The sequence below is a fragment of the Emydura macquarii genome, unplaced genomic scaffold, assembly GCF_026122565.2.
Source record: "Emydura macquarii macquarii isolate MOO-44397 ecotype Brisbane River unplaced genomic scaffold, CSIRO-AGI_Emac_v2 contig_3286, whole genome shotgun sequence".
NCBI classification, from domain to species: Eukaryota; Metazoa; Chordata; order Testudines; family Chelidae; genus Emydura; species Emydura macquarii.
This window is the reverse complement of record NW_027133423.1, coordinates 14,251-78,886: the sequence shown is the minus strand read 5'-3', so window position 1 is coordinate 78,886 and position 64,636 is coordinate 14,251. Positions and strand designations below refer to the sequence as shown.

The following is a 64,636-nucleotide window of genomic DNA, read 5'->3' as shown; positions in this document are numbered from 1 at the left end:
CTTCCACTGTGCAGTCACCCTAATCACTCTGCGTCCACACTTCAGCCATCGCCACTGTCTCTGCTATGCTGCTATGCTGTCCCAGGACCAGCCAAGAGAAGGATTGCTGACTCAGGAAGACACAGTTCCTCTTCTATGCTGCTCGCTTTCCACCTGAAAATAGAAATTTGCTGCTGGTCAGGTGATTTCAGGCTGGAAACTAAAATTCTACCATTCCCTGATCCTTCCCACCCATGGCCTGCCAAATTAGTCCACGTCCTCCTTAAAATGTGGTGCCCAGAACCGGACACAGTGCTCCACCTGACACCTCATCCGTGCTACGTGAAGAGGGGTAATTACCTCCCATGTGACCCCCCGTCAGTGCATCTCAGAATGATATTAGCCTTTTCCGCCACTGCATCACATCGGTGACTCACATTCAATTTGTGATCCATTATAACCACTAGTCCTGTCCTCCAAAGTTGCTCCCTGACAGCAGTCATTTGCTTCTGGACACGTCGTTGGGGCTGGAAATTAAAATTCTACTGTTCTCTGGCCCTTCCCAACCGCTACCTGCCAAACTTGTCCACTTCTTTCTTAAAGTGTGGTGCCCAAGTCTGAACAAAATACTCCAGCGGCATCCGAATCAGCGCCAAGTACAGCAGAACAATTACCTCACGTGTCTTGCATATAATACTGCTGTTAATATGTCTGTGATGAAGTGGGGATTTTTGTAACATTTTTATATGTGCCTCAGTTTCCCCTATAAATGACAAAGTACCTAGTCAGGGGGAAAGAGTTAGATTTGCTAGCAGGGCAGCCGAAGAGAGAGAAGTGTGTGTATGACTTCTGGTCTGGGTGGAATGAAGGGTCATTAAGGAACTTGTTGAAACTGTGCCTATTTAACAAGAGAGCCGGAGAGGCAATGACTCAGAATTCTAAGTCTGTCTTCCCAACCCTTTCCCGTGTGGTTTCACCTGCAAATTTTATAACAATTAGCATATAAGGTAGATGTGTTTGGGGATAGATAGAATCTATCTATCTATCTATCTATCTAATCCAGAATGACCTGTAACAACAACTCAGGCCTCTACTTCCAGACCTAAAGTATGTTAGTTAGTGGCAGGCTGCTATATTCATTTGGTCCAGACACTAGAGGGAGACATGTAAATGCACATAAGTGGTGCACATTTACCCTAGGGCACCACATCCATAAAACTGTCTGAGGTATAACTGATCTACCAAAGAGACGTGATGGAAGTCAGCACACTTGCAGCCTGCATGGAGATTTCCGTGGCACTCAGCTATCGGACACGTTTCTAGAGCTGAGAGAAACCTGGGCCAGAAATCTTTTCATGTTACGTATAAGGGGGACTGGGTTAGGACACAGGGTCAAAATTCAAGCATCTGTGAATCATTGAGCGTCATCGTGACTCATGTGAGACGCTCCGTTAACTTCACTGGACCTTTGCCCACGTAAGAATTCAGGAAGCCCCTCCATGTGCGGCACTGACTTTTCCAAGGATTTGGGGGTTACCATACATGGCTGTCATGGAGAGCACGTGTTGGGAGAGACTCTTTCCAGGCTGTGGTAGAATGGAACAAGAGCAATGGCTGGCCGGCAAAGAGGAGTGATCCCTATTATTGAGTGTGATACAGGGGAAAGTTAGGAAACAGGACAGCTCCCCTCCGGTCCCGCCCAGGACCCTGTTCTTCCTGACAGCCACAGGGTACAACAAGGTTGGAATTATTCATGCATTGTGGTGGGAAGATCACACCCCAGGAAAGCCTGGGAGATGAAGAGGGAACAAAGATCCTCAGAATTCAGGAGGAGGAAGAGAGGGAACATCTGCCTTCTCTCCAGCTGGAGGCTGAGGGAGATCCTGAAATGTTGAAGAAAAGAAAGAGGAAAGAGGCGACGAGGATTTCACTCCATCAAAGATATTGGAGACACAACAGGAATGAATCTGCTCCCAAAGGTGAAATGAGGGTGATGTAGGGGCACCTATAAGGATGGTGCATGAGGCTGGCTGCTCTTTGGCAACGTCTGCAGCCCAATGCTGCCTCGGCACGTCCACGTCATATCACGGTGACATGGCACCGCTCTACAGCACAGTCCCTGCAAAGCAACAGCCAGGGAACCGCAATCTTATTGCACCTCTCTGCTGCTTTGCCTGATGACCAGCCAACTTGCTCTCACCTCTCCCAGCTCCCAGACATTCAAAGGGTCCACTTGAAACCCCAGCCCTGTAGCAGAGGTAGCAGAAAACCTTGTTTTGTTCTGAAAGGCTGACTTCTTTGCCATTTGTTACTAAGGGTGGTTTAAGTTGCCTGGCAACATCACAGTTGATTCTCTTTGAGAACTAGTCCCAAGGGGTCACCAAATCATATATAGGTGACTGCAATGCTGCACATGGGGAAAGGTGCTGTGAACGTGACATTCTGGGTCCGTGCAGCTGCACTGGGCAGGAATTTATATAGAGACATAAAACATTGAAGAAGAAGAAGAAGAAGAAGAAGGACGCCTCTCTTTTGGTGTCATTCCTCTCTTACTTACCCCAGTTTTACAGCAGCACATCTCTATTGACTTCCTCATTTATACTAGGGTAAGTGAAAGCCGAATTGTTTCCTGATTAGCTTCTCAAAAAGCTTCAATCGTCCTTTTATTTTTTATGTTAACTCAGTTACTGTAATGCACCTTTAAGTATGCACGTTTCTTTTTATTTCTTTCTTTTTATTTTATTGATTTCCACCACAATACAAATCTATTGGCAAAAAATTGAAAGAAGAAAAAAAAGGTCAAGGAAAAGAGAGGTAAAGGATCTGGATGAGAGGGAAAAAAGTCAGAAGAGGGCCAGCGAGGGGGAAGGAGAATGACATCTCAGTTTCTATCCATTAGTGATTAATCAAAAGCTCTTAAAAGTTCGTGTTAATCTTTCCAACTTTGTCTGAGGTCCTTCTTCTTCTAAGTATTACTTACTCTTTGCCATTTCAGCCAAGTTGCTGTGCCTAATTTCTAACCCTGGAGGCAATCTACTTACGTCTTCCATAGTAGCTGGAAACCTTTGCTGTCACACGAGTGTAGTTTGTAAACTCATGTGTTAAAAAGCCCCCAAATGGCTGAGAACTGAACAATTGGACAACAACAGACGGTGAATCCCAGTGATAATAGAATCTGGTGATACACGAAGCAGAAAGAGCTCTCAACCATTCTTGTGTCTGTTTCCATCATTTCTTACAGACTCAATACACATTCTAGTCTTCAGACTGGTGTTTGGGGTGATTGTGTGTACTGGTTAAGTTATCTATTTGGTTGTGTTGATCTATGTGTAGCTTGTGCTGCATTTGTGTTGATTTGTGTCTGTGGTCAACAAGGGTTTGTGTCCTGGTTAGGGGCTATGTGTGGTTGGGTTTATTGTGTATGCTGGCTGAATTGCAGTGTGGGTGGTTGTGATGATTTGTGTGGGGGCTGTGTTGTGTTGGCAGATTTGGGCTGATCTGTGTGGGTTTGTGCTGCATATATGCATGTTTTCCTTTCTAGGTGAAACTCATTTTGTGCCTTAGCCTTTCTGATTGTCTCCGTATGTGCTTGTGGTATTCTTCCTTTCTCATCCTCAGCTATTTGTCCATGTTTTCAGCTTTTACAGGATTCCTTCTGGTTTTTCAGGCTTAATATGCTCCAGAATGACACGAGTCACAATCCTGGAATCTCATTACAGAGATTGTCACCAGGTCAGTCATGGACAATGTTTTGTGTTTCAACCAAACTGCTCTTTTTTCCCATTGAAAATTTCTCTCAATGGTGATTAGGTGAATATGTCCCATTTCAACATTTCACAATCCTCAGCTTCAACATTCTGCATTACGTCAATATTCTAAGATAGGCTGATTATCATCTGCATTTCATATCCCTACCGTGCGCACATCATGCTCCTGCACCCCAGATAAAATTACAGGCCTCCCCTGACTAGGACATACACACCTGAATGTGTGTGGGTGTGCCCCTGTGTGTGTGTGTGTGTTATTATTCCAAAGGCTTTGTTTGAAATCTGAAACTTTAGATTCTTGTTGTGTGCTTGATTCTGTAGGGATGGGCATTAATTGTGTGCCAGATTATCTCTGTAGTTATGCTGCATGTTGGTCATTACTTCATTATTATAAATTTCAACCCTATCTGTGCTTTCTGGCAGCAGCCAGGGGCTTATGAAAAAGGTGATGTTCAAATATCAGGCCATGAACACAGCACTTTTAACAGCAAATCTCTAATGGTTATCAGAAGCCTTGTGTCTAATAGGAGATTTGAGAAATCAGCAAATTTTGTGGGGGGTGGGCTCTCTTCTTTGGATTAGTGAATATCCTTATGTGTTTCTTTAGTGGGCCAATTTCAAATATTAGTCAAGGGGAAAACCTGGCTTCAACCATAACATTCTGGACCAATTCCCTTCTCAAAACAGATACTAGATTGTTTTGATTGGATCGAACTTCTAAATCCCATGTGCTGCCGAAACACTTGAGTAATGTCTGGTCAATGTTCCTAGATGTGGGTTTCTCAACACTCCCCCTGTTTCATCACGCATGAGCCACTCAGTGTTGAAGGATCTTGATAGCATTGTCACGGCTTTTGAGGCATAGCTTCTCCATGACCTACTCCATGTTTTCTGGTACGAAAGAATTGATCCAATCCAGAATGATAAAATGGACAAAGACGTGTTCCCAAACTGTCACAGCAATTTTAGCCAAGGAAGCATTGGCAGAACTCGTTAATTTAACTATCTAACCGCATGTTCTTTCACACGGAGTCTCAAGGCCAGATGTTCAAAGGTACTGAGGGTCCAATCTTCAGATTTAGGCACAAGGATAATTTACAGAATCTGGCCTTGGGCACTTTTGAAAATATTAGTCATAAATGTTAGGTGCTGGATAGCTCTCAAAAAAAAGGTTGCATATCCTTGACGAAAAATGAAACTGTTCAATTCCCTTTAGGAGAGCTTTGAGAGAGATCTTTCCGTAATATGGGGTGGGAGTAAAGAAAATGTATAAAAAACATTGTGTGTTAAACAAAATCTTGATGCCATTTCTGTGGAAATTGAGGTGGAAATATGACATTCCTAGAGTGTGTTGAAAGTTATGCATGGTCTTATTGCTGTATGCTAACACTGAGAAATTATACAGCACCGATAGACACTTTACAATGTTTTAATATTTATGTCAAAGTATCATATCTCCATCTCCACAAGAGCATATAAGCCTAGGTAGACACCTCTTCTTGCATACATTTCAAATCTTATTGCAAAAACGGTAAATGGGATCATCATCAGCTCTTACATAATGGAGGGAACAGAGGCACAAAGAGTGGTAGTGATAAGCCCAAAGTCAGGGAGTGGTTGAGCCGGGAATAAAGACCAGGTCTTTGGAATCAAATTCTACTGTCCACTCCCCTGGAATCTGTTGGATTCTGCCATGGAAATATGGGTAAATGTGGTGTGAGCCCGGCAATGGGGTTTTTCTGAGATTGTCGTATTAAGCCAATGAAGTGACATTTAATTCCTTTAATCTACAAAAATAAACTCAGACACTGTGACTAAAGTAATACACAAACATGTTCAGGAAGCTGAGATCTGTTCAATAGAGATGCCAGACGGTAGCTAAATTTCCAATGTGAATTAAGTTCAGCCTTTTTTGAAACTTTTACCCCAAATGCCTCTGCCATCTGGAGTCTTGACTCAAGCGTTGGGAGGGCAAACAGCAGAGAGAAGCCAGAATTGAAAATATGACTCTTTTGTAAAGGAAGTTAGATTCTCAACTGCAAAGTTTGTTTTATTTCCTGTAGATGAAACCTCCAGCAAACATGCATGAGGGAAATCAAACAACCATCACACATTTCATCATTCTGGGATTCGGGAATCTCCCTCAACTGCAAGTTCCTCTCTTCCTTCTCTTTCTAGTGATCTACATCCTGACCATGGCTGGGAACATCCTCATCATTGTACTCATTGTGACTGATCAGCATCTTCACACCCCCATGTACTTCTTCCTGGGGAACTTGTCCTGCTTGGAGATCTGCTACTCCTCCACCATCCTGCCCAGGCTGCTGGCCAGTCTCCTGACCGGGGACAGAACCATTTCTGTTATTGGATGCCTCACACAATTATATTTCTTTGGCTCTCTGGGAGGCACAGAATGTTGGCTCTTATCGGTGATGTCCTATGATCGGTATTTAGCAATATGCAAACCCCTGCATTATTCAGCCCGTATGAATGAAAGGTTGTGCCTCGAGCTAGTGGCTGGGTTGTGGCTAGGTGTATTTCTGTCTATTTCCATCTCTATATTTATGATATCACAATTAACATTCTGTGGCCCCAATGAAATTGACCATTTCTTTTGTGATAATAGCCCAATAATAAAACTGTCCTGCTCTGACACCCACATAGTAGAAGTTACCACTATCATATCTTCCTCCATGTTCATATTGCCTACTTTTCTACTGACTCTGGCATCCTATGTTTGTATCATCTCCACCATCCTGAGAATCCCTTCCACCAGCAGGAGGCAAAAGACCTTTTCCACCTGCTCCTCTCACCTCATTGTGGTGACCATTTTCTACGGGACTCTGATCATTGTGTATTTGGTATCAGAGTCGGACGCTCTGAGGTACCTGAACAAAATGTTCTCTGTCTTCTATGGAGTCTTGACTCCACTGGTCAACCCCCTCATCTACAGCCTCAGAAACAAGGAGGTAAAAGAAGCCTTGAGAAAAGCCGTCCTTAGATTTTTTGTCTTTTAAATCACTACATGGTTAATATGTGTGTTTGTGTGTGTGCCATCAGACTCATTTTGGAGGAAAATTAGGGCATCAAGCCATAGCGTTAGATATTCACTGCGCCCTCATTCCCACACTAAAGCCTGAAGAATACTGTGCATCCCTCCTGAATCTGGATTATTATTCTTTGAGAATAGATGAATTTGCAAGTAAATATTTTACTTAGTTCATGAGAAGAAAAGAATTAAAACGAGATGCTTAAGAAATTTAGCATTTGTCGTCTCTTTCTTTGTCCCGAATGATCTTAAAACTGGAATAAAACATACTCTTCACACTTTCCGTTATGTTAAAACTCATTTGAAATATATGTGTAGGCCACCCTTGCAGACATTTGGTAATAATGCAGTTAAATTGTTAAGAAAATTTGTGTCACACCACTAGGTTAGGAATAAATTTCACAGGTGACCAAATCAGTAGCTCAGGTCACTTTTAAGTGGGACCTTGGTAACATCAAAGGTAAATCAACCAATCCCCACTCTTCATCTCCTGCTAAGTTGAATGTTAAAGTTCTATTACCTGCCACGACTGAGTGAAGGAAGGTAAATGTACAGGTGTGCCAAGAGTTTTCATTGATATCTTAGCCCTCATCAGTATTATTCAGTGTTCCATGGCCACAAGCTTCCTTTCCTTTGTTTCATCAGGGCTGGTGAGTCTCTGCTACACTGTCCCAGGAGCAGCCAAGGGAAGGATTGCTGAATTAGGAAGACACAGTTCCCTCCTCTCTGCTCCTTTCTTGCTCTGTGTTAGCAGTACTTTGCTGCTGGACGGGACATTAGCGCTGAAAACTAAAATTCTACTATTCCTTGATCCTTCCCACCTGCCACTGCCAAAATTATCCATGTCTTTCTTAAAGTGTGGTGCCCAAATCCAGTCAGAATATTCCATCAGAGTCCTCAACAGTGCCAAGTAGAGCAGAACAATGACCTCTCATGTCTTGCATATAATACTCATGATAGTATAGCTGTGACAAAGAGGGAATTTTTGTAATATTTTTATGAGCACTATGCATGCCTCCATTTCCCCTATAAGTTTCATGACTACCATGTTGGGGGGCAAAAGGGTTATGCTTGCTCTCAGGGCAGCCTGAGTGACATAGGTGAGTGTCTCACTCCCTGTCTGGATGGAATGAAGATTCATTAGAAGCTAGTTGAAACTGACCCAAATCAAAATGGGCCAGAGAAGCAATGCACATTCCAGTGATGCATGAATTCTAAACATTCCCAGGTGCATGCAACCCTTTTCAGTTTGGAGTCATCAGCAAATTTTATAACAATTAGCATATAAGGTAGATGTGAATGGGCCTAGATAGATAGATAGATAGATAGATAGATGTAGAGTCAATTTGTGTATACTGGGATTTCTTACCAAAAGGATGTGGGGCCTAACTGCTTAGACTTCCTCAAAAATCCTAGCTTATATCCCTAGCTCTTATAATTGTCCTATCTAGACACAATATTGCTGTTCACCCTTCTCAGTGACATGGGTCCTGCTATTCCTCTCACTCACCGTGATGTAAAGCATGGATTACTCCACACTGACGTGGATGGAAATCACTGGTTTAAAACTAAGAAAAGAAGGTGCAATTTTTGGACAATGATGGTAATAAACACAGGAACAATTTACCCGGAGTCAGAGTGGGTTCTCCATCACTGGTAATTTTTAAATCAATACTTTTTTTCCCCTAAAAGTTTTGCTTAATGAATTATTTTGGGGACGTTCCGTTGCCTGTGATATACAAGAGATCAGACTAGATGTTCCCAGAGGTCCCACAAAGTGCTATTTGTAACTTGCTTTAGTCCCTTCCTTGTGATGTGGCTACTTTTTAAATTTGTGATGTGATGTGCCTCATTCTTATCTCCCCTCTGCTGACTTCACACTAGTGAAATTCCATTAATTTCACGGGAGTTAGTTTTGATTCAGGCTGGGTCCTTCAAAGTCAATGGGCCAGCTGCCCAAGTGTTCTGAATCGGTGTACGGTATTGAAATCAATTAGCCAGAACCCCCACTGGTGTAAACTGACATAGTTTCATTGGAGTCAATTGACCAGATCAACAGCGAGTGCGAATCAACGGCTTTTCCTTCCCCTTCTGAGTTTCATTAAAGCTACACTACATTGCATCAGCTGAATATTTGACCAAGTGCATTGATTAATGTTGACAGAAGTGGAGTAGTGGAGATTCAGGAATGAAGAACCAATCCTCTGTCACAGAATTCAGCTTGGTGAGTCTGTCCAGCCACCCTGAACACCAGATGTTCCTCTTTGTGGCATTCACCTTCATCTACATGGCAGCACTAGCTGGAAACATCCTCATTATCCTCACGATTACTTCCAACAGCAGCCTCCACACCCCTATGTATTTTTTGCTCATCAACTTGTCCTTGATAAATATTTTATCCATCTCAGTGTCTGTCCCCAAAATGCTGCTCAACCTTCTGGAGCACAGGAAGACCATTTCCTTCTTGGGTTGCATTGCGCAGATCTGTCTCTTCACTTGGACTCTGGGAAGTGAAACTCTGTCCTTGCTGCCATGGCTTTCGACCGCTACGCTGCTATTTGCCACCCTTTGCATTACAACCTCATCATGAGGAGAGGGGTTTGTGTTGGGTTAATTGCTGGTGCATGGATAGCTGGGGTGGCCAATTCCGTGGTCTATACAGGACTTGTACTCCAGCTGTCCTTCCGCTGCTTGACCATCATCAACCAGGGACAGATAATAAGACAGAAAATATCATAATGCCTCTCTAGAAAGACATGGTACACCCACATCTTGAATGCTGTATGCAGATCTAGTCACCCCATCTCAAAAGAAATATATTAGAATTGGAAAAGGGCAACAAAAAAGATTAGGGGTAGGGAACAGCTTTCACGTGAGGAGATATTTAAAAAATTGGGACTTTCAGCTTGGAAAAGAGACGACTAAAGGGATACGATAGAGGTCAATAAAATCTTGACTGGTGTGGAGAAAGTGAATAAAGACATTTTATTTGTTAGAAATAACCAAACAGGTTGTCCCGGGGGTGGATTGGGGAGACAGAACCTTTATTTCCTGCTCGTTCCACCTCGACGCCACGAGTCAGCAATGAGGCGATTACTTTACAATCCTTTTATCCAGAACAGTCTGTAAATGTACACATTTCCAGCAACTCCCCATGGACCCCTATACACTGACACCTATAAAATGAATATTAACAACTACATGATTAATGTAATTATACCCGCCCCTGTTTGTTGTTTACAGGATTATTGCACAGAGCACAGACACGTTATCTTGAAACTTACAAACATCTTTTAAAATATACTATATGCAAAGGAGGGAAAGAAGATAATGCTCTGTTCCCACCAAAGGCCTTGTGCAGGAGTGGTGATAGTTAGCCTCAGTCTCGTCCCCTGCGCAGATGGCCAGGAAGGGAGGAAAAGAAGAGAGATAACAGACTCTAACTAGAATTCATACCAATTAACAGAAACAAGGTTTTCCCGTGCCTTGACCCCATTCCCTGTAACTTAGGCCTGACCATTTGTCCAGCTTTTAACTCTTTATTCTCCGAAATTATTTATTCCCTCAAATAACACGAGAACTAGGGGTCACCAAATGAAATTAATAGGCAGCAGGTTTAAAACAAATAGAAAGAATACCTCACCCAACATGCAGTCAACCTGTGGAACTCCTTGCCAGAGGATTTTGAGAAGGACAAAACTATAACAGGGTTCAAAAAAGAACTAGATAAGTTCATGGAGGATAGTTCCATTAGTGGCTATTAGCCAGAATGGTCAGGGATGCAAACCCATGTCCTGAAGTGTCCCCAACATCTGTTTGCCAGAAACTGGGAGTGGATGACAGGTGATGGATCACTTGATGATTGCCTGTTCTGTTCATTCTCTCTGAAGCACCTGGCATTGGCCACTGTAGGAAGACAGGAGACAGGAGACTGGGCTAGATGGACCATTGGTCTGACCCAGTGTGGCCGTTCTTATGTTCTTATGCCCACACTTAAGGAGAGATGTGGAAATAATTAAGGAAGTTCAAAAGAGGGCCAAACAACTGATCTAGGGGCTGGAAACATTGTGAAATGTTTGCATGGGTACCATTTAAGAAGTTAGTATTTATACTGGAAATTACGTTCTTAAAGCCTTGAAGCTAAAGCCGATCAGCAGGAAGTGACATACCTTGGACAGGTTATTTTCAGGCAGGGGGTAGTGGCCACTTGGCCATTACATCTGGTCATTGTGTACTGTGTGCCGCACACAGCCTGCCTGATTGACTAGCACTGGAGAGCAATGCTTTATTACGGATGAGGGTATCTTGTGAAGTAAGTCTAGGGTCGAGAATGTGTATTATGATTTAATTTCATATGTTACTCTTTGTTTCCAATATCTCTTCTTGAGATCACTCACACCTGTGTGCTTTGTTAAATAAACTTTCACTTGCGTTCACTATAAACATATCTCAGTGCTGCGTGTTACGTGGAGTGGTTGATCTAAGCTGTAACTAGGAAGTTGTAGTGACAATGTGAATACTGTCAGTGCCCGGTGCTCCAGGGGCTGAATGCTTCAGGGGGTTGCTCAGAGGACTCAAGGGCTGGCGTGTGTCTCTTGCAGACCTGCAGGGGGACAGTGGAGCCCACGTAGGCTGATCGGGCAGTGCTTGGGGTGCCCCCAGTGAGTTCAGTTGAGTAGTTGACCCCTGGTGGGGACAGACAGTCTTCCTCATGCTCGGGTCAGTGTGTACCCTCCTAGGCTGGTGGCAGCCTACCAGCCCTGGGCACCATGGGAAGCATCTCAGTCTCCTGAGGCTTGTAAAGGGGAGATGCGAGGTGGGTTGTTAAGTGACAGGGGAGATGCTCCTAAACTGGGTGTCAAGAGGGCTCTGGGTGTAGGCCCAAAGCTTGATTCTGTTATGTTGATTCTATGTGAAATACCCTTATTCTTTTGATACATGATAAACCACCAGTGCAGTCTCTGTGCAGCTTTGCATTTTGGCCATGTAGGGTGATCTGTTCATTATTGATAAGTTTGTATGAAAGCACCATTTGTTTGTCCGAAACTAACATCTGGTCATTGAATATCCTGTTTGTAAAGTTCCCAAAGATCATCCTGTGAAACTGTTGCTATTGTTGAAGTACATGTGTTTTATGATCACTGCTTAAAGTAACATCAGCAAATGTTCTGAAACAGAAAGATTCAGTGTGAAATGAGGGTGTTTTGTAATAGTAGTGAATGGTTTAGATAAAAAGAAATGTTATTGTTTCTGAAGGACACTTGTGTCTTCCAGTTACACGTTTTAAGTAAATGTTCAGAGATTAGGTTCTGAATAGATGAATGAGTGATGTATGTATGTGAGACCAGGGAGTGATGGAGAAAGGTGTCTGGCTTGGATGTTTATGGGAGTGAAGGTAACAACTTTTATGACCCAGATGGCCGAAGACTGCCTACCCTGATGACCCCGGGATCCATCTCAAAGGACCAAAAAAAGATGAACTATGAAAAACAAACAAACAAGGGTCATGCTTGCAAAACATGGGTGATTAATAATCACACCAGGACACAGATGCAACATGACGAAGCAGAACCCATACAGTGGCATAAGAGCTCACCCCTATAAAAAGGGGAGAAAAGATGAGGACATTGGGTTTGGTTCTACAATCATCCTCCAGGGGCATCGGTGCACACCGGCAGACCCCTGTTCCCTCCCTCCTGTCTTAGCCACCTGGCCAATGGACTGACACGAGCAACAGAGGCTGGTAACTGTACTCCATCTCTGTAGAACTTTGTGTGTGTGCAGGCAATTGCTTTTTGAAATCTTTGTATTCACAATAAACGTGGTGTGTTGCCTTGTCCCCCTGAATAAGATCCTGCTGTTTATTTTATAACAGGGGGGCTCCAGGCTCTGGGACTGACCCGGATGGACCAAGCTGTATTTTTCCATTCTCTGTGTTAACTATGGACTTGCTACGCTGTGCTAGTTTAAAGCTCTGGCTGAAAGTCACTGCACATGAAGGAAGGTGGGGGGGGGGGGGGGGGCGTTGCTCCCCTTGGGGATGCAAATGTCCCTTTGGTGCCCAACTCAGGTGGATCTGCTGCTGGGCACTCACAGGGTGAAGCAGAGATGCCGAAGGCTTCCAGGTGTGGTCCCACGAGACAGGGAAGCCACGTGGCTTACCCTAGTGAGACCCCAACACACCGAAGGGGTCCTCCCAGGAACCATTCCAGAGCAGTTTGCGAGAGACGTGATTTCAAAGGAAAATTAAGCCTCGCTCATGATCTCCTGACTGAACTCCCAGATCTCAGGATTGATTTTTTTAATGCTAGTGAGATTCACACAGTTTGCCCGAGTACGGCGGCCCCACCAGGGTGAGCTCTGTCTCCTCCTCCCAGAATGGCCCCCGGAACCAGTCCAACACCCCGGGCCAGGCCTGGCCCTGCCTCCCCCACTCAGGCCTCATCCCCCCCCATTCTGGACCATGCCTGCCTCCTCCACGGGGCCTAACCCCCCAACCATGGACCTTCCCCCTGCCCCCTGACACCAGGGACTACCCCCCCACACCCTGGGCCTGCTCCTACATCCCCCCTCAGCAAGGCCTATCACCACCCCCACCCTGCACCTGCACCCTGCCCCCCCTTGCCACGGACTAACACACCCCCCACACACCCCAGGCCTGCCCCCTCCACAGTACCTAACCCCACTCCTGCCCTGGGCCTGCATCCTCCCCTCCCCCCCCCCATGCTGAGTCCTACCCCCCTCAGCAGGGCCTATCACCACCCCCACCCTGGACATGAGCCCTGACCCCCCATGCCACAGACTAACCCCCCCCACACACCCCAGGCCTACCCTCTACAACCCGCTCCACAGTACCTAACCACACCCGCCCTGGGCCTGCGTCTTGCCCCCCATGCCACTGACTACCCTCCCCACACACATCCCGGGCCTGTCCTGTACATCCTCCTCCACAGTACCTATCCCCACCCTGGGCCTGAGTCCTACCCCCCACCCCATGCTGGGTCCTACCCCCACACACCGCGGGTCTGCTCCTACACCCCCCTACTTGGGTCCCACCCCCTACACCCCAGGGCTTGGCCTGCCCCCCACACCCCAGGACCTCACCCCCTCACTTCCAGGGCCAGGTCTATCCCCCCCACACACCCCCGAGCCTAACCCCTCCCCCCCATACTCCCCCACCACACACACCCCTTCAGGTAACCACGGTTTGCTTACACAAGATGTCACTCGGTTGCCCTTAGTTAAGTTGCCCAGTGTTCTCCAGAGCTTTGGTTCCGACAAATTAAAAGGCAGCCCTGTTGTGAAATGAGACTGTCATCCTAACCTCAAGCCGAGCTGTCCAGCAAAGGTGGTGGGGATGGGGAGGAATGTTTTTAAAAAAGTGTTTTAATAAAGCGTTTTCCGATGCTGTAATAGAGTTTTTGTAAAGAGCTCTGACCTGTAACATCAACCACTAGTGAGGTTTATAAATCCACTGCCCACATAACTATATGGGTTTATGTCTGGAAAAAAAAAGAGCAACTCCTGATTTATATCCCAAATCTCTTGCTTTTTAAGAGTTCATCTCTCGATTTCTGAGCCAGTGGTGTTGGCAAGGAGCACCTGACCTGTGGATCTGTGACAGTGTGTGAGCCCAGAGATGGAAGAGTTTTGTGAGTAGGGGTCTGTGGGTTAGGACTGAGGACACAGGCAGAACTGGGGATCCTGGCAAAGCCATCACAACCCAGGAACGTTGGCTGATCTCTGTCACGGAGGCCTAGAAACCTGGAATTGCCTTTCACTCGCTGTGCCTGGGCCCTGCTGCCTTGGCTAACCTAGTGAGATCTCCAGTTTCTTTACTGCAATCCACACACCCCATTACATTCCCTCACTAGGGGGACTCTGGTGGAATTTATGAATGAAGGGATAGCCTTTCACAGCAGCTGGCATAACTGGTTTGACCTTTTTTCCTTTACACATCAGGGGGGTACTTGACATAGGAACAAACACTCCCTTCCTTTGTCTAACTTTAATCCATGCCTCTGACTTTCTTTTCTAATCAGCCCCGATGGGACCGCCACGAAGACCTGCATTTCCCAGCAACGTTTCCATGCTAATGGCCATCCTGGGACCCATTACAACCAGGAGTGACTTTGTTTCTGCCACTGGCCCTTAATTCCCTGAGAGCTTTGACAAAACTCCCAGCAGATCTCAGCTGGCCCTAATATTCCTCAGAGTGCTGATTAAGGCTCTTGTGGTCATAACAACCTGTGTGTCGGCCTGTAAGTCCCTGGAGAGCAACAGGTGCTGCCTGGCTAACAGGAGAAGTTTCTTTTTAGCAGCTGTGTTGCTAAAGGGGATGATTTTCATGAGCACATAATAAAGCGCCTTTAAAAAAATGATGATTATTTTTACCCTAAGCAAGAGTTAAAATGGTCAGGGTGACAACCCCATGCTCTGGGTGCGCCTAGCCTCTGTTTGCCAGAAGCTGGGAGTTGATGACAGGGGATGGATCACTTGATAATGACCTGTTCTGTTAATTCTTTCTGAAGCACCTGCCATTGGTCACTGTCTGAAGACAGGATATTGGGCTAGATGGACCGTTGATCTGAGCCGCTATAACTGTTCTTATGCTCTCATGTTCATGGCGCTGCTTAATTCCCTCTATGACAGGAGTGCTCTATATATGTATATATGGAAATGACACCAATGATGGTCTCAAGTATATAAACCGTCATTTCTTTGGTTTCGTAGGACTGCTAAAATTCACTGCTAAAGCTTCCCCTGTCCAGCTTTTTGTCTGTGCCCAGCAAGTGGAAGGGGTCAAATTTTGGCATTTGCCACTATTTTACAGTAGGGAAAGTGAGGTTGGAGGGGGAGGATTAAGTAACACACTATAGTTCCCCCTGTGTAGCAAACGGTTGGCAAAGCCATGACTAGACTGATAGTCTCCAGGCTGCCAGGACTGTGATATCGCCAGGAGACCAGCCTGGCTCAGCAGAGTGTGTGACAGGTTCTAGGGAAATCTGTGAAATTCTGTTGAGGTCAGATATCCCCAGGGTGCTGGGGAGGTGGGGGAGGCAGAGTAGAAAACAAACCTCCTCAGACAGCCAGTTTGAGTGGCAGTGCATTAACAAAGTAGGTAGGGGTAAAGGCTGTTGGATGATTCTGGAAAGAAATTCCCACCAATGGGAAAATCTACAGAATTTCCTGAGTCGTGCTTTTTTAATAGGCAAAGTGTCATTTATACTAACAACATTTTGCTCCTCTCTGGCAGTAAAAACAGGTCTTAAAATTACAGGGAATTATACTTATCACACGTATTTTAAATCCCTGTATACTGCAGACATGGTGTAAAATGACTTTGATGTGCATATGATGTGCGTAAAGGTGCAATATTCCTTTATTTGGTATATATTTTGGTGGGGGGACAGGAAGATATACCACTTTACAATGCCCCATTTTTCAGCACCCATATTATAGCGTATCATCTGGGGAGAAAAGGAGGTGAAAGAAAGGAGTTTATATTAACAAGCTCTGTCAGAAGACACGGGAAGTTAGACCCACTAGCCAGATGCAGCCTATATTGGCATTATAGTGTAAAGTAACCATATTGAAAAATAGAATTGCCTTTCTTGCAATCCTTTCTGCAGAAATTAAATTTGTTAGTCTTTAAAGTGCTACAGAACTTCATTGTTTTTGCTGTATACAGACTAACATGGCTACCCCTCTGGATTTCTTGACACTGTGAGCCACCTGAAAATTGACATTCAAAATTTTGCTTTACTGAGGAGTCAGCATACCTGTACTGAAAGAATGAGTGTGTTGAGTATATCACATCACTCTTTTAAAATATAAGATAAAGTCTAAGGTGAACAAAGAAAGTAGTATTTTTGTAAATTGTATAACCAATAGAGCCATTGTTTTCACATCAAAATTTTGGACAAAAACTAAAATGTTTTTTGTCAAAAATTGTCTTTTTTCAGTTTTTTTGTCAGAAAAGAAACAAAACAAATCAAAACCACGTTTTCAGATTTCAATCAAAATATTTTATTATTTCCTCACTAGAAACTTGTTGTTCTTGTTCTTGTTTTTAAAAGTCCCAGAATTATTTTATTTATTTATTTATTTATTTGCAAAAATCTCTGTTTCATCGAGAAGACAGTGTCCATCAATCAAGTGTGCTGATGAAACTTTTCAAATAGCTGTAATGTGGATTTTGCTGGTATCATATCTTTCCTGAGGCAAATGAGAAAAAAAGATAGATAGATAGATAGATAGAGTGTAAGGGGATGGATGGATGGATGAATAGGTAGATAGATATGCCTATTTCTGATCAATGCACAGAAATAGGAATTGCAGCTCTTGTGTTCTATCCTCAACTGTCTTTGTAATTCCAACAGATCAGTTCACATTCCTGCTTTAGTTTCCCCACCTTGTAAAATGGGAACAATCGTACTGACCTAGTTAACCATTCACTCCAAAGTCTTAAATCAGGCTTCTACTGTGTAGGATGTTGTGTGGATTAACAGCCAATATTGCTTTGTGGATAAAAGAGCTACACAAGTGCTAAGTACTGTTATTTATGCAAGAATAAATTCAAATTACGGAAGATAGCCGCCCAGCTTCTAGTGCGCTAACTCTGATATGTTTGAACATATCTGGCGGCAATAACTATCAATCACTTATTCTTTCTTCTACAAGCTGATGTCTATCTCAGTTCACGGAGCAACCTCCTTTGTACAGAGTGGAAGAAGTACCTAGAATAGTAGGGTGTGTTGTAGCTTGTTTCTTAAGCATTTGGCATTAGGCAGTATTTAGAACATGATTCCTAACTAGGTAGGTTACTGTTCTGGTCTAGCACAGGTTGTATGGATTTGTCTGAAAGCTGAGCCCAGGGGAGGTGAGTGGAAGAGGGGGGGCTGTTATGTGAAAGGGAAATTGGAAAGCAATTTTACCATATTTCTGGGAATCTTTTGATCTGTAGTTTGTCCCTACCTGTTTGTCTGTCTTGTCTTTTAGATTGTAAGCTTTTGGGAGTAGGGAGTAGGGATGGTCATGTTTGCTTGGTTTGTGCAGTGCCCAACACAATAGAGACACAACTCTGGCTGGGGGCTTATGGTTCTATCAGAAGACACACAACAAATAAACATAATTTCTTATTTCAAAGGTCACGTCCTTCTTCCTGAGAATTTGAGGTGGGATTTCCAAAGGGCCCAAGTCGGACTGGCTGGTAAACAAGAATTCCGTTTGCCAGGGGAAAAAAACAGTTTCCAACTTTGTTTTGTGCCAACATGGAAAGAACATGAGATGTTTAAAAAAATTGGCAGAAAAAAAACAAGAGAGCAAGAGATGTCCCCACAACAGCCAGGTGGTTTCAGCATTCACCTGGGTCATGGTAGAGTTATGCTGAAGTCCCAGCTCTGGCTGAGTCAGGGGATGGACTCAGACCTAGGAAGTGCCCAAACCACCAAGCTGTAGCATTAGTCTTTTCCATTTGTTCTCGCTTTGATCACTAATTGCATCAGGACCTAAGAATCCACCCAGATGAAATTTTTGTGATTTATGAACCTAAATTCTACAGAAGCTCAATGAGAATCAGGCTGCTCAGGGACAGATTTGCAAAGGTATTTCAGGAGCTTCAGATGTGTATCAGCACCTCGTGGGATTTCAAACATTTTAAAGCAGATGAGTTGAATGATAAATGTGTCAATTGTCCTAACAATAAATAAATCTTACAGGAATGTTGATGCTTCTCACCATACTTAGCAATCAGCTGAGCATTTCTGGAAGATTAAAAAGTATGTGTGTGTGTTGAAACAAAGCTTGTGTTATTTTGCTGTACGGTGGTTTGTGTAAATGGAGAATGAGTGCGCAGCAAGCTGGGCTGTGAATCTAGAGCACACACTAACTCTACATCTACACGGCACAGCACTTGCTGCAGTGTGTAGGGTTTGTGTAGCTAAGCACTATAATGAAGAAGAAGCTGCGTCCACATTAAGATGTGCAATGACACGCGGCAATGAAAGGCTCTGGCAGAGGAGAGGCAGCAAGGAAATCTCTAGCAGGAGGGAGATGCCAGAGCCTTTCCCCACTGCTGGAGTAGTTCACTGCAGTGGAGAAAAGCTCCTGTGGCTCTTTGCTGCAAAGGACTTACTCTGTGGTGGAGAAAGACTGCAGCAATGGGGAGGCACTGGAGAAGGCCCAGGTAGCTCCACACTGCTGGAGCCTTTCCCCGCTGCAGCAAAAGATTCCTGCAGCAGGAAGGCAATGAGACTCTACACAATAGCATTGCGGGAGGATGAGTCATGGTTAGGTGAGTAGAGAGCTGCATAGGGTACCTACTCGAGTACATATCCACAGAGTTCAGCATTGTCTTTACTCCACTTGCCTAAGCAGTGCCTCTACACAGCAATTTAGACCCATGATAGGGGGCAAGGTGTGTATGTATCTACACCCCTCCAAAAGAACTGTACAGTGCAGGCATAGCTTAACTGTCCATGTGGATCTTGATCCTGATCCCTAAATATTCCCTGGTATGCTTTGATTCGCTGTGCTTTAAACAGGAGTGGGTCAGTGGGAACTTTTTGTGAGCTGTAACTGACACATAGTGAACTGTAGACTCACACACCAGCTTCTCACGCACTGACTCTCCATCTAGACAAGGCCTTTGAGAGGCTTCACAACGAAGTAAGGTGCTACTATGCTGCTTGTGGTTGTGTAGCATCTTGGTGTGTTCAGCATTTTTATCTGCCTGCTGCCAATGATATCTTTTGTATTGGCAGATGGGCTTCATGACTCGTACAGAAATAGAAAACCAAACCAGTGTGCAGGAGTTCATCTTACTGGACTTTCCCGGCACTTGGTATTTCCGAATGTATCTTGTTGTGCTGTTTTCCGTGATATATATCCTAACAATCCTAGGGAATGTCTCCATCATAGCCTTAGTGAGCAGTCACCCACGGCTCCACACCCCCATGTACTTCTTCCTCTGCAACCTCTCCTTCCTGGAGATCTGATACACCACGGTCTCTGTCCCCAAGACAATTGCAGTCTTCCTTGGGAAAAGCTCCATCTCCTTCACTAGCTGCATCCTGCAGATGTACTTCATTTTCTCCTTGGGCTCCGCAGAACAAATTCTCTTATCTGCCATGGCCTATGACCGTTATTTGGCCATTTGCTACCCATTGCGCTATAATACCATCATGAACAGCACCTTGTCTACTCAGCTTGCCCTTGGCTCCTGGGTGTCTGGTTTCCTGGCTGTTTCTATCCCGGCATATCTGATAGCCAGGTTGTCCTTCTGCAGCACTCATATCATCAATCACTTCTTCTGTAGCATAGATTCCTTGTTCATTCTCTCCTGTACAGACACTTCTGTGATTGAGATGGCAGCTTTCATCATCTCGATCATCATCATCCTAGGATCGTGTTCGATTGCTGTGGTCTCCTACATTTACATCATCTCCACCATACTGAGGATCCCATCAGCCCAAGGCCGGCAAAAGGCCTTTTCCACATGCTCAGCCCATCTTACCGTTGTGATTATCTGGTACAGCTCCACCGTCTTCCTGTATGTCAGGCCTTCCAAAAAGAACTTCATGGAAATGAACAAGGTCATCAGCACTTTGAACACAATTGTAACTCCGCTGTTGAACCCCTTCATTTACACTCTGAGAAATAAAGAGGTGAAGGAGGCTTTCTGGAAGGTATTCAGTGGGACATGAATTTTTGAACGGCTTAGATCTTACTGGGCCTGGTTTTCAGCCCATGCTCATGTTACCTTTGGTATTTGCAAAGATATTTAGGAACCTAAATATTCAGAATGGCACCTAAATACAATTAACAATCTGGCTTCTACGACCCTAAGTTTTATTGAAAGTCTATTGTATGTAAACTCCAACGAGCTGGATTTGCTGAAGTATTTAGGTGTCTAAATAGGCGCACAGTGGGATTTTCAAAAGCACTTTAGGTACCAAAATCCCATTGATTTCTATGGGAGTTAGGCACCTAACCTACTTAGGCATTTTTAAATTTCCACATAGCATTTATCTGCAACTTTAGGAACCAAAATACTTTTGAAAATCTGGCCCTAAGGAGCTTTTCAGAGGTCTCTTCCGCAGCCCATTGGAATGAATGAATATCTTGCAATTGAAGTAAATGAGCTTTAGATCAGTCCCTATATGGACATTAATTTTAGCAATTCACATTGAGGACCGTGCTGATATCATTACTCATATGCTGGATTTTATTATTTTGAGTAGTCCAACTGACTTCAGTGGGATTACTCACACTAAATAAGATAAGATTGTTCATAAAGCATCTGCAGGATGAAGACCTCAGTGACATAGGGCAAAATTCTGAGTGCAGTTGAAAATTTTAAATGTGTAGTAACTGCAGAGTTTTCATTATCTGTCGTGCATGATTGGTTGGGCAAGTCACATGACATTGTTTCTGTTCCCTGATTCGATGACTGAAACTTTATTAAACAGCAGGAAAAAAATAATAATATGAAATACAGGAATTACAGAATGATGAACAAAGAATAAAGAATAACACAAAATGCAGGAAATACAGAATGATGAACAAAGTTGGTGGTTGTTTTTTGAACTAATGAAGAATTTCAAATTTTCAAACTTATTTCCATTTTTAAGGTTCTAAGTTTGGGGGAGTTCTCTATATTTCTGTAGATGGAAAAAAAATCAGTAATGATTTTTATAACGTTTTCCATTAAAACTTTGACAAAAAATCAAGTGAAAATGTTCATTAAAAAAGAAAATGGCTAAGTCAACAGTCCCATCATAAAATCCCACTCATATATTTGTCAATGTCTCTCTTAGAACACACTAAGTTGTTTGCTCCCAGCTGATCCAGAATGTCACTTCTCTGATGGTTAGAGAGAATGAGTAGAGATATAATCAGTTTAGTACGGAAGAAATGCAAGAAGGCAGATATGTGAGTTCACAAACTTGCCACATGGGAATATAAATCACTGTCCCTGAATCTAGCTCCTGGAACTCTTTCACTGTCTCTACAAGCAACACACTCTGTAAATTCTAATCATGACTGTGAGGTTTTTTTGGAGATTAAATCCCAAGGGAATTTGTGAAGCATTGAGATATTCTTCTTTCCCTTGAACCCTTGTATATAGTTTTTTATTACATGGCTTTGAGGGAAGTTATTTCAGCTTGGCTAAAGGAGAATTATTGTAGATCCTAACCACTATAAAACTATAGATAATACTGGAGAAAAATAGAGAGAGACATTTTATAGAGAGATTTTTTATAAGCATAGTACATAGGAAAATATACATTTGACAGACAAAAGTCTTGTGGAAAACAATCACCAGGATATTGCATGGCTAGCTCCATCACTAGAAACTGAGACACCTTTCAAATTTAAAGGAGACTGTTATAGTTTAGCAGTGTTTTTGCCTGTGTTTCTAAGATAACGTTCGTTATTTCCTATCTAAGATGACAGAACAGCTCCTTGCGGGTTTTATGCCAACTCTTTCCAGTGCAAAATGTTACCACTTTCCATTTATGCCAAAATGTCTTTCCAGTGCAAAATGTTACCACCACTAGGCAAACCCACCCAAATGTGAGCATGTTTTCTAAGACATCTGAATGTTTTCACTGTTTTTATTATCCTCACTATGGATTTTTATAATAGTCTAACTAGAATCTGAATGTGTCCATGTATTTAAGAAAAAATAAAGATGATAAAATCAAAGTCCTTGCTTGTTTCACTAATAACAGTTGGCACTCTCTAGTTCTAAAAGTATCTAAAAATATCTAGTTTTAAAAGTGAGGATGCAAAATTATCCCCTTTTCTCTCATCAGGTCTTCCTCCTATATCTGCTCAGAGTCATAAATGATGACTTTAAGGGGGAAAATATAATTTTTATTACTTTACATTCCCATTAGTTCTAGAGAGTCAACCATGCCAAAATAGAGTGGATAGATTCAATTCCAAGTTCCAATCAGTTACACGTGTGAAATCTCATTGGAGAGAATGGGTTTACACTGGTGCAACAAAAGCATAATCTGAAGGCACGGGACAAATGTGAAATTGATGTACATTTCATCTTCTTCTTCTCGCCCTCCTCCTTTTTCTCCACTTTAGGCTTTAATGTCCAAAGTAGGGCACTTGGGATCCATTCTCAGGTTTGGAAGGGGACTGTAGACAAGTCATGACAGTAGATGTGTAGTAGGTCCTATCATCATCCTTTCTATTGCAACATAAATTCCTGAATAGTCCCTCTCTTGCATGGACACATTCATCACTGAGACAGCAGCTTTCGTCATATTGGCCATTGTCATCATTAGGTCATGTGTGATAACTCTCGTTGCGTACATCTATATAATTTCCCCTATACTGAGAACACCATCAGCCAAAGGCTGATGCTCTGCCCATCTGAACGTTGTGATGATATGGTAAGGCTCCACCATTTCTCTTTTTATTAAGCCTTCTTCACAGTATTCATTGAAACTGACCAAGACAGTCAACATCCTGAACGCTATTGTAAAACCACTGCTAAAACGCTGTCATTATTGTCCTGAAGAATAATGAGGTGTAGAAAGTCTTGTGAAATACAATCCGTGGGAGATCAAATGATTTCCAAATGGCGTCATTCCATTAACATCAAACATTTTTTAAATCAGCAGGGCTGAATTAATGGATCAAGCCCTAGTTATATCAGTTACTGACTGTTGATGTTTGAACCATGACATTCCTTTGGGACATTGCAGATCACTAGGCCTGGGACAAAGCACGTGAGAGTAGGGGAGAAAGGAGCCATTTCTGTCAGGGATTCTGGCTATGGAACATATCCCCAAAAGACATCAGGCATATCCAGTATTGTCTAAAGAAAATGCAACACAACCCTCTACTTAGAAAAGCCTTTCTACCATACTAATGACCGTCATAACATTGCCCCTTCTTCTATCCCCTAGTGCCCACCGGCACAACCACAACAAAAATCAGAAACAGACTCAGAAAGACAGAAGACCTCTGTGGAATCTGCACAGGACTTCACCATTAACACTGATTTTATGAGGAAGGTGCTGGGAGATACAACAGTGAAGGGTAGAAGTCTAAAACTATAAAACAGATAGATTCCTTCCACCCAAGAGTTTTAAAGAAGTTAGTTGAGAAATACGTTCCACATGACAGTGAAGACAAAATATATGGGTTTTTTTAAAAATTAATGATACGTAGAAGGACAATACCTGGCGATCAGGACTGCCATCATCAAAATAACCAGGAACTTCCAACCCCAAAGCTAAGGGCTAGGTGAGGATAGGAGGTGCTGTTCGTGACAGTGTTATAATGCAATGGGTAGCAAATAGTGAGATAGCAATCATAGGCCATGACAGTCAAGCCAAGATGAAATATTTTGTGCAGCCAAAGGAGAAGATAAAGTACATCTACAGCAGGGAGCTGGTGAAGAAGATGAACTTGCTTTGGGACACACAATTGGCTAGAGTCTTAGAGACACAGGCTGTGGTGAACCGTATCTACAGAAAGGCGAAGTTGCAGAGGAAGTATTACATGGAGGCTTCAAGTAGGGTGATCAGATAGCAAGTGTGAAAAATTGGGCTGGGGTTGGCCCCTAAGACAAAACCCCAAATATCGGGACTGTCCCTATAAAATCGGGACATCTGGTCACCCTAGCTTCAAGGCATGAATGGGTCCTGATTAGAATGATGATGGCTACATTACCAATGACCATCAGGACATACATGAAGAGGATGAGTATGAAGAGGGACACCTGAAAATACTGAGACACAAGGCATTAAAGAAGGATGAATTCCTTTACTCTGGTGTGATTTTCCTCTCTCATTGATGCTGGGAGCTTTACCTGATGAAACACACCACAAAAGAAAAACAGTTAAACCCATTGTCAAACTTTGTCACACACCCACCATTTTTGAAAGACAGCTGGGCTTTATGAGGACTTGATCCTTGTCAAGTATCCCAACACTAGAATTATGGGTGTTTTATTGTCTTTGGATGACAGTAGTAAAGGAGCCTAAAGGAGTTTGGCACCCAGCACCCATTGATTAATAATAGGAACTAGTACCTAAATATTTTAGGTTCCTTTTTGACAATCCCATAACGTATAACTAGATCTTTGTCTTGGAAAAAGATCTTCATGGTACACACCGTGCCTGGAACAGCACCAAACTATAAAGTATTCACCAAAAGCAACTAGTCCCTGTGTAGTATAAGTCATTGGTTAGTGCATTTTACGAATACCCATTTGTGCCCAATCTATCTGTCACAGCCTCAGCTAGAAATCCCTGGTTCTTTCACTCAAGCTATGGGTGTCTATGGTTTTATTAATGGAGGTCCTTGGTTCACTCTGTCAAGACAGCCACGATGACAGCTCTAACATGTCTGGTCAATTTTCAACTATAGAAGGTCACACAGGTCCTATAAATTGCAGAACAACAGATATCAGGGCCTAGGGCCTTAGGCTCCTTTGAAAATCCCAATGCTTGGAAAAAGACTTGATCCCAGATATCTCCAGCCTAGGAGTAGCATGCATTAAAGCAGAAATCAATACTAGGTTACTCTGAGTGTGCACGTCCAGTTATTCCCAAGCTATAAAAGCTATGCAGGTCTTACAAGCGGCTGAACAATACATGGGAAAGTCTGCACCCATGGCGGTAGAGACTGCTTAGTTCATTGTAGGCTCCAGCCAGCGACATCTCATTTCATCAGAGGATTTCTTTGGATATACTTCAAATGCTGGTTGTGTTTGCCAATGGAGCGTCTAGAAGGGTGTGCAAACAGGCAGAGACCGTGCAGAGTCGCAGTCACCCAGGGTTACTTTAAACAAAAACACCCATTTGGTGTCATACGTATGCATTTGCAAGAGCCTTGTCGTCACTGAAGTCACTGACACCCTTCTGACATTTTTGCCGTCAAATGTTTTGTCCAGGTTTACAACTGCAGCAAGGAGGAGAGAAAAACCTAGACCTTCTCTACTCAAACCAGTAGGCCACTGTGACAGGGTTCCCCATGAACAGGGCTCTGGAACCAGTTGGGATGCAGCCAGTCAGGACTCTAGTGCTTCGGAGTCTGCCCCTCGGGTCTCCATACACCCGTGCAACCGCCTCCTGAATCTGACCTCATGGGTTCAGCCCCCCTGCTCTGCCTGAGCTTCCCCTGTGAGTCCCCCTGGATGTGACCCTGGAATGCTCTTACACGCCCCCAAAGGGGCCATGCACCCGCTTTGCAGTCAGAAGCAATTCACAGTCAGCATGGGAGTCAGAAGAGTTTATTAGTTCTCAGGATCACAGCATGGAAAGACTTTGTTAGCAGCTTAATTAGAAATTCCCACAGTGACCAGCTGGAGAGCCCATACTCCTGGGCCCTACACCCCTGGCTCCAGTCCCCTGTGGGGAACTGGCCTCTTCCAGCCAGCCACCCCCAGCCCTGTCCCTTTGCTTCTTCCCAGTCCTTTGTCGCCTTCCTGGGCAAGGTGGCCACTCCTCATGGTGTCTGCCTGCCACAACCTGTTGCAGCTGGTTGAGGAAAGGCAGGGGGTCCTGGCCAGGTCTGCCGACCTGTGGCGGTGGAAGGCTCAGTCTCCCTCTAGTGGCCTCTGCAATGATCACACACCCGGGTCCCATCACTGAAATACATGAGTAACATCTGGGGAAACTAAGGCACGCACAGAGCTCTCAGAGGAAACATTGGGGCATAGAATCATAGAATCATAGAATCTTAGAGTTGGAAGGGACCTCAGGAGGTCATCTAGTCCAACCCCCTGCTCAAAGCAGGACTAACTTCAGCTATATCATCCCAGCCAGGGCTTTGTCAAGCCTCAGCTTAAAAACCTCTAAAGATGGAGATTCCACCATCTCTCTAGGTAACCCATTCCAGTGCTTCACCACCCTCCCAGTGAAAAACTTTTTCCTAATGTCCAACCTAGACCTTCCCCACTGCAACTTGAGACCGTTGCTCCTTGTTCTGTCATCTGCCACCACCGAAAACAGCCTAGCCCCATCCTCCCTGGAACCCCCTTTCAGGTAGTTAAAGGCCGCTATCAAATCCCCCCTCATTCTTCTCTTTTGCAGACTAAACAAGCCCAGTTCCCTCAGCCTCTCCACATAAGTCCTGTGCTCCAGCCCCCTAATCATTTTTGTTGCCCTCCGCTGGACTCTCTCCAACTTGTCCACATCCTTTTTGTATTGGGGGGCCCAAAACTGGACACAATATTCTAAATGCGGCCTCACCAATGCCGAATAGAGGGGAAGAATCACTTCCTGCGACCTGCTGGCAATGCTCCTCCTAATGCAGCCCAATATGCTATTAGCTTTCTTGACAACCAGGGCACACTGCTGACTCATAACCAGCTTTTTATCCACTGTTACCCCCAGGTCCTTTTCCGCAGAGCTGCTGCCTAGCTCGTCGGTCCCCAGCCTATAGCTGTGCATGGGATTCTTCCTTCCTAAGTGGAGGACTCTGCACATTTCTTTGTTGAACCTCATTAGATTTCTTTTGGCCCAATCCTCCAGTTTGTTTAGGTCACTCTGTATCCTATCCCTACCTTCCAGGGTATCTACCACTCCCCCCAGCTTAGTGTCATCTGCAAACTTGCTGAGGGTGCAATCTACCCCATACTCCAGATCATTGATGAAGATGTTGAACAAAACCGGCCCCAGGACCCACCCCTGGGGAACTCCGCTTGTGACCGGTTGCCAGCTAGACACGGAGCCATTGATCACTACTCGTTGAGCCCTATGCTCTAGCCAGTTCTCTATCCATTTTATAGTCCATTCATCCAACCCATACTTCTTTAACTTGCTGATAAGAATACTGTGAGAGACAGTATCAAAAGCTTTGCTAAAGTCAAGGTATATCACATCCACGGCCTTCCCTACATCCACAGAGCCAGTCACCTCATCATAGAAAGCAATCAGGTTGGTCAGGCATGACTTTCCCTTGGTGAATCCGTGTTGACTCTTCCTGATCACCCTCCTCTCTTCCAAGTGCCTTAAAATGGATTCCTTAAGGACCTGCTCCATGATTTTTCCAGGGATTGAAGTGAGGCTGACTGGTCTGTAGTTCCCTGGATCCTCTTTCCTCCCTTTTTTGAAGATGGGCACTAGATTTGCTTTTTTCCAGTCCTCAGAGACCTCCCCCTGTTGCCACGAGCTTTCAAAGATAATAACCAATGGCTCTGAAATCACCTCAGCCAACTCCCTCAGCACCCTCGGGTGCATTGCATCCAGCCCCATGGACTTGTGTATGTCTAATCCTTCTAAATAGTCTTGGAGCTGTTCCTTCAGCACTGTGGGATGTTCGCCTCCTTCCCATTCTGTGCCACCCAGTACCGTAGTCTGGGAGCTGATCTTGTCTGTGAAGACAGAGGCAAAAAAGGCATTGAGTACCTCAGCTTTCTCCACATCCTCCGTCACTAGGTTGCCTCCCTCTTTCTGTAAGGGGCCCACACTTTCCCCAATCTTCCTCTTGTTGGCAACATGCCTGTAGAAACCCTTCTTGTTCCCCTTCACGTCCCTTGCTAGCTGCAACTCCAATTGCGCTTTGGCCTTCCTGATTTCATTCTTGCATGTTCGAGCAGTGTTTTTATAATCCTCCCTAGTCATCTGACCAAGCTTCCACTTCTTGTAAGCTTCTTTTTTGCATTTAAGTTCACCAAGGACATCTTTGTTAAGCCAAGCTGGACGCCTACCATATTGCTATTCTTTCTGCACATCGGAATAGTTTGCTCCTGTGCCCTCAATAAGGTCTCTTTAAAATACAGCCAGCTCTCTTGGGTTCCTTTCCCCCTCATATTAGACTCCCAGGGAATCCTGCCCATCAGTTCCCTGAGGGAGTCAAAATCCGCTTTTCTGAAGTCCATGGTCTGTATCCTGCTGTTCTCCTTTCTTCCTTTTGTCAGGATCCTGAACTCGACCATCTCATGGTCACTGCTGCCTAAGTTGCCACCCACTTCTACTTCCCCTACCAAATCTTCCCTGTTTGTGAGCAGCAGGTCAAGAGAAGCACGGCCCCTAGTTGGTTGTTCCAGCACTTGCACCAGGAAATTGTCGGAGACACTCTCCGTGGTGCTGTAGACTTGTGGCTGGGTCCGGTTGTGCTGGACTATATGTGTTGATTTGTGTGTGTGCTGTGTTAAGCATAGCCCCCGTGAAGCTAATGGGGGTCAGATTCCCAGTTGACACAAACTAGCATAACTGTATTGTGGTCAGTGGGGGCTCATCCCTAGTGGGTTTAAATGAGTGTAGATCCATTGAAGTCAATGGACCAGATCGCCTGCTAGTGTAAATCAATGCAGCTATTTCCTGAATGAGTAAGAACCATTTGATGGCCTGACCCTGCCAGATGTGTTACTCAGGACAGTATTTCTCACCACACTGGTGCTAATGAAAACACTGGTGTCAGTAACACCTACTCACATGAGTAAGGATTTTCAGGATTAGCATTAGGCCTGAGGTTTTTCAGGATTGGGTCCCTAACTTGCGTGGTTAAAGGAAAGACAAACAAATAGCCCTGAGGTTTCACTCCCAGCCCCTGTTTTGCACTGACTTATCTCCTGTGATGTTGGTAATAACAATATCCAGCTCTTATACAGCGCTCCTCCTCTTTAGATCGAAAAGTGCTTCACAAAGGCATTATTCTCACATTACCAATGAGGAAACTGAGGCACAGGGAGGCAAGCGACTTCCTCAAGGCCACCTAGCAGAGCAATGGCAGAGCTGGGAACATAATCTATATCTCCTGAGACACAGTCCAATGCCTTACCCACCTAGGCTATAATGCCTAGTGCAGCCACTTCTGATTTACTCCAATGAAAGTGATGAGAGAATTTGGCCTGGAATATCTAATGCTGACTTTAAAGTCCTGGTCTGAGTCTTATGTTTTTGCACAACCAAACAGAGCCTAAGGGAGTCAGGTGCCCAGCTCCCCGTGACATTCTGTGGGACTTGGCACCTAATTCACTTAGGAGCCTTTACAAATCTCAGATGCAAATTTCCTGTGCGGGTCATGGTGGAGAAGACGTTCAAAGATGTCCAATTCGCACCATTTGAACTGGGCCGCCAAATCCATTAGGCTGGGATCTTCAAAGGACCCTATGGGAATCAAGCACCCAACTCCAAGGAAAATAAGGGAGAGTTGGGTATCTAATTCCCTTAGGCCCCTCTGAAAATTTTACTCTTAGGTGGCTCTGAAAATCACTGCCTGAGAGTTTTGGATGTACAGGTTCAAGCTGGCCAGATGAAACACCCATGCTTGACTTGAGCGTCATCTTTATCCAACATGGCTCTCCGCAGAGCATTCTCCCCATATCTTTATCCTAGCTAGTGGCTCCCAACCCTCATGCAGAGGGACTACCTGCCTGTCTATATATAACCACACAAATGAACACCCTTGACCTACAGGAATCTGCCGGGTAAGTTTCAACGTGTGGGTGATATTCACCCCTCTGCAGGGACCATTACGCAGCCAATTAAGCCTTTAAAATAAAACAGCAATGACACCTCAGGTGGGTCATCTGCAGAGACAGAACAGAAATGCAAACCATGCAACAACCGCACCAGGGCACAGTATAAACCTGAAACACACTGGGTACAAGGGTCACCCCCAAGTCTGGAGGCACCTGGGAGAATGAGAGAGGGCTGGGATTACGTGATTTAAGTGTTGTGCAGGTGTTGACTTTCACACCCAATGAACGTACTCCCAAACTCCAGATGTGCTGGAGAATATGTCCAAGTGCCATCTCCAAAGTTGGGGTGTGGGGGTAGACTTCATTGTAGAAAATTACCAGGTCAGAACATCGGGAAATTGTATAAAATGAGTGGAAAATTCAGAAAAACGAAACATCACATTTCTGTGAAAAACAGCGGGATGAAAAGCCTCCTGCACTTCTCAGAATTTTCATGATTGTGTTTTGTGGTTTTGGGCCAATTTGAATCTAGATGGACAGAGCAGTGAAAGGAAATTGGACCGCTCTTGCAGAATTCATCCTGCTGGGATTTGGGGATCTTCATGAGATGCAGATGCTTCTCTTTGTGCTATTTCTAGCTATCTACCTTATGACATTGGCTGGCAACATCCTCATAATGGCCATCATCTTATCTAACCGGAGACTTCACACTCCCATGTACTTCTTCCTGGGAAATTTCTCCTTTCTCTAGATCTGGTACATCACTTCTACCACCCCCAAGATGCTAAGGACTTTACTCACTGCCCACAGAGTGATCTCTTTCTTGGGCTGCATTGCCCAGTTTTATTTCTTTGGTTCCATGGCTATCACTGAGTGTTTCCCCCTTGTGGTGATGTCTTATGACCGGTATGTAGCCATCTGCACCTTGCACCGTTACACAGCCATCATCAACTCCAAGGTTTGCCTGCAGTTGGCAGCAGGGTCTTGGATAAGTGGGTTCTTGACTCCCATCATGACCATTGTCTTGACCTTCAGGTTGCCATTCTGTGCCTCCAATGAAATTGAACATGCCTTTTGCAAGATAGGCTGCTATATGAATACTTTTTGAGCATTCGAGTTTCACTAAAACAACCAAATTGAAATGTAAGATCTACAAGATAATATTGAGATTTGCATTTGTGCAGGACTCCATATTTTGGGCACCCAGGATGAGAAAGGAAAAAATCTTGAATACAGTGGAAATGAAAAATGTAAGATGTGTGTTGGGATTTATGAGAATGGATCATGTTCAGAACTAGCAATATAGGAGAAGCAAGAAGGTTGTACCAATTATAAAGAAGCTGAGAGAATCCAGGCATGGATGATTTGACTATGTAAAAAGAAAATCAGGAGAATATATAGGAAGCAGGGTGTTAAACTTAGAAGTGTAGGGTAGGAGAAGGATTGGAAGACACAACATCAGATTTGGTTAGCTGCCATGTTTCAGAGGAAACACATTCAAGACAGACTAGAATGGATGAGAAGGACTTGAAGACCCAACCCCATACAGATGGGAGTAAGGTTGGAAGATCTAAGTTGTGACAGATATGACAATATACTGTATCATACCGGACAAACCTTACTGGATTAAATTAAACGATACACAATCAAGGTTAACATTTTTGTAGTTTGTTCTATTAAAATGCAAAGTATTAAAATGTTTATGTACTACTGCAGTATTGTAAGGAACTTCACTAGGAGAAGGTCATGAAGATGGCTATCTCTGAGAGATAGTGGGAACGTCAAAAGACTTTGGGGGACAATACGTGTGAAGTGAATGCCCTAGGTTATTAGTAGGGGGAAGGGAATACAAATGACCCATTTTTATAACTGCCTGTTGGGCAGATACCCATTGTCTGGCTCATTTCCAGTTCAAGGTTCTTCAAACAGAGTCACTCACAGAGACAGGAGTTCTTGTTCTGAGCTGAGGAACTTGAATCCACAGGAAAAATCCTGTGTGGGGATTAAAGGCCATGTCCTGCCAAAGCCCATATTGCAGCTGGGGTAATCTTTGGTAAACTTCTTTCATAGGTTTTCTTTAAAATTATTTGTAACATATATTCTCTGGCGTTTTTTTTTTTACCTTAAGGATAAATACGAGTGCTTAAAACCAAACTTCAAATCTGTGCTCCAGGATGGACGGAGGTGGGGACTGAACGAGGGTCTCCCCCATCCCAGGTAGGTTCCCGAACCTCAGTGTTGAAGGAATTGGGAGGGACTAAGGTCCTCTGTGCTGTTTGGTGAATTTAGCTTCCCCCGCATGGAACTAGTTGGCAGATTTGTTTCAAATTCACAAATATAGCGGGGCAACCAAAACTGTGTTTTTCAGTGTTTGTCTTAAAAAATGTGTCCAGCTCTACACAGTGTACCTCCTCCTTTGACTCATCTCCTATTCTTTACCGCCACCATACACAGTCTATTTGCTCCTTTCGCATTCATTGACTGTATCTGTTGGTGAGGTCCAAGGATGGAGGGCTATTTTCCATGCTTTCACCTCCACTGCCCTCTTGTGGTAATTACACATTATGGCTATCACCTTCAAAAGTGCGTAGGGAGATGAAATGATTGGCTATTTGGGTGTCTAATGCATTAGCCTACTTTGGAAAGTCTGAGCCTATATACAGGCCTTTTTAATTGACTGTCCCTGAGATTGGAAACCTAAATCATGTGGGCACTTTTGATAATCTAAGCCTCAGTGATCTCATTCTTCTGAACCATACAACGTTGCTTAAGAGCTGACCCAGCACATCATTACTGGTGGCTTGGCACATACATGGAATTTCAGAAATCAGCTGTTAGTCTTGGAGTCTGCTAAGGACAGGCTCTTTGCTCCATTCCCACTGATAACCCTGATAATATTTCAAATATTTGACGTCCTTAGATTCTATATCCCAGAGGCAGAAAGAGAGATTAGACAGACCAGTCAATAAGTATGCAGACAGACTAAGAAAAGAAAAAAAGAATATCACAGATTAGAACAATCTCACCATATTTCTGATCAGCTTTTAAATGTCAGATGAGTTGATTCATATTTGTATTCGTTTTAGTCTTTTCTTCTCCTTTAGATTTCAAAGGACCAGATTCTGTTCCTCGTATCTAGGAGTGGGTCTGTCTGCAGAGTCCCACTGACTTCTGCCTGGATGCAGCAAACTGCTCTCACAGAGTCAGCTGCAGCCAAGGGCCATGGCTTTTAACCTGGTAATCTCTCTCTGTTTTTCAAGGCAACGCGGAGAAAACGGAGAGAAACTGGTGCATGTGAGCAGTAGTTTGTATTTTTTGAGTGGATCTAGGCAGGGGTTGGGTTTGTGAGTAAACTAGGGGCAGGGCATTTTCTGGAGAAGGCATGTTTCACTGTGCACAGACTCTGCTTTTGTTAATGTTCAGGTTCTAGTTCAAAGTCCATCACTTCACCTGAGTATTTATCTCATTAGGTAATACTAGGGAAAGGCTTTATTTTCTCTCTAGTGGACACTGGGGGCTAAACATAGCTTTGATATTGGACAGAACATTGGTCAGAACATTCCCATTGCCACTAAAAATCAAGGTCAAAATAGCCACTCCCTTCTACGAGGGCACAATAGATTCTCTTATGCATGAGCAGCCTGAAATTCAGATGAGCAGGACCCTGAGTCAGATGTCTCATTGGGTTGAATTTTCAAAGGCATGTAGGTGATATAGGATGAACTTTCAGTCAGACCCCTTTATTTAAAATCATGGCAGCGTGCCTACAGAGTGTTTGCTGGGCACATTCTTTTATTATGAACAGTGTTATTGTTCCTCAGTATTACAGAAGGGGATTTTTAAAAATAAATAGCTTTCACAATGTAAAGGATCTCTAAGGATAAAAAGGGAAAGCTACATTTTAAAATTATTCCCCATGAGTCACCAGTAAATCCTGCCCTCCTCCTATTCTGTAGGTCTGGGTAGTCAGGAGTTTTGTTAAACCCTCTGCAGAATTCCTGCATTTTAGATACTCAGATGCACTCAGTCTCCATTAACTTTCCTTAACATTCTCGCAGTGCCTGAGAGTTCTGTTTGCTGGAAATCACTGACCAGGATGTCTTGCACTCCTAATATGTTCTTCACCTGCTCAGTCATACCCTTAGGGATAATTATAAATATTCCAATAATCACGGGGCTCATCTTTGTTCTATTTTACCATAATCGTTCTACTTTGTGGAAGTTTTGTTCTTCCTTTGCTCTTTTTTCTTCTTGTTTCTAATAATGATGCTGTCAGGTGTTACAGTGAAATCAATGAACGTTTGGCTTGCTTTTCTACACCGCTCGGTCTGCTGACTGTTGCCAGATCTCATAAAATTCTCTCTCTCTTTTCAGATATCCTTCTACAAGACATGAGATTGTTAATCTTCTATCACTTATAGGTTTGATCTCTCTCTACTACCATCTCTGCATTTATTTCTGTGTAAAACATTGGTGTCTTTCTGTGGAGATCTCCTTTCTACTTCCTTCCATGCTGTTTTGGGGTGGGATGCACTCTCAATCATTGCTTCTTATGATCATCAGATGCATTTATACTCTGTTTGACTTTTCATATATTATGATGTTGCATTCTTCATTGTCATTTACTTCCTCTACAGATAGCAAACCTTTCCCACCACCACACTCTTGGATGTCCTTTCCATGTCTTCACTGGTATTAAATACCATTATTATTTTATTTTATTAAATACCATTAATATGCATTATTAACAGCTGTCTTGTTTGGATGTCAAATTTTTCACTTGATTCCACTAGGTTACCCCAGCAGCGTATTGTATTACTGTCATCTCCCACATATTAGTAAATTCATAGCCTTGAATTTTGTCCTTAGAATAGCTCCTATTGGCCTAATATTCTTTCTTCACTTATTCTTTGACTTTCTTATGTTGGATCACGGTGATTCCAAGGTATTTGTAGTGACCATGCTGAGAGATACCTTGGAATGTTCCTTCATTAACTTGTATGTCATCCAATTGTACAAGTCTGCCCATCAGTACAGATTCTGACACACATTTAACCAAGCCACCCCATAGCTTCATATATTCATCAAACTCTGTTACTCATACATCAATCTCTAGCTCCTTTTGGGATTGTTCATCTCCTTTTAGTTCATCCATGTCTAATAAATGGCTAACTCATTTACTCTTTGCTGATACAATAACCAAAATTTATCTCACAGAGCTTCCACGTCTGTGGCAGCATGCTCCACATGCTCTCTTGCTAATCAATGCCCTTGAAAGTTTTCTTTTCCAGTATGGACATTATCAATAAGAGTCCCTTCTTGCTAAAATTGAATGTTCCTTTTAAACATAGATTGCTGACAAAAGGAAATAATCTTTGGATGAACCCTGTGCATTTTCAATGTCTCAATGATCAATGATTATGAGAGTCAGTTGTATTTTTTTTCTAGTAGTCTACCCACACAATTCCTGATTCTTTTCTTTATTTCTTTTGTGTCTTCTGTGTTGCTCGCATTCAGCCTAAATTGATCTTTTGTCCCTTTCAGGTTTACTGAGGTGTCTTCTTGCTCAGGAGGCAACATTCCACTGTGAGCTAAAGATCTTGTTTGGCAGAATTGTTGATAGAAATTTCCATATAGTTAGTAAAAAAGTGGTCAGTCCATAATTCATAGGATCACTGCAGCATTCTTATACTTTCCAATGCATGCTTCTTTAACTTGCTGGAAAGAATACTGTGGAAGACCATATCAAAAGCTTTGCTAAAGTCAAGGTATATCATGTGCACTGCTTTCCCCACATCCACAAAGCCAGTCACCTCTTCATAGAAGGCAATCAGGTTGGTCATTCATGACTTGTCCTTGGTGAATCCATGTTGACTGTTCCTGATCACTTTCCTCTTTTCCAAGTGCCTCAAAATGGATTATTTGAGGACATGCTCCATGATTTTTCCAGGGATTGAGGTGAGGCTGACCGGTCTCTTGTTCTCCGGATACTCCTTCTTCCCTTTTTTGAAGATGGGCACTATATTTGCCTTTTTCCAGTCGTACGCGACCTCCCCCAATCACCACGAGTTTTCAAAGATAATGGCCAATGGCTCTGCAACCACATCAGCCAATTCCCTCAGCACCTTCGGATGCATTGCACCCGGCCCCATTGACTTGTGCATGTCCAGCGTTTCTAAGTAGTCCTGAACCTGTTCTTTCACCACCGAGGGATGTTCACCTCCTCCCCATACTGTGCTGCCCAGTGCAGTAGTCTGGGAGCTGATCTTGTATGTGAAAACAGAGGGGAAAAAAGCACTTACTACATCAGCTTTTCCCGCATCATCTGTCACCAGGTTGCCTCCCCCATTCAGGAAGGGGCCCACACTTTCCCTGACTTTCTTTTTGTTACTATCATACCTGTAGAAACCCTTCTTGTTACCCTTCATGGCCAGTGCTAGTGGACTTTCACACAAAACACCTTGCCAGTGGAGGAACCTGTCACACAGCTAAGCTCTTCCAAGGTCCTCTTTATGAAATTTGTAATAATTATCAATTTGTCTGTATTCTCTGTGCTTGGTTGGGTTGTCAGCCTCTATCAGTCTGGGTCCCAAAACAGTATTTCTAGGCCTTGGAGGTTATTTCTTATTAATGATACAGAAATCTTAGTTTTGTTGATAAGGATGAATCCAGTAAGACACAATAGATATTAAATACTCTACAAAAATTACAACATGTAACAGAGAATTGGCCAGATTCCCAGTGGCTGTGAATCAGCCATAGCTCCATTGGAGTTAAGGGGCCAGATCCCCTGCTGGAGTCAGAACAGCTGTATTGCTATTGATGTTAGCGGGACAGATTAAAGAGTTATTAGGCCAGAGAGCGGATGATTTTATACCAGGAGACCCAGTATCCAGTCTCCTCTCTCCAATGCCTCTTTAATTATTGAACCAGAGTGGAACAGGTCCAGCAGGAGAGACGAAGCAAGGCCCGCATCAGACTGTCCCATGGTCCCAGCTGAGCTGAGATTTTGTGAATGCCTGTGTGGCCTGATTCTGGGATTTAGGTGCTTAAAGGGGCAGTTAGGTGCCTAAATCCTTGTCTGTATCGGGCCCATTTTGTCTTTTTGAAACACACAAATTCCAAACAGCTTCTCACTACCTGTTTCTCTAAATCTTGTCTATTTAAAAAAAACTCAAAACATTCATTCATTCTTCTGACAAGATTATCTCCACAGGCCCTTTCAATTCACTTTTTTAAAGATGTTTTATTTTAATTTTTTTCCCCCTTACAACTCACAGTTTTCCCGAATAAATATCAATGGAAAATCAAGCAACAGTGACTGAATTTATTCTCCTGGGACTTTTCAGTGACCCACAGATGCAGATTCTCCTCTTCCTGGTATTTTTTTGTTATTTACCTAATCACTGTGGTTGGTAACGTAATGATCATGGTGGTGATAAGAGCTGATTCTGACCTTCACACCCCCATGTACTTCCTCCTCTTCCATTTATCCTTTGTTGATATCTGCTATTCCTCATTCACGGTGCCTAAGATGCTGGTCATCTTCCTAGCAGAACATAAAACTATTTCCGTCCACGGCTGCATTGCCCAGATTTTCTTCATCCTCTTCACAGCTGGTGCTGAAGTTTGCATTCTCTTGGCCATGGCTTATGACCGCTACGCTGCCATCTGTGACCCATTGAGTTACATGGAGATAATGAGCAAAGGGATCTGTGTTCTGCTGGTGTGTGGGGCATGGACAATAGGCTTCTTCCATGCACTGCTAAACACAGTTTTTACATTTGAGTTGCATTTCTGTGGGCCCAGTCAAATCAGCCACTTCAGCTGTGAGCTCCCTCATATAATACAACTGTTCTGCACTGAGACCTTCACCAATCAAGTGGTGCTTCTTACTTCTATTGTGATATTTGGAACAAGCTTGTTTCTCCTCACCCTGGTCTCCTACATTCACATCCTCTCTGCCATCCTGAAGATACATTCTGCGAAGGGAAGGCGTAAAGCCTTCTCCACCTGCAGCTCCCACCTTATTGTGGTTGGTTTATGGTACCTGACAGGTTTTTTACAGTACACAAAACCCAGCTCACTCTCCTCTGTGTTGCTGGATGAAATGCTCTCCCTCCAGTACAGCATCTTGATGCCCATGTTCAACCCCATCATCTACAGCCTGAAAAACAAGGAGGTGAAAAGAGCACTAAGGAAAATGTTGGGGAAATGGATCTTTCTCAAGTAGTGTTGATGTTCTTATTTAATTTATTTTTAAATCATAGAGCATTGAACTGTAGATAACTAGGGTTTGAGACATTCAGAGCTCAGGTAACTGATAGACAGGTCAGGACAAAACCTCAGTGGACCTAAATCAGTGTGGCTCTAATGAAATCAATGGGCTAGATCCGCAGTTACACAAAAGTCACTGGATTGGATCCTGGGTCTCCAACATTCAGAGTGAGTGCGCTGGGCACCACGCTGTTGAGGCATTCACCCACTTCTCTCCTGCCTCTCTCTGAATAGCTCTTTAATCTGTCCCAGTGACTGCAATGGAGCTATGGCCAATTTATAATAGCTGGGGATCTGACCATTTCCATAAAAAGAATCTCTTCATCTATTAATTTGTGTTCTCTTTTTTGGGCCTAATTTGTTGGAAACCCTATTTAATATTTTAGTACCTTATTGAACTGTACCACATTGAAATCTCAAGGGGTTTTCAGTAATAATGGGTGGGAGCAGTGGGTTTGCTCCCCAGGCTAATATTCTATCATTCTATGATTCTATGACCCTGAAGGCCAAAGAATGCAGATAACAACTCTAAAGCACGGTAGAATCCACCCTGAGAACGGAACAAAGTATGAACTAAGAAGAGGAGAAGTCATGCTTGTAATTGACTGGTGATTAAGTACCATACAGGATCCGGAGGCTGCATGACACAGCAACACTCATAGGATTGTATGGGGACCAACCACTATAACGACAAGGTGAGAACATGAACACTTTGGATTCGTTTTGCAATCATCATAGAGAATCAGATTACGCAGTGACAGAGGCCCTGCTCCCGCCCCTCGTGCTCAGCTTACTTGGCCAATAGACTGTCTTGAGCAACACAAAATAAGGACAGGGAATTATATTATACCATCTTACAGAACTCTCGGCTGTGAATGGGTGTGTGAATAGAATAGCTTTTTAAGATTTGTTATTTAGAATAAATGCGGTGTATTGCCTTAGCCCCTGAATAAGATCCTGCGGTCTTTTCTTTTACAAGTATAACAAGGCAAGAGCAACATACAATGTCTTTGTTCTTTGTTTACCTGTGTATCTTGAAGATCTGAGTGTTAGTAGGGCAAGCAGGCCCAGCAGCAGGCCCAGAACCATCTCAGGCAGGTACACAGGCCTAAATACTTATACAAAATTAAACTTTATACTGCTAATCCTGATAATGACTGTGTTATGTGGACTTTTTGGGACTATATATGGATCCAAATTAATACATACATACATAGAGCCTGTCTGCATTACCTGGAGAACGCACGGGGTATCTCTGCTGCTCCATTACAGAAACACTCTGCACATTACCTGGAGTACCCACCAGGGGTCACTACTGCTCCAGGATAGATGCAATCTCTGTTTTACCTCGAGTACCCACCGGGTGCCACTGCTGCTCTTGGATACACACACTCTGTGCAGTACCTGGAGAACACACTGGGTATCTCTGCTGGTCCATTACAGAAACGCTCTGCTCATTAACTCGAGTACCCATCAGGTGTTACTGCTGCTCCAGGAGAGACACACTCTGTGCATTACCTCGAGTACCCACCGGGTGTCACTGCTCTTCCAAGACAGTCATACTCTGTGCGTTACCATGAGTTCCCACTGGGTGTCTCTGCTGCTCCTGGACAGACTCGCTCTGTGCATTCCTTTGAGTACCAACAGGGAGTCACTGCGGCTCCAGGAGAAATGCACTCGGCACATTACCTCGAGTACCCAGATAGTGTCACTGCTGCTCCAGAAAAAAAAAACTCTGTGCATCATCTGGAGAACCCACCGGGTGTCACTGCTGCTACATTTCAGAAACGCTCTGTACATTACCTCGAGTGCCCTGCAGGTGTCACTGCTCCTCCAGGACAGACACACTCTGTGTATTACCTCGAATACCCAGAGGGTGTCACTGCTGATCCAGGACCTCGAGTCCTGTCCATACTGTCCATTACCTCGAGTACCCACCAGGTGTCAATCCTGCTCCAGAACAGTCACACTCTGTGAATTATGTCGAGTACACATCAGGTGTCTCTGCTTCTCCAGGATAGATGCGCTATGTGCATTACCTCAAATATGCACCAGGGGTCATTGCTGCTCCAGATCAGACACACTCTGTGCATTACCACGAGTACGCACTGGGTGTCTCTCCTGCTCCAGGACAGACTCGCTCTGTGCATTCCTTCGAATACCAACCGGGAGTCACTGCGGCTCCAGGACAGACGTGTTCTTTGCATGACCTCGAGTACCCACCGGGTGTGTCTGCTGCTCCATTACAGAAATGCTCTGTGTATTACCTCGAGTACCCCCCCAGTGTCACTACAGTTCCAGGAGAGACACACTCTGTGCATTACCATGAGTACCTACCGGTGTCACTGCTGTTCCAGGAAACACGAGCTCTGTGCATTATCTGGAGAACACACAGGGTATCACTGTGGCTCCATTACAGAAATGATCTGTGCATTACCGTGAGTACCCACAAGGTCTCACTGCTGCTCCAGGAGAGACACATTCTGTGTATTTCCTCAAGTACCCACGGGATGTTACTGCTATTCCAAGACAGTCACACTCTGTGCATTACCTCGAATACCCACCAGGTGTCAATGCTGCTCCAGGATAGACACAAACAGTGTATTACCTCGAGTAACCCACAAGTGTCACTACTGATCTAGGAGCGACACACTCTGTACATTACCTGGATAACGCAACAAGTATCACTTCTGCTCCATTAAAGAAATGTTCTGCACATTACCTCGAGTACCCACCAGGTGTCACTGCTGCTCCAGGACAGACACACTATGTGCATTACATGGAGAATCCACCGGGTGTCACTGCTGCTCCATTACAGAAACGCTCTGTGCATTACCGCGAGTACCCACTAGGTGTCACTGCTGCTCCAGAACAGACACACACAGTGCATTACCTCGAGTAACCACCGGTGTCACTGGTGTTACAGGACAGACGAGGTCTGTGCATTACTTGGAGAACCCACTGGGTGTCACTGTTGCTGCATTACAGAAACGATCTGTGAATTACCTCGAGTACCCACCAGATGTCAGTGCCGCTCCAGGAATGATGCGTTCTGTGCATTACCGCAAGTACCCAGATGGTGTCACTGCTTCTCCAGGACAAACACACTTTCTCAAATACCTGGAGAACACACCAGCTGTCACTGCTGCGCCATACAGAAACTCTCTATGCATTACCTCGAGTACGCCCCAGCTGTCACTGCTGCTCCAGGAAACACACTCTCTGTGTATTACCTCAAATATTCACAGCATGTCACTGGTGATCCAGGACAGCCACACTCTGTCCATTACCTCGTGTACCCACCAGGTGTCTCTGCTGCTCCAGGAGAGACACACTGTGTACATTACCACGAGTAACCACCGGTGTCACACCTGTCCCAGGACAGAAACACTGTGCATTACCTCGAGTAACCACCAGCTGTCACTGCTGCTCCTGGAGAGATGCACTCGGTGCATTACCGTGACTACTCACAGGGTGTCACTGCTGACCCAGGACAGACACACTGTGCCCATTACCTTGAGTACCCACCAGGTGTGTCTGCTTCTCCAGGAAAGACACACACTTTGAATTACGTCGCGTAACCACCAGGTTTCACTGCTTCTACAGGATAGACGCAATCTTTGTATTACCTCAAGTTCCCACTGGGTGTCACTGCTGCTCCAAGACAGCCAAGCACTGTGCATTACCTTGAGTACCCAGATAGTGTCACTGCTTCTCCGGAGAAGACACATGCTGTGATTTACGTTGCATACGCAGCAGGTATCACTGTTGCTCCATGATAGACTCAATCTGTGTATTACATTGAGCACCCACCAGTTGTCACTGCTGATAATGGACAGACTTGCTCTTTGCATTACTTCGAGAACCCACCGGTGTCACTGCTGCTCCAGGAAAGACACGTTGTGAATTACATCCAGTAAACACCAGGTGTCACTGCTTCTTCAGGATAGACGCAATCTGTGTATTACCTCGAGTACCCACCGGGTGTCTCTGCTGCTCCAAGGCAGACAAAAAATGTACAATACCTCGAGAACGCACTGGTTGTCACTGCTGCTCCATTAGAGAGCCACTCTGCTCATTACCTCGAGTACCCACCAGGTGTCACTGCTGGTCCAGGATACACGATCTCTGTGCATTACCTCGAATGACCACAGGGTGTCACTGCTGCTTCAGGATAGCCACACTCTGTGAATTACAACGAGTACACATCGGGTGTGACTGCTGCTCCAGAACAGACACAAGTTGTGTATTACCTCGAATACTCACAGGGTGACACTGCTGATCCAGGACAGTCACACTCTGTGCATTACCTCGAGTACGCACAAGGTGTCACTACTTCTCCAGAAAAGACACACGCTATGAATTACGTTGCATATGGAGCAGATGTTACTGCTGGTCCAGGACACATGATCTCTGTGCTTTACCTCGAATGACCAAAGGGTGTCACTGCTGCTGCAGGACAGCCACACTCTGTGAATTACATCGACTACACATCGGGTGTCACTGCTGCTCCAGAACAGACACACTCTGTTCATTACCTGGAAAACCCCCAGTGTCACTGCTCTTCCAAAACATTCACACACTGTGCATTACCTCGCGTACCAACCAGGTGTCACTGCTGTTCCAGAACAGACACACTCTGTGCATTATCTGGAGAAACCACCAGGTGTCACTGCTCTTCCAAGACATTCACACTCTGTGCATTATGTTGAGTACCCACCAGGTGTCACTGCTGCTCCAGAACATACGCACTCTCTGCATTATCTGGAGAACCAACCAGGTGTGACTGCTGCTCCAGGAAAAACACTCTGTGCATTACGTTGAGTACCCACCAGGTGTCACTGCTGCTCCAGAACATACGCACTCTCTGCATTACCTCGAGTACCAACCAGGTGTGACTGCTGCTCCAGGAAAAACACACTCTGTGCATTATCTGGAGAACCCACCGGGTGTCACTGCTGCTACATTACAGAAACGCTCTGTGCATTACCTCGAGTACCCTGCAGGTGTCAGTGCTGCTCCAGGACAGACACACTCTATCCATTACCTCGAGTACTCACCGGGTGTTACTTCTGGTACAGAAAAGACACACCCTGTGAATATATTGTGTACACAGCAGGTGTCACTGTTGCTGCAGGATAGACACAATATGGGTATTACATCGAGTACCCACAGGTTGTCACTGCTGATAAAGGAAAGACCAGCTCTGTGCATTACTTCGAGTACCAACCCGGTATCACTGCGGCTGTAGGACAGACGTGCTATGTGCATTACCTTGATTACTCACCGGGTGTCACTGCAACTCCAGGACAGACAGACTCTGTGCATTACATTGAATACCCACCTGGTTTCACTGCTCCTCCAAGATATACACGCAATCTGCATTACCTCTAGTACCCATCAGGTGTCACTGCTACTCCAGGATAGACACACTCTGTGTATTACCTCGAACACCCACCGGGTGTCACAGCTGCTCCAGCACAGACACACTCTATGCATTACCTCGAGTACCCCCCAGCTGTCACTGCTGCTCCAGAAAAGACACACTCTGTGTATTACCTTGAGTACTCACCAGGTGTCACTGCTGATGCAGGAGACACACACTCTGTCCATTACCTCGAGTACCCACCGGGTGTCACTCCTGGTCCAGGACACACGATCTCTGTGACTTAGTTGGAGAACGCACTGGTTGTCACTGATGTTCCATTACATTAACGCTCTGCACATTACCTCAAGTAACCACCAGATCTCACTGCAGTTCTAGGACAGACACACTCTTTGTACTACGTCGAATAACCACCGTGTGTCACTGCTGATCCAGGAAAGACACACAGTGTGAATTACGGCGCGTACCCACCAGGTTTCACTGCTGCTCCATTACAGAAATGCTCTGTGCATAATCTCGAACACCCACCGGGTGTCACTGCTGCTCCAGCACAGACACACTCTATGCATTACCTCGAGTACCCCCCAGCTGTCACTGCTGCTCCAGAAAAGGCACACTCTGTGTATTACCTCTAGTACCCACCGGCTGTCACTGCTGTGGCAGGACAGACGAGCTCCGTGCATTATCTGGAAAAACCACCGGGTGTCACTGTTGCTCCATTATATAAACGATCTGTGCATTACCTCGAGTACCCACCAGGTGTCACTGCTGCTCCAGCAGAGATGCACTCGGTGCATTATCTCGACTACTCAAAGGGTGTCACTGCTGATCCAGGACAGACACACTCTCTCCATTACCTCGAGGACCCACCAGGTGTCTCTGCTGCTCCAGGAAAGACACACGCTTTGAATTAAGTTGCGTAACCACCAGATCTCACTGCTGCTCCAGGAGAGACACACGCTGTGCAGTAACACGAATAACCACTGGTGTCACTGCTGTTCCAGGACAGACGCACTCTGTTTATTACCTCGAATACACATTGGTGTCACTGCTGATCCAGGAAAGACCCATGCTGTGAATTACAGCACGTACCCACCAGGTGTCACTGCTGGTCCAGGACAAACTATCTCTGTGCATTACCTCGAGTACCCCCCAGGTGTCACTACTGTTCCAAGAGAGAGACACACACACACTCTGTGCATTACCATGAGTAACCACCGGTGTCACTGCTGTTTTTGGACAGACATACGCTGTGTATTACCTCGAACACCCACCAGGTGTCACTGCTGCTCCAGCATAGACATACTCTGTGCATTACCTTGAATACTCACTGGCTGTCACTGCTATTGCAGGACAGGCGAACTCTGAGCATTACCTCGAATACTCACAGGGTGTCACTGCTGCTCCAGGACAGACACACTCTGTGCATTACCTTCAGTGCACACCGGGTTTCACTGCTGCTCCAGTATATATGTGCGCGGTTCATTACTTCGAGGACCCACCGGGTGTCACTGCAGATCCAGGAGAGATAGCCTCTGTGCATTACCTCGAGTAGCCACTGGGTGTCACTGCTGCTCCAGGAGAGAGACAGAATTTGCATTACGTCAAGTACACACCGCGTGTCACAGCTACTCCAGGACAGGCTCTCTCTGTGCATTAGGTCATATACACACCGGGTGTGACTGCTGCTCCCCGACAGACACACTCTGTGCATTACCTCAAGTACCCAGCGAGTATCACTGCTGCTCCAGGAAAGACGCTCTCCGTGCACTAACTCAAGTACACACCTGCTATCACCGCTACTCTAGAACTTATGCACTTGGTACATTACCTCGAGTACCTACCCAGTCTGACTGCAGCTAAAGGAAAGATGCTCTTGTTGCATTAACTCGGGTAACCACCTGCTCTCACTTCACCTACAGGACAGATGCACTCTGTGCAATTCGTCCTGTTCCCAGCGGGTGTCACTGCTGCTCCATGACAGATGCACTCTGTGCAGTACCTCGATTACCCAACCTATGACTGCTGCTACACGACAGATGAGCACTGTGCATTACCTGGAGTACCCTCTTCGTGTCACTGCTGCTCCAGGAAAGGCCCTCTCTGTGGATTATTTCGTGTACCCACCAGGTGTCACTGCTGCTCCAGGACAGACATGCTCTGTGCATTACTTCGCTTACCCACCGGGTGTCACTGCTGCTTCAGGACAGTCAGATGCTGTGCATTACCTTGAGTACCCACTGGTTGTCACTGCTGCTCCAGGAGAGACACACCCTGTGCATTACCTCGAGTACCCACCGGGTGTCACTGTGGCTCTATTACAGGCCCTCTCTTTGCATTATCTCGAGTACCCATCGGGTGTCACTGGCTCTCCAGGACAGACACGTTGTGTGCATTTCCTTGACTACCCACGAGGTGTCACTGCTGCCCTAGGAGAGAGAGGCTCTGTTCATGACCTGGAGTACCCACTGGGTTTCACTGCTGCTCCGGGAGAGACACGCTCTGTGCATTCATTCATGTATGGAGTAAGGAGATGACCCATCCAGAAGCAGGATGAGTGACCCCTCTATATACTTGCCTCGATGCCGTTTCCCCATTGAACACACTTTCTCCCCACACAGAAACTCTCAGAGGGCCGACTGACACATCATGGGAATCTTGGAGTTTCTGTGGAGGGTGAAAGTGTGTTCAATGGGGTGAGGGCATCGAGACTAGTTTATAGAGTTCAAAGACGGGTCACGTGATCAACTTCTTCATGGGACATCTCCTTACCCCTCAGAGGGCTGACTATTAGACCCCCATAGACTCCCTTGATGTGTCCATCGACCCTCTAGGAGTTTGTGTGGACAGTGTAAGTGTGTTCGATGGGGAGAGGGCATTGAGACGAGTTCATAGAAGGGTCACTCGACCCACTTCTGGATAGGTCATCTCCTCACCACCCGTGAGGGCTGACAATTAGACTTCCATAGACTCCAATGATGTGTCCTTCGGCCCTCTGGGAGTTTCCGCGTAGAGTGAAAATATGTTCAATAGGGTGAGGGCATCGGGACTAGTTTATAGAGTGGTCACTCGACCCACTTCTGTATGGGTCATCTCCTCACCCCCCGAGGGCTGACTATTAGATCACAATAGACACCCATGATGTGTCAAGTGGCCCACTGGTAGTTTCTGTGGAGGGTGAAAGTGTGTTCAATGGGGAGAGGGCATCGAGGCAAGTATATAGAGAGGTCACTCGTCCAACTTCAGGGTGGGTCATCTCCTTACACCCGCGTAGGGCTCAGAATTAGATGCCCATTGACTCCCATGGTGTTTCATTCGGCTCTCTGGGAGTTTCTGTGGAGGGTGAAAGTGTGTTCAGTGCGGAGAGAGCAGCCAGACGAGTGCATAGAGGGGTCACTCGACCTACTCTGGATGGGTCATCTCCTCACCCCCCGAGGCCTGACTATTAGACCCCAATAGACACCCATTATGTCTCAAGCGGCCCTCAGGGAGTTTCTGTGGAAGGTGAAAGTGTGTTCAATGGGGAGAGTGCATCGATACGAGTTTGTAGAGCGTTCACTGGACCCACTTCTGGATGAGTCATCTCCTGACCCTGTAGCCTGATTTTAAGTGTATTAGTTATTTAATAGGGTTATAGGTTTGCCAATTTCTTTGCTTAGAACGTTCTTGTCCCTGAATCAGGCTCCAGAATAATTTTATAGGGACCCCCGGGTATACAACAGAAAGGTTTTTATTGATAACCAAGTTTGTATAATTTTATAACTTTTATTAAGATAATATAAAATGATAAACAAATAACTGATATAGAGAAAATCAACGATCAAATGAATAATGGATAATACAATCTTAATTTTAAAGACATATATATATTTTTATGATATGCTTAGAATTAATATACTCACACCCTAGTTGAGAGAGATGTTTGATTCCTCAACTTTTGAGTAGAGGGTGGTGGAGTAAGCACTGCTGGAGAGCTAAGAGCTATAAAACTAAATTAACACTACAAATAAGACCAAGTATAAACTAAAGAAGAAAATCTTAACACTTAGCTAAAGGAACGTCAAGCAAGAGTAGCTGATGGTCGACCCCAAATAGCACAATCTTCCCCATTTTGTACCCTAAAATATATGGGTCCTCCTTCTAAGTCCATACTTGGATTCCTCTCCCCCCCCCCCCAACTATTGGGGTACACATATTCTATAGGCCGACAGATTCATGAATATTAATGAGCATTACTTCCTCTTTTTCATTGTTCCATTATCTCATTTGTTATTTTGGCCCTCTTGTTCTCTTACCCTCTGCGGGTTTTGTGGTGTACTACTGTGATGTCTGACATCAACACTTTCAACATCTAGACTAAAGGTCTCAAGGATATCTGCTATCTGCTAGAGCATCTATGCAACAACAACAAGACGATATATGTCTTGTTTTTGCTATACAGCAACATTTTCAACATTAATTCCCGAATATGTGTATAATCATTACGTGAGTGTCATACAGGATGTGGCCTGTAGGTACCTTTCATTACAGCACAAATAATATTTATAACTTTATTATAATCCCACAATCATACTTAAATCTATAAGAAAAGATACATATCTATATACTGCAAGCAAGGAGGCTAGTTCTATGGGCTACAACCCCCCCTGAGATCTCACAATTAGACCCCCATAGACACCTATGATATGTCAGTCGGCCCTCTGGGAGTTTCTGTGGAGGGTGAAAGTGTGTTCAATGGGGAGAGGGCTCCAGACAAGTTCATAGAGGGGTCTCTCGACCCACTTCTGGATGGGTCATCTCCAGACCCCCGCCAAGGGCTGACGATTTGACCCCCATAGACACCAAAGATGTGTCAGTTGGATCTCTGGGAATTTCTGTTCAGGGTGAAAGTGTGTTCAATGGGGAGTGGGCATGGAGACGAGTTCATAGACAAGTCACTCAACCCACTTCCGGATGGGTCATCTCCTGACATCCCCTGATCACTGATGATTAGACTCCCAGAGACTCCCATGATGTGTCCATCGACCATATGGGAGTTTCTATGGAGAGTGAAGGTGTGTTCAGTGGGGTGACAGCAACAAGACTAGTTTGTAGAGGGGTCACTCGACCCACTTCTGGATGGGTCATCTCCTTACTCCCACAGAGGGCTCAGAATTAGACACATATGGATTCCCATGATGTGTCCATCGACCCTCTGGGAGTTTCTGTGGGGAGTGAACATGTGTTCAATGGGTAGAGGGCATTGAGAAAAGTTCTTAGAGGGGTCACTCCACCCACTTCTGGATTGGTCATCTCCTGATCTCCCCAGATTGCTGATAATTAGACCCCCATAGAATCCCATGATGTGTCAGTCTGCCCTCTGGGACTTTCTGAGGGAGGTGGAAGTGTGTTCAGTCGGGAGAGGGGAACGAGACGAGTTCATAGAGGGCTCACTCGACCCATTTCTGGATAGGTCATCTCCTGACCCCCTCTGAGGGTAGACAATTAGACACCCTTAGACTCCCATTATGTGTCAGTCGGTCCTCTGGGAGTTTCTGTGGAGGGTGAAAGTGTGTTCAATGGGGAGAGGGCATTGAGACGATTTCATAGAAGGGTCCCTCGACCCACTTCTCGATGGATCATCTCCTGACCCCCTGTGAGGGCTGACAATTAGACAACCCTAGACTCCCATGACGTATCCATCGGCACTCTGGGAGTTTCTGTGGAGGGTGAAAGAATGTTCAATGGGGAGAGGGCAATGAGACGAGTTCTTAGGGGGGTCACTCGACCAACTTCTGGATGGGTCATCTCCTGACCACCCCTGATCACTGATAATTAGACCCACATAGACTCCCATGATGTGTCAGGCGGCACGTCTGGGAATTTCTGTGGCGGGTGAAAGTGTTTACAATGGGGAAAGGGCATGGAGACGAGTTCTAAAAGGGGTCACTCGACCTACTTCTGGATGTGTTATCTCCTGACCCCGCCTGAGGGATGACAATTAGACCCCCATAGACTCTCACTATGTGTCAGTAAGCTCACTTGAAGTTTCTGTGCAGGGTAAAAGTGTGTTCAATGGAGAGAGGGCATTGAGACGAGTTTATAGAATGCTAACACGATCCACTTCTGGATGGGTCATCTCCTGACACCCCCGATGGCTGATAATTAGACCCCTTTAGACTCCCATGATGTGTCCATCGACTCTCTGGGAGTTCCTGTGCAGGGTGAAAGTGTGTTCAATGGGGAGTGGGCATTGAGATGTTTTCATAGAGGGGTCACTCGTCCCACTTCTGGATGGGTCATCTGCTTACTCCCGCTGAGAGCTCAGAATTAGACCCCCATGGACTTCCATGATGTTTCAGTCGGCCCTCTGGGAGTTTCTGTGGAGGGTGAAAGTGTGTTCAATGAAGAGAGGGCATTGAGATAAGTTCACATAGGGGTCACTCGACCTACTTCTGGATGGGTCATCTCCTGACCCCGCCTGAGGGCTGACAATTAGACCCCCATAGACTCTCACTATGTGTCAGTAAGCTCACTTGAAGTTTCTGTGCATGGTAAAAGTGTGTTTAATGGGGAGAGGGCATCGAAACGAGTGTATAGAATGGTCACTCGACCCACTTGTGAATGAGTAATTTCCTGACCCCTGCTGAGGGCTGACCATTAGACCCCGATAGACTCCCATGATGTGTCAGTCTGCCCTCTGGGAGTTTCTGTGCGGCGTGAAAGTGTGTTCCATCGGGAGAGGGCAATGAGATGAGTTCATAGACGGGTCACTCAACCCACTTCTGGATAGGTCATCTCCTGAACTCCCTTGAGGGCTGACAATAAGACCCCCATATACTCCCATGATGTGTCAGTCGGCCCTGTGGGACATTCTGTGGAGGGTGAAGGTGTGTTTAATGGGGAGAGGGAATCAAGATGAGTTTATAGAATGGTCACTCGACCTACTTCTGGATGGGTCTTCTCCTGACCCCCCAGAGCGCTGACAATTAGACCCTCATAGACTCCCATGATGTGTCAGTCGTCCCTCTGGGACTTTCTGTGGAGGGTGAAGGTTTGTTCAATGTGGTGTTGGTAACGAGACGAGTTCATAGAGGGGTCACTCGACCCACTTCTGGATGGGTCATCTCCTTTCACCAGCTGAGATCTCAGAAGTAGAACCTCATAGAAACACATGATGTGTCTTTCGGCCCTATGGGATTTTCTGGGGGGGATGAAAGTTTGTTCAATGGGGAGAGGGCATTTAGAAAAGTTCATAGAGGGGTCACGCTACCCACTTCTGGATAGGTCATCTCCTGACATCCCCAGATCGCTTATAATTAGACACCCATAGACTCCCATGATTTGTAAGTCAGCCTTCTGGAAGTTTCTGTGGAGGGTGAAAGTGTGTTCAATAAGGAGACGGTATTGAGACGAGTTCATAGAGGGGTCACTCGACCTACTTCTGGATGTGTCATCTCCTTTCACCTGCTGAGGTCTCAGAAGTAGAACCCCATGGTCTCTTCGGCCCTCTGGGACTTTCTTTGGAGGGTTAAAGTGTGTTTAATGGGGAGTAGGCATCGAGACGAGTTCATAAATGTGTCTCTCGACTCACTTTGGGATGCGTCATCTCCTGACACCCACTGAGGGCTGACAATTAGACCCCCATAGACTCCCATGATGTGTCAGTCGGCCCTCTGGGAGTTTCTGTGGAGGGTGAAGGTGTGTTCAATGGGGAGACGGCAATGAGATGAGTTCATAGAGGGGTCACTCAACTCACTTCTGAATGGGTCATCTCCTGACCCCCCCCCCTCCAAAGGCTAATATTTAGACCCCCATAGATTCCCATGATGTGTCCATCAACCCTCTGGGAGTTTCTGTGGAGGGTGAAATTGTGTTCAATGGGGAGAGGGCATTGGGATGATTTCACAGAGGGGTCACTCGCCCACTTCTGGATGGGTCATATCCTTACACTCATGGAGGGCTCATACTTAGACCCCCATGGACTCCCATGATGTTTCAGTCGGCCCTCTGGGAGTTTCTGTGGAGGGTGAAAGAGTGTTCAATGCAGAGAAGGCATCGAGAAAAGTTCATAGAGGGGTCACTTGACACACTTCTCGATGGGTCATCTCCTGACCCCCCCCCCCCCCCAGGGCTGAAAATTAGACCACCATAAACCCCCATGATGTGTCAGTAGTCCCTCTGGGAGTCTCATTGGAGGGTTAAAGTGTGTTCAATGGGAGAGGGCAACAAGACAAGTTCATAGATGTGTCTCTCGACCTACTTCGGGATATGTCATCTTCTGACGCCCGCTGAGGGCTGACAATTAGACCCACTTAAACTCGCATGATGTGTCCTTCGACCCTCTGAGAGTTTCTGTGGAGGGTGAAAGTATGTTCAATAGGGAGAGGGCATCCAGACAAGTTCATAGAGGGGTCCCTCGAGCCACTTCTAGTTGGCTCATCTCCTGACCCGCCTGAGGGCTGACAATTAGACCCCCATAGACTCCCATGATGTGTCAGTTGGCCCGCTGGGAGTTTTTGTGGAGGTTTAAACTGTGTTCAATGGGGAGAGGGCATCGAGATGAGGTCATGGAGTCCTCACTCGACCCACTTCTGGATGGGTCATAACCTGACTCCCCCTGAGGGCTGACAATTAGAACCCCATAGACAACCACGATGTGTGAGTCGGCTCTCTGGGAATTTCTGTGCAGCGTGAAAGTGTGTTCAATGGGGAGAGGGCATGGAGACGAGTTCATAGAGGCCTCACTTGACACACTTCTGGATGGGTCACCTCCTGACCCCGCCCTGAAGGGCTGAAAATTAGACAGGACAGACTCTCTCTGTGCATTAACTCGAGGACCCACCAGGTGTCACTACCGCTCCAGGAGAGATGCACTCAATTCATTAGCTTGAGTACCCAGATGGTGTCACTGCAGCTCCAGGACGGACACGCTCGGTGCATGACCTCGAGTACCTATCGGCTGTCCTACTGCTATTGAACAGAGGAGTTCTGTGCATTACGTCGAGTACTCACCGGGTGTCACTGCTACTCCAGGAGAGACACACTGTGTGCATTACCTCCAGTTCCCACTGGATGTCACTGCTGCTCCAGGAAAGACACACGCTGTAAATTACGTCGCTTATGCAGCAGATGTCTCTCTTGCTCCAGGATAGAATCAATCTGTGAATTACCTCGAGTTCCCACTAGGAGTCACTGCTGCTACAGGACAGAAATGCTGTGCGCATTACTTCGAGTACCCACCGGGTGTCACTGCGGATCCAGGACAGATGTGCTCTGTGCATTGCCTGGAGTACTCACCAGGTGTCACTACCACTCCAGGACAGACAGACTCTGTACATTACATTGAATACCATCCTGGTTTCACTGCTCCTCCAGGATAGACGCGCACTCTGTATTACCTCTAATACCCACCAGATGTCCCTGCTGCTCCAGGAGAGACACACACTGTGAATTCCTCGAGTACCCACCGGCTGTCACTGCTGTTCCAGGACAGACAAGCTCTGTGCGTTACCGGGAGAACACACCGGCTGTCACTGCTGTTCCAGGACAGACAAGCTCTGTGCATTACCGGGACACACTCTGTGCATTAATTAAATGCTCAGGTGTCACTGTTGCTCCAGGACAGACACACTCTGGGCATGTCACTGCTTGCTCCATTACATTACCTCGAGTAACCGGTTGTCACTGCTCTCCAGTGCATTAACTCGAGTACCCAGATGATGTCACTGCTGCTCCAGGACAAACACACTCTGTACATTATGAGGAGAATCACTGTCACTGATTACAGAGAATTACCTTGAGACCTACAGGTATCACTGCTGACTACATTACCCACCGGGTGTCACTGTAAGACAGACACACTCTGTGCACCGGGTGCTCCACTGCTCTGTGCATGCACACACTGGATTCAAGAGAGACAGACACATTGAGTACTCTGTGCATTACCTCAAGTACCCACCGGCTGTCAGTGATGTTCCAGGACAGACGAGGTGTGTGCGTTACCTGGAGAAGCCACCGGGTGTCACTGCTGCTCTAGAACAGACACACTCTGTGAATTATGTCGAATACCCAGCAAGTGTCACTGCTGCTCCAGGATAGAGGCAATGTGTCTATTACTTTCAGTACCCACCGGGTGTCACTGCTGCTCCAGGACAGACGTGCTCTGTGCATTACCTCGAGTACCCACTGGGTGTCACTGCTGTTCCAAGACAGACACACTCTGTGCATTACCTGGAGAACGCACCAGATAGCTCTGCTGCTCCATTTCAGAAATGCTCTGAGCATTACCTCGCGTACACAAAGGGTTTCTCTGCTGCTTCAGGAGAGACCCACCTTCTGATTACATCGAGTACCTACTAGGTGTCACTGCTGCTCCAGGAGAGACACACTCTGTGTATTACCTCAAATACCCAGTGGGTGTCTCTGCTACTCCAAGAAAGACACACTCTGTGCATTACCTCGAGTACGCACCAGGTGTCACTGCTGCTCCAGGAAAGACGCAATCTGTGTATTACATCGAGTACCCACCAGGTGTCACTGCTGATACAGGACAGACCCGCTCTGTGCATTACTTCGAGTACCAAGTTGGTGTCATTTCTGCTCCAGTACAGACACCCTCTGTGTATTACCTCGAGTACCAAGCAGGTGTCACTGCTGCTCCAGGACAGACACACTTTGTCAATTACTTCGAGTATCCAGTGGATGTCTCTGCCCCTGCACAACAGACACGCTCTGTGAACTCCTTCGAGTACCCAGCGGGTGTCACTGATGATCCAGGACAGACACAGTTTGTGCATTACCTCGAGTACCCAGCGTGTGTCATTGCTGATCCAGGATAAACGCGCTCTGTGCATTACATCGAGTACCCACAGGCTGTCACTGCTGCTCCAGGACACAGACGCGCTGTGCTATACCAGAAATACCCACCATGTGTCACTGCTACTCCAGGATACACGCAATCATGAATTACATCGAGTACCCACCGGGTGTCACTGCTGCTCTAGAACAGACACACTCTGTCGTTTACGTCGAGTAAGCCGTGGGTGTCTCTGCCATGGCAGAACAGACACGCTCTGTGCACTCCTTCGAATACTCACCTTGTGTCATTGCTGAGCCAGGACAGACACCCTCTGTGCATTACCTCGAGTACCAAGCAGGTGTCATTGCTGTTCCAAAACAGACGCGCTCTGTGCGTTACCGCTAGTACTGTATGGCTGGAGAATTGCTAGCATAGTTCCTATTTTTAAGAAAGGAAAATAAAGTGTCCGGGTAACTACAGGCCTTTTAGTTTGTCCTCAGAATTATGCAAGGTCTTGGAAAAGTTTTTGAAATAGCAAGTAGTTAAGGACATTGAGGTTAATGGTAATTGGGATAAAATACAACATTGTTTTACAAAAGGTAGATCGTGCCAGATCTTCCTGATTTTCTCTTTTGAGAAGATAACAGTTTTTTTAGACAAAGGGAATGCATTGGATCTAATTTACCTAGATTTCAGTAAGGCATTTGATACAATTCCACATGGGGAATTATTTGTTAAATTGGAAAAGATGGGGATTAAGATGGGGAAAAGATGGAGGAACTTTGCCCCATGTCCTCTGCAGCTGACAGCCCCACTCCAGAGCCTGGCAGCTGCGGCACAAAGCAACTTCAGTTGGAAGTAACAGAAGAGGAGAATGACCTTGGCATATTGGTTGATCACAGGATTTCTATGGGCCACCAGCATGATGTGGCCATGAAAAAAGCCAATGCAGTCCTTGGATGCATCAGACGAGGTGTTTCCAGTAGAGATAGGGAGGTGCTAGTACCATTATACAGGGCGCTGGTGAGACCTCATCTGGAATACTGGGTGCAGTTCTGGTCCCCCATGTTTAAGAAAGATGAATTCAAACTGGAACAGGTGCAGAGAAGGGCGACTAGGATGCTCCAAGGAATGGGAAACCTGCCTTACGAGAGGAGACTCAAAGAGTTTGGCTTATTTAGCCTAACCAAAAGAAGGTTGAGGGGTAAATACCAGGGAGGGAGAGGAATTGTTGAAGTTCAGCACCAATGTGTACACAAGAACTAATGGATATAAACTGGCCATCAGGAAGTTTAGACTTGAAATTAGACGCAGGTTTCTAACCATCAGAGGAGTGAAGTTCTGGAACAGCCTCCCAAGGGGAGCAGTGGGGGCAAAAAACCCAGCTGGCTTCAAGACTGAGCTTGATAAGTTTATGGAGGGGATGGTTTGATGGGACAGCCTAGTTTGGCAATTGGCTGATCTTTGACTACTGGTGGTAGATATGCCAATGGCCTATGAAGGGATGTTAGATGGCGGGGTTCTGAGTTACTACAGAGAATTCGTTCTGGGTGTCTGGCTGGTGAGTCTTGCCCACATGCTCAGGGTTTAACTGATCGCCATATTTGGGTCCGGGAAGGAATTTCCCCCCTGGGCAGATTGGCAAAGGCTCGGGGTTTTTTTCACCTTCCTCTGCAGAATGGGGTCTGGCTCACTTGCTGGTGGATTCTCTCTATCTTAAAGTCTTTAAACCATGAGTTGAGGACTTTAATAACTCAGTCATAGGTTAGACTCAATCAGATACGTGCTGCTGATTGGAATTTTTCCACCCTTCAGGAAAATTTTGACTTCTCATTGAGAATCCATAATCCTTTCCTTTTTCTTTTAAGTTTTGGCAACTGAAAACTTTCTGCTAAAAACTGGAGGGTTTTTAAATCACAAAGCCAAAAACGTTTTGTTTTTGAGGTTTCAGTTTCTTTACAAAACAATCCCAAACTGTTGGAGAAAAGGAGACAGATTCTGAGATTTGTTGTTTAGCTGAAAACCCAATCCCCATTAAGAACAATGCAGTGAAAATTTCCACCCAGCCTTAAACTTTAAATAAAATTGGGGAACATTAAGATTTCTTGATTTCAAACCCATTTATTCTGTTGCATCTGTGTGATTTCTCTTTTAAAGGGATAGTTGCCAGGAGCTAACAATTGAATAACTAGTAAAATTGATAGAGCACACAGAATATTTTATACAGACTAGCCCCTTTAAACGCTGGGTTAAAGCTGAACCAAGCAGCAAACACCTGTCTATCCTGACCCCTTTCAAGGACAAATAGGAGCTCATGGGGAAGAGAATTACCTCTTGGCTGAGCTCCAGACTGTTGCTGGCTGAGCGTAGACGGGCGTGCAGAACGTACACATAATGAGACATGGAGTGATGTTTCCAAAGGTATTTAAGCACCTAGTGAGGTTATCAAAAGCACCTAGGAGCGTAAACTTCATTGATTTGAAGGGTAGTTCAGTGCATAGATGGTTCTGAAAATCCCACTAGGGGCCACAATACATTTTAAATTATGGACCAGGGCCCCTCACCAAAAGATCTTGAAGGCCTAGTTGATAAGGCAGAGAAAGGGAGGGAGGGGAACAGTCACCCAGAGGGGAAATGACTGGCCCAAGGTCACAGAGCAGGTCACTGGCAGGAAGAAGAACAGAGCCCAAGTGTCCTGGCAACCACTGCACCACACAGCACAGAGTAAACAATGCAACAGAGCGGTAATGGAGGGATGATACTGGCCCATTGTTACACGGAGGCAGAAGTGCAGCTGGGATTTGGTGCCGTAAATCAGTTGGGAAGCAGGCAGCAGGCCGTCTAGGTGCAGAGCTGGGGGAGAAAAGTTGCTACTTACCATGCTGGAGGAGTCCACATCATATTGCCCTGCAGCGTGGGAATCAGACTGAGTTGGCGTTTTAGTCTATCAGCTTCATGGCCAAGGTGTGAGGTTGGTGATGGTCACCACGGAAGGCCCTTCTTTGCGAGGATTGTTGGATTTGGATTTTACTTTGTTCCATTCTTCACTTTGCATTTGAACAAGCCACTCCTTGAGACGCAGCCTCAGATGCAGTCAAGTAACAAAGCTCCATTGAGTTTAAAGGAGCCGATCCAATGTACACCAGTGTAATAACACGATTGATTGATTGTCAACGTGAGGAGCACTGACAACACCTAGTCATTGTAAACGACGAGTGCTGTGCACCTTTGACATTCATACAGTCAGATCTCAGGGAAAGGGGAATCCGAGCCATTCCCTCTGTAGCTCTAATCCTAACCATCGCCTGTCTCATTCCCTCCACAGCCATCACACAATGGACTGAGGAAAAAAATGTCCAACCAAACCAACGTGATCGAGTTCCTTCTCCTGGGATTCTCCGACGTTCGGGAGCTGCAGATTTTACACTTTGTGGTGTTTCTAGTGCTTTATCTGGCATCCTTGGTGGGGAACCTTCTCATTGTCACAGCCATAGCCCTCGACCATCATCTTCACACCCCCATGTACTTCTTCTTGATGAATCTGTCGATCCTAGATCTGGGCTCCGTCTCGGTCACCATCCCCAAATCCATGGTCAATTCCCTCATGAACACCAGGTCCATTTCTTATTCCGGATGTGTCGCCCAAGTCATTTTTTTTTCTCATTTTTTGTTTCAGCAAATTTTGCCTTATTGACATAATGGCGTACGACCGATACGTCTCCATCTGCCAACCACTGCACTATGAGATGGTGATAAACAGGGGAGCTTGTGTCCAAATGGCCGCCAGTGCCTGGATCAGTAGCATTATCAACTCCGCGCTACACACCGGGAACACTTTCACAATCTCCTTCTGTGGAGGCAACACGGTGGATCAGTTCTTCTGTGAAGTCCCCCAGCTCCTCAAGCTGGCCTGCTCTGACTCTTACCTCAGTGAAGTTGAAGTTATCATCTTTGGTGTGTGCTTAGTCTTAAGCTGCTTTGTTTTCATAACTATGTCGTATGTTCAGATCTTCAGAACAGTGCTGAGAATCCCCTCTGAGCAGGGCCGGCATAAAGCCTTCTCCACCTGCCTCCCTCACCTCACTGTGGTCTCCTTGTTACTTTGCACTGCTACCTTTGCCTACCTGAAGCCCACCTCCAGCTCAGCCTCAGGGCTGGATCTCTTAGTGGCTGTTCTCTATACCGTGTTGCCACCGATGATGAATCCCATCATCTACAGCATGAGGAACAAGGAAATCAATGGTGCATTAAGTAAATGGATGTCCTGGAGGTTATTCAGCAAGAATAAAATGTCCTTAGGTCTCCTTTGGTAGCAATTTCATTCGGTGTTTCTGTATAAATATAATCATCTGATGACATTACTGCCTCCATCAGAGCATACTGTGCAATCTGTTTATGAAGAATTGGGTTTTAACATTATTAAAAATCCAGGAAGAAATAACCCAAGAAAAAAAGTAATTACTATAGTTTTACGTTAGTGCAATAAAGACTGGAATGTATCTATCTATCTATGTATCTATCTATCTATGTATCTATCTATCTATGTATCTATCTAATTACTGCTACCCATCACCATATTATCTGATCACCTTGCTCATACTAACCATAGCAATATCCTTTGTGTGGTCTGTGGCTCTTCTAAATTTTAAGGATAAAAACTCTGACAGAGACATGAGCACATTTGTTCTTTGTGTTTTCTGTTTGTTAGTCACAGTTTTCATTTATCTTTCCTTAGTTATTAGTTATTTTTCTTTGTATCTGTGTTCCAGGTGGGTTTGGAAGAGGAAGGCCTGGAGAGATGGTAAGTGTTTGGTTATACAGGATTTTCAATATTTCACCTCTCTTGAGAGTGCCCATATGTCTTCTCTTTAATGGGGTTTTCTGAGAGAGCTGTAGGTTTTCTCCCCACAATGATAAAAGGATGCAAAAGGATGCAAGTTCGTCCTGAAATGATTATACTGTTGGGATATTATTGTGTTATTGATGATGTGCTGAGGGACAAAGAAACTCAGGTGGTGTCTATTTATTATTTTAACCCTCAATGACTATGTCAAAGCTGTGTGCAGTGGATCTCTGTCAGTCCCAGGATATTCGAGTGACAAGGTGGGTGAGGAAATATCTTTTATTGGACCAACTTCTGCTGATGAGAGAGATCAGCTTTCGAGCTACTTAGATCTCTTCTTTCCCAGACCATACCAGCTCTGTGTGGCTCAGAAGCTCATCTCTCTCATCTAGAGAAACTGGGACAATAAAAGATTTTACTTCACTCACATTATCTATGTAAAAGCTGTGTCAGTCTGGCTATGGTGGAAAGACTGCTTTGAAGAGAAACTTTTCCCAGTGTTTTCTAAAGAAACTCTAACTCATAGAATCATGGAATCATAGAAGATGAGGGTTGGAAGGGACTTCAGGAGGTATCTAGTCCAACCCCCTGCTCAAAGCAGGACCAATCCCAACTAAATCATCCCAGCCAGGGCTTTGTCAAGCAGGCCTTAAAAACTTCTAAGGATGGAGACTCCACCACTCAGAGTAATGAGACCAAATTTGGATTCCATGGAAGTCACTAGGGTTTAGCCCCTCACTTCAAAGTGATTAGGATTTGGCCAGTAGCCTATATACAGAAATCATCCAGATTTGGCTGAGAGCTCCCTGGAGAAAGTGAGTGTGATGGAGATGTATGGGTCTGATTTCCCAACTCATCTAGATCACCACCAATTTCGACTAGACCCACTGCAATTACCAGTTTAACACTGATGAGGTTCTGGCCCAAAGTCTCTGCACTCAGTAAAGACCTAAACACTGGTGTAAGTTACTTGTCTGGGGTCATTTTGTTCTAGGCTGGGTATTGGTGGAAAAGTGCCATCACACGCTCTGATCTGTTATTCCATAAACCATCACGAGTCGATCTACTCACTTCCAAGCTGAGAAAGGCTCTCAGAGGTTGGTCTGTTAGTAGTATTAGGATACCATCTTTGTGCATGGTTGTGTACATTACATATATGACAGAGAAAGCACGTGATTAGATAGAGACACGGGCAGATAGGAACATTCCTTGTCCTAACACACAACCTCATAATGATAGATTTCTATTTGATCATGGATTATGTTAGTTGGGTAGCTAGATAACCATTATTCTATGCAAATTATTGTGCTTCTTTCCCTGTTAATGATTGTCTGTGTTCAGATCACGATTTTCTTATAAGTACTCCTTATTAGATATTATTTAACAAGGGTTTTTTTATGACTATACCTAACTCCATCGCTCATTTACAAAGAGCTCGTCATAAGGACTCGGTGTTTGAACTTTGAGCTGTTTACACTGGATACATTTTAAATATCCTCTGGTTTGCTTCTCTAAAGGAATGGAAGTATCACACTCAAGTTCCTGAAAAATCAAGGGGTCAATTCTCAATGGTTTAATTTGTCCTAGCTCTGTTGATGTCAATAGATCTGTGAGAATTTACACATAATTTGGACGATGTGGTGCAAACACCTGTGATTATGAATTTAACACTCACTTTGTGTATCCTGTGCAAAGGCCCTGATCCCACAAGCCACTTCAGCCCATTCTTCACTTTAAACATCAGATTGGCCCCATTCAAGGTTTAAAGATGAACTCATGCTTAAATCCCAGCTGGTTATGGGTTAGGGTTATGGATACGGCTTTAGGCTAACACCAAACTGGTATCAGAAGCTGACACTGTCCCCATTTCTCGCCTTTCCGAGTCAAATAAAGCCCTACAATTGGTGCACTGGAATTACTCTCTCCTTCTGTGGTCTGAATTCTTTACATAAAATAACAAGCTTATCGCAAAGCCAGAATCTCTGGGCCTTCTTCTGCAGACTCACCAGCCCGTTATGTCCCTTCATCCCCAACCTCCTGGAGGTCCTGCTCACCAGCAATGTCATCCCCAAGATGTTGACCAGCCCTACTTCTGTTTCCTGGTGGGCTTCATGGACTTCTTCCACTTATTTGTCATGTCCTTCAACTGCTATGTGATCATCTGAGACCTGCTGCAATACGCCTCTGGCTGCTGGTTGTCACATAGTGAGGACCACCTTTTGCAAAAGCACATCAATGACTATGCCCTACTGTACACTTACTTGGAAATTCGGCGGCAGTCGACGGGAGTTACGCAAGCTACACAGAATAGCTTGCATAACACCCATCGATTGCTGTGCTTCCCTTCTGCGCGCCACCTTCACTGCACTGCGCCGATGGGAACCCCGTTCCCATCATTGCAATTCTATTGCAATTGAGGGGATGGATTTACTGAGTAGACTTCCTGATCGACTGAGCAGGTCTACACTGACTGCTCAATTGATCCAGAAAGTTCGATCTGATGGCGGCGACTTTGCCGCTGTCAGTATAGATGTACCCTTAGGGAATCAAGGTTTCATTTTTAAAATGCCTTTTGCGGCTTTAAAGGAAAAACCTAGGCATCATGGATTGCAATGGATTTTAAGCACCTGGGTGCTTTTGATAATCACCCTTACGCACCTAAATACCTATAAAAATCTGTGTGTTTTATATTTATATGTGCCAAAGTCACTTTTGAAAATGAGATTTGGGTACCTAAATCACTTGGGAAGTTAATAATTTTACCCAATGGCAGTAAATGGGAGACAATATGTGTGTGATGTGTGTGTTTATATGAGAGCAAAGAGAGAGAGAGAATGTATAACCGGACAATGAATAGCCAGATCTACCCTAGAAAAACTTTCCCAATATTGCAATACAAACAAACTCTCCCAGTGTATATGTATTAGTAGTTCTGCCGGTATAGCTTATACTGGTTCTCTGAGAAACTTTTAAGCTACTTTAACCATAATTCACTAAGGGTTTTACCGGTACAGAAATGTGGCAAAAAAAAGAAAATCACACTTGCTAACCGACAAGGTTCTCTTAGCGAAAGTTTCTAGTGTGGGTCTGTTTTACATGTTTCTTTTTGTGAGATTACACTGTAAGTAGTGAGTTTTACAGGCCTGTGTGCATCCTTCGTTTCCTACTTACCTGATGCAAATGTCCAATATCGTGTGTTTGTTACTGAAAAACAGTGTGTGAGTTTTGTGTGATTGTCAGCACTTGTTCCAGAGAGAGAGTGTGTTTCTGAGTGTGCATTACTGTGCGTGTTTGTGAATACAGAACATTGTGTGTTTATTAGTGAAAAGTATTGTGTAACTGCATGTGTGTTGTGAATATGCATTATTTTGTGTGTGTTTCCATTGTGTGTGCATATTTCCATGCGTATGTGTATTTATGGGCAAAGAACGTGGATGTATAACTGTGTCATTGGCCAGATCCTGAAAATGAAGATACCTCAACTGGAAACAAAGGCCCATATCCCCAGTGGGAGAAAATATCCCAAACTAAACTCAACTCAGTGTAACTGGATGAGGACTCGGCCCTTAGTTTTTAGTCTTTGCCTCTGGTACCTCCTAGTGATCCACTTCAAGCAGCCATAGGAGCCTGGGTTGTGGGTTCCTCTAGCGGCTGATCCCAAGAACTGCTGATGCAATGCATAGGGAAAGACCCAAAAGCTCTGTGCTGCCCCAAAGGTGATTATGTGGGGTTAATGCAGGAACAGGCTACTCCAGGCCTGCTGAGAGTCTGGTGCCGTTACCAATGTGTCCAGCCAGGGGCATGATTTCTTCCACTTGAGTCAAAGTGCTCACAGGGGCTTAGTCCAGTCCATTGTTCCTGTATGCAGGCCTCTGCGGGGTGTGGAAACACAGCTCTGTGTTTGTCTGCATCTGTTCAAGACACGTGAGACACACATTTGGGATATGATGTAGCAGAATGTCATGTCTGTGCACACGTGTGACACTGCAGGACACATGCTACCACAACAATAATGTTCAGGGTGCCAGGAGCATTCCAAAAACACCTCCCCTGGCACACTTTGCATCACACAACGCACAGTTACACTGTAAGGGTGAACATGAGTGATACACAAATCACAACCTAAGGGTGTACATGGGGTACAGCGTGTCACACCACCTTTTACCTGGTACCGGATGGTTCTGCCAAACCATCTCTATCCATCATATTGTCATGCCGAGGGGCCAGTGCGCCCTTGCTATCTTTGTGTTGTTCTGATCCCTTTCTGGAATGTGCTTGCATGAGTGCTCTGTTCCCAGCGCTTCTCTGCAATGCGTGTGTTTTACCAGCTCTGTTCTTGCCCCTGACTGTGAGTCTGCCAGTGTTCACAGCCTGAATCCTGCTAAATTTGCTAACTAATCATGGCAACATTATATCCCTGTGTTACCGACCACACACCCTTCCCACAGCCAGGGACAGAACCCGGGAGTCCCAGTCCCCTCACTGGATCTACCCCAGTAGATCCCTTGTGGTTTATGTTGGATGCTCCTAAAAACTTCAGTCTTTCAGCTAGTCACAGTCAGGGGTGAGGAAGAAAGTTGCCTGTCCCCCAACCCCAACAAAATTCTGTTTTTAGGGAGAGGGGGGTTGTCTGTGTTCTTGTCGTCTTGGTCTGAAGCATTGGGATGGCCACGGCTGGAAATAGGACAGTGTGTGGGGTGGGCCAGGGCTCAGAGGGGGCACCGAGTCAAACACTCAGGTGCTCGGCTGGCTTCTTCTTGCTCACATGCTCCGGGTCTAACTTTCCTCCAACTCAGATTGGCAGTGCGCTTGGGATTTTTCAGTCTTCCTCTGCAGCCTCTGGGTGGGGGTCAGTTGCCAGAACCTGATTCTCATGGGGGACTTCAATCACCCTGACATCTGCTGGAAGAGCAATACAGCAGAGCACAAACAATCCAGGAAGTTTTTGGAGAGTGTCGCAGACAATTTCCTGGTGCAAGTGCTGGAGCAACCAACTAGGGGCCGTGCTTCTCTTGACCTGCTGCTCACAAACAGGGAAGATTTGGTAGGGGAAGTAGAAGTGGGTGGCAACCTAGGCAGCAGTGACCATGAGATGGTCGAGTTCAGGATCCTGACAAAAGGAAGAAAGGAGAACAGCAGGATACGGACCAT

The 64,636-nt window shown here is 45.2% G+C and overlaps 2 protein-coding genes and 2 pseudogenes across 2 annotated transcripts; all 4 read left to right on the top strand.

Moving 5' to 3' along the window:
- The first annotated feature begins 5,809 nt into the window (after positions 1 to 5,809).
- On the top strand, positions 5,810 to 6,763 carry LOC137142898 (olfactory receptor 6N1-like). Its single transcript, XM_067532372.1, has one exon. It carries the CDS (start codon positions 5,810 to 5,812, stop codon positions 6,761 to 6,763), a length of 954 nt encoding a protein of 317 aa, XP_067388473.1.
- A 12,805-nt stretch (positions 6,764 to 19,568) lies between these two features.
- On the top strand, positions 19,569 to 20,501 carry LOC137142899 (olfactory receptor 6F1-like; annotated as a pseudogene).
- A 16,997-nt stretch (positions 20,502 to 37,498) lies between these two features.
- Positions 37,499 to 38,432, top strand: LOC137142897 (olfactory receptor 8S1-like; annotated as a pseudogene).
- A 19,908-nt stretch (positions 38,433 to 58,340) lies between these two features.
- Positions 58,341 to 58,955, top strand: LOC137142900 (olfactory receptor 14L1-like). Its single transcript, XM_067532373.1, has one exon. It carries the CDS (start codon positions 58,341 to 58,343, stop codon positions 58,953 to 58,955), a length of 615 nt encoding a protein of 204 aa, XP_067388474.1.
- The last annotated feature ends 5,681 nt before the right edge of the window (positions 58,956 to 64,636 follow it).

Bases quoted from the DNA above. Each gene is read 5' to 3' on its own strand.
- LOC137142898 (XM_067532372.1), top strand. From the start codon at position 5,810: ATGAAACCTCCAGCAAACATGCATGAGGGAAATCAAACAACCATCACA.
- LOC137142900 (XM_067532373.1), top strand. From the start codon at position 58,341: ATGGCGTACGACCGATACGTCTCCATCTGCCAACCACTGCACTATGAG.